Source organism: Arvicola amphibius, chromosome 6, assembly GCF_903992535.2.
Source record: "Arvicola amphibius chromosome 6, mArvAmp1.2, whole genome shotgun sequence".
In the NCBI taxonomy this organism is placed as follows: domain Eukaryota; kingdom Metazoa; phylum Chordata; class Mammalia; order Rodentia; family Cricetidae; genus Arvicola; species Arvicola amphibius.
Window position 1 is genome coordinate 125,617,704 of NC_052052.2, and position 72,089 is coordinate 125,689,792.

Sequence of the window (72,089 nt, forward strand, 5' to 3'; positions counted from 1 at the left end):
AGCACCAGTTATTTTCTATAGATTTAAAGCTACCCTATATCTATTACATGAAATCATACCCCCTTTCCTCTCAGTATAATTTTAGTCACTCTGTAGCTAGTGTGTTGTTGTTTTGCTTGAAATATTTTTGGATTCTGTTCATATTTCATGTTGGAAATTTCACAAAAATGTGTTTGACTTGACAATGAAGTCAAAGAATCTAATATTTAACGAGTTCATCTAATAGGAATGCTTCTGCACATCATAACCTTAATTTTTTATTTTAGTATTTTACCAATTATTTCTTCTCTATTATGTTCTATTATCATTTTCTGATTTATTAGATATCTGTCTATCTATTATCTATTTGTCTATATACTTGTCTATCGCTATATATGTTTTTCTGATTTATTAGACATCTGTCTATCTATTATCTATTTGTCTATATACTTGTCTATCGCTATATATGTTTTTCTGATTTATTAGACATCTGTCTATCTATTATCTATTTGTCTATATACTTGTCTATCGCTATATATGTTTTTCTGATTTATTAGATGTCTATCTATTATCTATTTGTCTATATACTTGTCTATCGCTATATATGTTTTTCTGATTTATTAGACATCTGTCTATCTATTATCTATTTGTCTATATACTTGTCTATCGCTATATATGTTTTTATCTTTCTCACTTTTTTTACTGGCTTTAATTCCTAGTAATTCCTTTCAGTTTATTCGTTTACTAATTTGCCAGTTTAACTCACTTAATATTCTTTTTGATGGTATTCTATTTTTATCTCATTCATGTAATTAAGTTCTTTTGAGTCCCTCTATGACTTTTGAAGTCCTGTTTCCTGTGACATTCCTTCCCCCTCTCTGGTCTCAGACACTGCTTCTTCTTAGATGTCTGAAGATCCTGGTGTACTTTCATATCTGAGGAGAAGCTCCCCACTACCCTGCACCCCCACATAACAACCTGGAGCTCGCTCACTCAGCTCTTGACTGGCAGGTCCGGTTCTTGCCGTTTCCTATTTGGATGGGTATGATCACTGGGAAGTGTGAGCCCTCAGGCAAGGTTCTCAGCTGGGGATTGGGCTTAGACATAGTGAGGACACACTAACTGCAGTCAGGGCCTCCCCTCAGTGTGGTGTGAGAAGAGCTTGCCTCCAGGACCCCCGTGTCTCTGATCTCATCTGTTTTCTTCTGCATGCTTGTCTATGAATGGTGGGGATTTGCTTCTGGGAGTTGGCAGAGCACCGGTCTTCAGTAGCTGGATCTGTGTGCTCAGGCTGACACAGTGGCAGCAGAGTCTCTTCTGCTCTACAGACCCGACTCCTACTTCATTCATTTTGGTTTCTTTTACAACTTGGTTTGAGCAGTGGAGCTGCTGTTTCATTGCACACACGGACACACACACCTATACACACAGAGAGAGACATACAGACCCCCCCCACACAGAGAGAGAGAGAGAGAGAGAGGGAGAGAGAGAGAGAGAGAGAAAGAGAGAGAGAGAGAGACTAAAACTTCAGTGCCCCATGAATCTCCCTTTATATCGTGTAGTACAAGATCAATGCTAGACTCTTAAGAAACTCAGTCATTGTTTTAAATGACTATACAATAGCTCCATAACACTTTTAGGTATTTACTTTGGAGCATTTCACATCTCATTAGGATATAAACCTGGCACCCAGGAAACTAATAGTCTAGCTTAATGGGCGGAAAGGTTGTGTTAAGAAGTCACCATTTCCTTATTAAGGAAACATTAGGTATGAGCCAGGATGTGTGTGGGTGTGTGCATGCGTGCTTGAGAGAGACAGGAAGACAGGCAGAGATAAACAGCGGGGAAATGACAGAGAAGAAAACAAACAGTTCTCCAGCAGAAGAGCCTTTCTGCCCAAGTGCAGCTTATTTGAGCTTAAACTCCGTCCCTGCCACCATGGTTACTCTTTTTCATTGCTGTGTCCAAACACATGATGAGAAGCGATGGAAGGATGAAAGGGTTTATTTTGACTTACGGTGTAAGAATGGATACAGTCTATCTTGGCGAGGAAGGCAAGGCAACGCAACAGAAGCATGCGTGTATGAGTCATGCTTCTCTAGAAAAGCAGAACTAATGGGATAGACACATATAAACTTATAAATCAACTCACATTAAAATATTTACATAAACACATAAGAGCTCAAGAACCTGGTAGCTGCTGGGTCCCTAAGGCTGGGTGTCTCAGCAGTGGTGTGTTCCCACAGTGACTATCTCTTACTGGAGAGGTTAGCAACTTCTCCAATGGTTGCTCCATCTACAAAGCTGGATGCTTTAGTTGTCACAATCTTGCTCTGAAAACTGGGAGGCTTCTGAAAAGTCATTTTTCCTTACTCCCATGACAGAAACCTGAAAACACTGGTTCTGGTATCAGTGAAGAATCATCATCATCATTATCATCATCATCATCACCATCAGCAGCAGCAATAGCAGCAGCAGCAGCAGCAGCAGCTGCAGCAGCAGCAGCTGCAGCAGCAACAGCAGCATGAGTCAACTCTGCAGTGAGGTCAACTGAGCAACAGCCCAGTAATGCTCATTCTGCTACACCCTTTTATCTGGACCACTATCAGAAGGTGCCACCACCTACCATTGGGGTGGGTTGTCCCGAATCTATTAAGACAATCAGGTGAGTTCTTCAGTTGAGGCTTGATCCCTTCTGTATGCTGTGAATATGTTTTAATAATAATAATAATAATAACCAATATGCCATTGCTTAATAAAGAAGCTGCTCTTGGCCAATGACTTAACAGAGTAAAGCCAGGCGGAAAATCCAAACAGAGATGTAGAGAGAGAGTAGGCAGAATTGAAGAGATGCCTTATAGCTGCCGCAAGAGACAGATGCCCCAGAACCTTACCTGTAAACCATGAGCCTCATGGTAAAATATAAAATAATAGAAATGGGTTAATTTAAATGTAAGAGCTAGCTAGAAATAAGCTTAGCTATTGGCCAGTGTTCCAATTAGTATAGTTTCTGTGTGGTTATTTTGGGTTTGGGCAGTCGGGGAACGAACAAGCAGCTTCCCCCTACAGAGACTCAGTAATTCTAATTTTAACAACTTAACATCAGAACCAAACATAATGTGAGGCATCTGCTCATACTGTGTCCACTGTCATGAAGCAGAAAGGACAGGAAGTGTGGCCTAGCTTTAAAACCTTAAGAATTGTGCCTTAGTGACTACTTCTTGATGGAGGAATTTTATTGGTTAATTAATAAAGAAACTTCTTGGTCCAATAGGTCAGAACATAGGTGGGTGGAGTTGACAGAACAGGATGCTGGGATAGAGAAGGCAGATGCTTCAGGCAGTCGCCATAGTGAGTCGCCATGCCTCTCCTCTCCAAGACGGACACAGGTTAAGATCTCTCCTGGTAAGCCACCCCTCATGGTGCTACACAAATTACTAAATATGGGTTAAGCAAGATGTGAGAATTAACCAATAAGAGGCTGAAACGAATGGGCCAGGCAGTGTTTAAGAGAATACAGTTTCCGTGTAATTATTTCGGGTGTAAAGCTAGCCAGGTGGTGGGATGCGGCCCTGCTGCTCCTTCTACAACTTCTTCCAGTGAGATTCCACCTCCCAAAGGTTCCACAGCTTCCCAAAAATAGTGCCACTAGCTGAGGACAAGTGTTCCAACATGTGAGTCAGTATGGGACACACAGGTGATTTTTGCTGGAACTGGCTCCTCTGGCTGCTTCTTCCCTACAAAATGGGCAGATTGTTAATAGTCCTTACTTCATGAAATTTATTTGGCCAAGATTCAATGAATTGATACATACAAAGCCCTTCCAAAGCACCTCTTTCTAGCTTTTAGTATTATTACTAGCAACTCTTGGTGTTACCTTAGGTAATGAGTTCTGTTGCCAGAGACAGGGAATTTATGATTCCTGGGAAATTTGCGTTGTGAGTGGAGGCAGTGGCTTGAAAGTGTGGCCACATCTGGAAAGGGGAAGGACCGAGTGTGATTTAAAGGAAGGGTTCTGAAGCATGGGCCAGAACAAAACAGGAGAGGAGTTGGGCCAGGCTTAGTAGGTCAGCATGACCAGCACAGAGGGGGGCTATTTCCACAGCTTCTGGATGCCAAAGCCATGGGTGTGGGTAACACGTGCATAGTCAGGCTGCTAAGGAAGTCAGAACATCTCTAGCATTTGTGAAACTTGGGTGTGTAGCCCAAGGCTGCTTGTTAGGGAGGACTCTCCAGTTAACAGATGACACAGATACATCGGAACCATTGAGAGTATTTAAAATTGCTTTCCCAAAGAAAAGTAGCAAGATGGTGGTGACAGGACTCAAAGTGATTCAGTGAACAAACTGTGTCTCTTGGGGCTTGGGGTCAGTTGTCTAAGGAACCTTGTCTAATGAATGGGAGCTATTACAGTGGTCGGACTTAAAAGAAATCCCACACTAGCTCAGAATCGAGAAATAGATAGTCATTTATTAAGGGGGTAAACTCGCAAATCAGAATCCTATGCTTGACCGGTTGAATCACGCAATCCAAAAGAGCAGCTGGTGGAACGAAGCAAGAGGAACAAGAGAGAAAGGGCACACGCACGTTTGGCTTCCCTGTGATGAAGCAGGGAAACCCAAGCAATAGAGGTGGCTTAGTCAGTAGATCAGTGCTGACCCGAGGAATTCTACCCAGGTAGCCACACTCTCTAAGCCTTCTGTCAACCCAAGATCTCATGCTCATATGACCTCCAGGTCAGATCTCATTTCTAAGGCTCTATAGCTGGAGGCACATAGAAGTACCACAGTTTCTGAGGTTTGTGTCAAAGGGAAGATGCAATGTAAGCAGTCAGCTAGGACCAAAGCTCTCAGACTATCCTCTACTCTACAATCTAGGCACATGCCTAGCTTTAGAACAATTGCTTTTGTTGATATATACTGGCTTGCATCTCTACCCAATAGCCTCTGTCCTTCCTGCTGCCATTTGGTTTTAGTCTTTCCTCCATGTTGCTCAGTGACTCCTAATCTCTGCCTTGTGGGCTGTGGGAGTGCTTATGATACCCACTTTTATAGAGCTGGGGCTGAGCAGGGGTAGGCAATGTCAGATGGCTGGTAAAGATGTAACTTCTATTTTATTCACTGTGGCTTTTATTTAAGGGATGGAGCTCCTTCTATACTTGAGTCTATGTTTCCAAGCTCCACCAACTATTAGTTTTAATTCCAGAGCCTAATAATAGTCAAACTCATTCTCCAATATCCACTGGTACCAAGAAAGAAGCAAACCCAGGAAAGGTGTTCAACACAGATGTTTGGGGACCTTGGGTAAGGCTTCAAAGAACAAAATTCAAGTCGTGTTTCCATTGGAAGGCAGAGTACAAGAAGAAACCAGAACAGTTTCCCCCAAACCTGGTAGATGAGCCCCACGGAGGCAGCTGATTGCCCTATGTGTTAGAAGGCAGGATGCAAAATAAACGCCACACACGAATACCACTAACTGCTTCATTTATTCCTCCATTTAGTCAGGGAAACATCAGGGCTTATTCAGTCTCAGAATGGAAAATTACATGTTGGAGAGAAAAGAGCCACATTCGGGGGATGACAGTGCAGTTCTGGCCCGGCTCATTCACATGTTTGAGTTTCCCTTTGAAGGAAGGACATGTATACACAGAAAGACAAAACTTGAAGGAACACACACAAGGGATACCAAAGCCATACCCGCCCCTTTCCTCAGTCGAATCTACACTGCAGTTTTAGTGAAGATGTGAGGGACAAGGGGCACATCTCGGAGACCATAGCATTTGGGGCTCAGTTTCTCCTATTTGATGACGAATTTTTTTTAAATATTAACACCAGTCTAGGGCTTCTTATTTAAGGCTAGCTTGCTCATCTCTATAAATGCAAGGCTGCATCATCCAGCCTGCTTGTGTTGGATATTTAAGGTAAATACTGTAAAGTCTACAGAGTTGGAGACTCCAGGAGTCCAGTTCTGAAAAATACTCCCTGATACAAGACCATCACAAATATTACTAGGAAAGACTCATGGCTGAAAAAAAAAATTTATATACTTGAGTGGGAATATTCTTAGAGCCTCATATGCAAGTTGGGGGACTGAGGCCTGGGGAACAATTTTTATTTTTCTTCTGCAATTCAAATGGCAAAGTTAACGGCAGGAAGTCAAGCTCCCCGGCTGTTAACTGCTGTCAGATACTGCATAAATGTACACCCCCAATATTATTATTGTTGCTGTTTTTTTTAACCAAGATTCCAAAATTGGCAATTTTATCTTTTTAAGTGGAAAAGAATCTGTAGAAAACAAAGTGATTTATGGGGACCACTGATACATTTCTATTTGTTCTTAGGACTTTCGTGCTGAGATAAAGTGAAAAAATCTAACATCCAGATCAAAAGTCAGGAAACTGCTTTTCCATGGACGCATGATGAGAATCATACACACATACATACATACACATGGAAGACAGCGCCACATGGGAGGGTCAGAAAAACAAATGAGGAAATGAAGTGGATCACGGTGATAACTAGTAGGCTGGTCTAGACTGCTCAGTGCTTTCAACTAACACAGACAATGACACAATGTTCAGATACTAGAGATACTAGAGAGGTTAGCTCTAGGGGGCTGGCAGCACCCATCAGAAGTGGGTGCATATTGACACATAACATCCACTGTCACCTGACCTAAGCCTACATGACACTGTATCCAGCTCCACATGGCTCTAGGGATAAGTCACTGCCAAATGCATGTCATCTCAAAACTGGCTACCCTTTATTTTTTATTTTTTTCTTTTTAAACGATGATGCGTGTGAATCAGAGAGGGGAGGCCTGAGGTGGCGAATGTTTCAAGTGGATGATTGGGGCTGCACATTCTGAACTCTGGACAAAGTGACTGGGATCTTGGTGTCCCCTGGGCCTGGAGCTTTAGTGACAGGCTGGGTATGGGCTTTGATGTCTGCGATTCGCTCTTTAAACTTCTGCTGAAGGAACTTCTCTTCTTTGGAATAGCTCTTGGCAAACATGGACATCAGTAGGCACCCTGCCATGGATGTGCCCCCAATGCAGAAGAGCACAGCCCCCGCTAGCTTGCATGTGTCCAGGGCGCCGTTGAACTGCACAGCATGTGTGTCAACCACCATGAAATCAGCTTCACCAAAAGCTTCAATTTTGGGGGGCACAAGAAAGCCCACTGCCAGGATAGTTAGTCCGAGAATCACAAATGCAGTGCCTGAGGTGAGTCCGACCTAGAGAGACAGGAGAGAAGCAGGAGAGGGTGAACAGCTGGGTCTCTATGCTTCCATTCAGTCACAAGGGCACCACCCATTTCTTCTGGGCTATTCCTAGCCACCCCCAATCTGCATGAAAGATGAACTTAATTGTGTACCTAAAGGGGACACAGAGAGGGAATGCCAGACAGAAAGCACAGTCCTAAATCTTGATTGCTAACTGTACAAGCTGAAGGAACCTGCTTTCATTCACATACCTTGCTTGGTGTTGGGGAAGAAAGAAGCTGCCCTGATGTCCAGAGCTGGCCTCACTCTGTCCCTTGAAAACCCTGATGTCCCCAGAGGCTGCCATATCATAGTATGCTATGGCAAACACAGCACATCTCATACGGTCAGCTCAGACATGCTTAACCTGTGACTGTGATGGAAGCACGATTCTGTCATAGCTTCTATAAAACAGGGCCGGCATGTAGACTGCTCCTTCCAGCCAACAGGCCTGTCTGTTATTCCTTTTCCCAGCAAGGCCACCTTTCCACTGTAGTCTGCCTTCCTTATAGATAGCTTTATCAGAGAGTTGTCTAGACAATACAGGGTGCCCTGTTGCTTCTGTAGCATCCTCCCAGAATCCCCTAGCCAAAGGTACACCCTATAATTCATTCTTTCTCACTCCCTCGTTCTGTTTCTGGGGTGTCATTATCTTCACTGCAACCCAGAATGCTCAACTAACAGATGTGGTTCTTGTATTTGGGGCCCGAGAACACTGACAATCCTTTTCAATGCCGATGCCTTTCTAAAGTAATCAGGGAAGGATCGATAGCCGGCAGGTAAAGCTGTGGAACCTCCAGAAGGTCAGTCACTGGCTAAAGATAGAGCCACTACTAAGTCAGAGCCCGGCAGTCATACAGATGACCCCAGACCCATGCTATTTTTTTCACATGTAATTGAGTAAAGTTTGTGCAGATGCCAACATGTAAGAGAAAAGAGGGAAGACAAATGGCTTTCTTAAGTACAACGGTTATGTTAGGCTCTCACTTCTGTAACCAAATGCCTGGCAAAGAAACTTAAGTGAGCAAGGGTTTGTTTGGGCTCAAGGAGAGACAGTCCATCATGGTGTGGAAGGCGTGGAGCAAAGACGAGGCTTGCTTACATCTCATTGGGTCAGGAAGCAGAGGAAGGGAACTACAGGTGTCAGTGGGTGTGATGGCTAATCTTGGCTGTCAACTCAACTACAGCTGGGATCAACTAAGCTCAAGTGGTTGAGCAAGCCTGTGAGATATTTTCTTGATGGGGTGGATCATGGAATGTGGGAAGATCCACTCCTCCATTGCTGGTGGGAGTACAAACTGGTACAGCAGCTTTGGAAATCAGTACGGAGATATCTCAGAAAATTAGGTAACAACCTTTTTCAAAACCCAACAATACCACTTTTGGGTATATTCCAAAAGGATGCTCAATTGTATCACAAGGACATGTGCTCAACTATGTTCATAGCAGAATTATTTGTCATAACCAGAACTTGGAAATAGCCTAAATGCCATTGACTGAAGAATGGATAAAGAAGATGTGGCACATTTACACAATGGAGTACTACACAGCAGAAAAAATAATGACATCTTAAAATTTGCAGGCAAATGGATGGATCTGGAAAACGTCATATTGAGTGAGGCAACCCAGACCCAGAAAGACAAGTATAATATGGACTCATTCATAAGTGGCTTTTAGACATAAAACAAAGAAAAACCAGCCTACAATTCACAATTCCAGAGAACCTGAGAAACAAAGAGGACCCTAAGAGAGACACATGGATCTAATTTACATGGGAAGTAGAAAAAGACAAGACTTCCTGAGTTAATTGTGAGTGTGGGGACCATGGGAGAGGGTAGAAGGGGAGGCGGGAGGAAGAGAGGGGAATGGAGAAAAATCTATAGCTCAATAAAAACAATTAAAAAAATAAAAATGGGACGATCCACCATAAATCTGGGTCATACTTTCTGGTGTCAGCACACATAAGAGGGCGTGGAAGAAGGAAGTTTCCCCTTTGTTGCCTGCTTGCTCTTGCTCATCCTGTTGCTGAGGTACTCATTTGCTGTTATCAAGATCTATTTATTTGAGATTCCAGTGTAGATCAAAGACTCGCAGCTCTCTAGGAATCCTCTGAGACTCCAGCACCAGATTGAGAATCCAGCCTCGTGGACTGAACGACTACCGAATCCTCGGTGTTTCGGTCAGGAAGCAGCCGGGTTTGACAACCCTGATCACAGCCACAAACTACTCTAATACTCTCCTATGTATTTATATGTCTATATAGCTATATGTCTTCATCTACATATTCATTCGATCAGTTCTGTTCCTTTAGAGAACCCTGGCTGATCCAACGAACGTTCTCCTCTTCCCCTTGATAGTCATTCTGGAACCCCAGCTTTCTATATTCAGGGAGGAGCTGTCCTCGGTCCTCTGTGGAATTATCCTCACAAATACTCTAGTGATCATTTCCTGAGTGTCCTAGGAGTTTCTTAAGGCAACCAAATTGACAATGAAAATTAAACATCAGAGAGCAGAGAGGCAAAGTGATGGGCCCCGTGGTGATCGGAGCCCAGAGGGGTGGTAGCCTCACCTCGGGCTCTCATCCTGCCATTTGTACTGAATCGTAGAAGTAAAGTTACTTGGATGCTTGTATCACCAGCTTCCCTATTTATAGAATGACAAATGATTTATAGTATCCATATTATGACACTGTGAAGGTTAAATATAACTGTGTTCAAAAACACTTAACTTTGATTTGGTAAGTAACAAATTCTAATGACTAGCTGTTATGTGGGGAAAAAAAACTTTGGTTAACAGTATTAAAACATTTACTTATCATTTGGAATAAGGATTATCTAACACAGCTATCCATTTTTAAGCATCTTTTTTTCCCATTTATAGTTGCTTTAAGTTAGAGTAGCAAGGTTGGAAAAATAAACAAATATATAATCCTACCTAATCTTGGAATTAAACGTGTTTATTTGTCTGTTGAATTTTAGAGGTCATGCATTGATTGAGGGGGCTTGACTAATAGAAGAAAAACATCCTCATTAACCCATGACCTTGGCAAGGGCATCACTGCTGTTCAGCACCAGGTGTGGCCCAGATACCATGCTATATGCATGTGCATTTAATAAAGGTGCTTATGAGAAGCAGAGATTTTCATAGTCACCATCGGAAGCTGCGGTCTTGGAGAAGCACATTTCAAGATTCTGTAGTTAGTATAATCTGGATCTCTATGATGCCCCTGCTTTCCTTATGCCCACAATACTATTCCAATTACTGTTTTGCATAGTCTCTGCCAATTATTTTAATTTCAAAAGTTTTGCTCACCATATATGGACACACCTCCTCTAAGATGATACAGTGAAGAAACGAGAAGCCAAATATGACAGTGTGAGCTTAATTAGAAACAGAGAAGCTGCTCTGCATAAGATGCAAGGAACATAGGAAAAATGGGATGGTAAAATCATATTTTGGATTGCTAAATATGATGGTAAGTAAATTCACCTTCAGAGACTAACCATTATTTATAACTCTTCAAAAATGACTCACATTGAAAAATTCTGGAAGCACAAACTAAATTAACTTAAATATCCATGGTGACTTGCTTCCCATGTCACTAAATTACCTCCCTCCTCAAGAACTGTGCTAGAGCAGAGAAAAATATATAGCTCAATAAAAACAACAACAACAACAACAATAATAAAATATTATTAATAATAATAATAAAAGAACTGGTGCCGAAGATCAGAAACCAAGCTGTAGCTGTTTTAGTTCGCAGTTTCTGCGGCGCGAGGAAGGTGGCACCCCTGTCTTTTCTGCCTCGCCTCTTCAAAGTTCATACTCAAGCCTGACTCTCAGAAAAACCCTCCAGCCTCTAGCCTACTGAAGTGCCCCCTGGTGATTGAGCTCAGCACAGCCTGCCTCCCAGCTGAGCAGTATGCAAGACAAAATCCACTCTGAGACCTATCACTCACAGGCAAAATGCAAACTGTGGCTTCCCTATGGAGGAAGCGGCGACCGTTGTTGGAACTAGAGAGTGACTGGACAGGCAGAGTCCCCTCTCTTTCCTTATCTCCAGTAGAGTCTCACAGGAAGGAGACTGTCATCACAGGCTGTCTGCAATCAAGGTGAGTGTCATGGAACCTCCGAGCAGTGTGCCCAGGGAGGAACTGGAAACAGGAGACTACTTGTGCCTGGAGGCGTGAAGGACTGATGAACGAACGAATCATGATGAACCTGCTTTTTAAATTCCCACGACAATCATGAAGGGGAGGGAAGGTGATCCTGAGATCACGTCAGAATACTGGAAGGAACTAAAATTTGGGGAGCGATTCCACCAGGCACAATGTGGACTGTATCTGAACATAGTTGCCAGTTGAAGTCGTCTTCGGGCTAAGACAAAACTCAGTTAAAAAGCACGGACACACAGAGGTCATTTAAGGTTCTAAAACATCCCTAGAGTTTTGTACAGCACTATGTGTCGGGAGGACCAGAATGCTGCTGGAGAGGTCCCAATAGAGCATCCTCAGGCTAAGGGACAGCGGGGTCACTCTCAATGGTGAGTTTAAAGGTGACATCATTAGGTGATGACAAACTTCCACAGCAGCAGCAAAGCCAGTGTCTATGCTGCCACTCCTGATGTCTACCTGAGCTATGCAAAGCATGTGTGAAACCCATTCCCTGCTGCAGCCAAGGAGAGTTGCCTATGGGCGTTTGGGCTCCAGAAACCAGCCAAAAATTGATGTTATTTTGACCAGCATCTCCTTCCTTGTTCTCCAGTGTGCTGGAGAAGTCTGAATCCACAGTGTCTGCCGAGCTGGTAGACAGAGCCTGCAAGCAGCTTCCGTAGCACAGCTGTTCTGGCACAGAGGAGGCAATAAAGACTGCCGGAGGCCAGAAGCAGCCAGCAGAGAGGAACAACCTGGGGAGGGGGGTGAAGGCTGAATGGAGGTAGGCGAGAAGGAGCCATCTGTGGTGGAGATCATTCAAAGCACATGGGGAGTGAGGGCTGGATTTTGATTCTCCCCACTCCCCAAGGACTGCTGTTGCTTTCTCTGTAAGCCCTGAGCTCTGAGTAGTGACTCAGCCCCTGGCCTTGGCAGGGTCTTGTTCATCACTTCCTACCTACCTCAGCTAAATGCTGGGCTCAAGCATAGCCTGGTGTAAAACTTTGGCTCAGGTGCTTCTTCAGCCTGACCCCATGCAGTATGCTTGGCATCCCTCCACCAGGATAACGAACTTGCCCATCAGGCCCTTGCCCTTCACAAAGATTATCCCCTCCAGCACACAAGCAAATGCAATAGCTTTCATATTCAAATAATATTTTAGTTCCCATGTTCAATTCTTGGGGTCATTTCTAACCTTGACATCCAATTTTAGTCCTCTGTGATGCCCTGAAAACAGCATTCTCTCGGTTATCAAAGCTCCGGAGTCACATAATCCTGGAATATGTGTTTACTCCAGATTATGAGCCACTTCTTAAATAGAAATACTGTCTTTTTTCCTCACTGTAATCAGAACACTATATGGCTGAGGAGAAATTCCTATTGCATCCAAAGCTTTTTGTGAGCCTCTGGATGCATTTCCAGCTCACCATGGACCCTTCTTTCCAAACCTGCAAACACTCCTGCTTGCTCAGTCTGGGTCCCTGCTGCCTGCTGTGCTCTCCACCCCTCCACATTTGCAGTGAACTTCTTTCTACCCTGGTGCCCTGCTTCTGCAGATGCACAGGGAGTCTCTACTGCAGTAAAGTTCTCCAGGCTGCTCCAGATGCTCACTTCCTTCTGCCTCCCAAACTGTGTGCCATGACCATTTCAATAGGAACAGTTAGCATGCTGGATTGTAATAACTTGTGTCTGTCTCTATTTAATTGTGGAATTCTATATTTTATTCAAAGGCAAAAAAGTGGACCTTATATAATCTATTGCATTTACCAGGAGGTCTAGTGTGTGCTGGACCAACAAATGTTTGTAGAAAGAAAGAATGGCACTGAGATAGATGTCATGTATAAATAAGCAGGCAGAGCAGAGTACAGATTTTAACTCAGGTCCATGTGATTGCACTGTCTGTTCTCACTAAGTCTCTCCTGTCTGCTCATTGCTCAGGGCAGAGTGTTAGCTAACAAGGTACTGTAAGCGCAGCCCCAAGGGACAGACTGGCTCGACTTTTGTAATTCCATCGTGGAAAGCAAAGGGGTTGCCAGCACCTTGAACTACCTATAGTTGTAATTTGAAAATCAAGAAAAAAAACTCACATTAGACAGGGTCTTACTAGGTCATGAGTGGAACGGGGCCTTTGTCTGTATTATTACAAAGCTGTTCCTGAGAACATTTCCACTCAGCCTGCTTTGGAAGTTCCCCAGAATAGCCAGTTTCTGCCCTGAATAGAGCAAATGTCACCAAGACAGACTCCTTAGGCTGTGCGGGCTGACACTAGGCTTCTATATGAAGGATTTTATTGGAATGTAGCCTCGGAGAAACTTCAACCTATATTTCTCTCAAATAGGCTTAACGAGATAGGGAACAAAGATTTTGGACCTTACTTGTGTAAGATAGAGGGAAGATATTAAAATTCTAACGGAGTTGGTCATCTGCTGTGAGTTCTTTATTTTCCGTCCACATTTTTTTTTTTGTATATTGTTTAATGGATTTGCAGTTCCCAGGTCACACACCAGTGCTCTGGACATACACAAATGTTTCAGTAGTCTTTATGTCAGTGGCGTTTAAAGATACTGGTAGTGTAAATATACTCTACTCATGCAAAATCATCCACCTATTTGTATGGAGAGAAAGAAGAGGGGAAGTGAGAAGAAAGAGGGAGAGAACTTAGGAGTGAAGATGCATGCCATTGGTCCAGGCCAGTAAGGATTCGTCTGAGCTGCGGTGTCTGCAGAACAAGGATGCTGACTGGTCTAACTCTAATACAGTTCTGTGACAATGGTATGATTTTGAATGAACATAGGTCATTCACACGAACAGTCATGCTACCCAATATGAAAATCACTAGATTTCCAGTTTTATTTTTATTTTAGCACATAGTATTCTAATTGGCATGAAGTCATGACTGCTAACACATCCAAAACTTATTGAACATATATCAGCCATTGTCTTAAGCAATTTCTAAATACCATCTCAAATCTTCCATGGTTTCCATGGTGAAGTGTCACTACTCAAAGTTATGGGGCTATCGAATGCAAGAGCGTGGGTTTGAATTCGTATGGCCTGAGATAGGAATTTCACTATCATATTCACTAGGCTACACGGCCTCTTGCTACACTGTGTTAGCAACACAACAGTTTAGGTCAACATCTGGGTCAAATGTGTGGAACGTTTCAGAAAAGCATGGAATGTTGGAGCTGGAGGAAACCCCGGGCACCCTTTTAAGGTCAAACCTTCTCAGAGACCTTCCCTAAATCCTCCCCCATTTCTTAAGCCCTGGGACATTCCAGTATCCCTTTCTCTTCTATGATCATTGCCTTTCCCCAGGTTGTTTCAGCTGGCATCTCTGTACATTTTACCCCTAAATGACATCAAATCCATGAGCTGAGACAGTACATTGAATTTGCCATTTTACCTCTATTAGTGCAGTAGTGACACTGGGTGTGACACAGCCAAAGTCACACTCATGGTTTCTACCTGTTTCACCTCTATTTGATATCTTCATCCAAGCAGGTCAAAGCATCATCCAGGACATAAGCTCAGGCTGAGGGCCTGAGATCTTGCTTGATGGCTTTTCATTGATATATCTTGACAGCCTGGCCCTCAAACTTAATGCCAAGCTGGACTGTTTTAAAGCATCACTAATATCCGCCTAATCTGCCACTGCTCTTGCCTGGGTACTTTTAACCACTTTGGAATGCATCTAGCTGTGTTTGCCCAATAACATCTTTTCTGCTCATTCAGTTACCAGAACTATCTTGGTAACATATCAGTCAGCCTGTGTTGCCCTGAATTCTTCAGATGATGGAGTTCCCTGTTTCTTGAGGCAACAACTCATGTCTTCGCCATTGTCTACAGGACCCCACAGAGACCATTTGGGCTCTTATTTTTCTGAATTCAGTGTCTTCCCCAATTTAACTCTACTTCCAGACTGGACCTCTTCCCTCCTCCCAGGGGCTTTACGGTTGCTATGTTGCCAGCTCCAAATGACATTCAGCCTGAAAACATTCCAGTCTGCTCCACCAGCCCATGAGCCCATCTGTATTTGCCCAGTTTCATCTTTTCTGCCAATCTTTCTCCATTGCTGAGCCTTGATCTTTTCTATCCCTGTACCTCTGTGCCCATCTGCATTACCTCCTTCCTCCTGTGTGGATAGCTGGTGTCACTTGACATGCTGTAAGGGCCTTTACGTAGATACGCCAGCATTCATCTCTCTCTTCTTCCTGACTAGAGAGGCATGTGTCCAACTGCCTCAAGTTTCTGCTACCTGGGGCAGACTGTAAGCTTAATGTGGGCAGGGAATGTTTTGTTTCCTGTTCATCATTTCCAGCACCTCAACACAATCCTTCTACAGATGCAGTCAGTGCTGAGTATCTCTTGAGACACCGAATGGATTTTTCTAATGAGGCTCCTCAGAGAGCTGCATGGTCCCCTATATGGTGAAGACAGAGCTGGTTTGTGACTATGAAGCCATGTCTCAGCATTAAGGCTTGCTCCACACTTTTTAATAGTTGTTCTAATGTGCCAACTGATACTGAATTAATTCCTTCTCTCAACCCTGTGATGCAGCACCTGAAAGAGCAACTGAAGGGAGGGTTTGACTCACAGCTTGAGGGAATACAACCCGTCATGGTTGGGGAAGGCTTGGCTCCTCCTGGAGTGGCAGGGGCTTGCTCCCTCTGGACAATCAGGAAGCACGGAGCAGGTAGGAAGCCAGGGTACAGTGTAAATCTCAAGGTGCACACTCCTGGGACCCCCTTAGTTCAGCTAGACTCCACCTCTTAAAAGTTTTGCAAACTCCCAAAGCAGCAGCACCAGGGCCTGGGGACCAGTGTTCAAACGCAGGAGCCTGCGGGGGAAATTTCACATTCAAACTATTGCCGATACCTGTCCAGTCTGTAGGGAGGCTGAACACCATGTTCTGCACACGAGAGACTTCACAGCGAATGAGTGAAGTGGCCAGATAATGACTAGCAAGACTACTAATTGCCTGGCCTTTGAACCCCCTTCTGTTTAATCAGCTCGTCAAGTAATTATGTTGTATTAAGAGGGTTTTTTTTTGTTCAAAATTTATAATCTCTTTTCCAAGGGAAGAACAATGCATTTAATGTCACCAGGATTGAGGCTCACACAGACAGCCTCTCAGTTCTCTATAGGCCCCAGTATTTTCCACGTGTGATTTTCTTTCTCAACGTTCCTTTCCTCACCTTCCAGAATACCGAGCTCCACCTGTTAGGCGATCTCTGGATCTGGAAATCATCCTCATACTCCCAGATGGAGGCAGTGCAGTCCTCATAAAACTGATGCAGGTAGGACCGAACTCCATAGCGCTGGTACCCGCCCTCAGTGTCAGCCTGGGCTTGCTTGGACCCACAGGTGTTGCTGCAAGAAGTCATCTTCCCAGCTGGAAAGACAGCACAGACAGAGATCAGCCCTATGGGCTAACTCATAAATCCCAGGACCAAAAGGCATCTTAAAGGCAAGAGCCAGGCTGAGTCCTACCAGGCCAGCCTATTTAAACAGGTCATCCTCTTTTCTTAAGGGATATGGCACCTTTAAAGATTCATTAGGTTATCACGCACCCTTCTCTTCTGTTGGATACAAAATCACCCCCGCCCCTCAGTAATTGATGTCTAGAGCTGGTTCTCCACAAAGGAGATACAACAGCTTCAGCCACTTAAATTATACAAAACACAAGGGCAAGGTACATGAGAAATGGCAACAAAGAGGCCCCGACAGCAGACCTTGTATGTAAGAAATTTGTGGGCAATCTCACTGGCCATGGCGGAATTCGTCTTAGGTCATCTGTATTTTTAACCACATTCCTCTCTAGATTGTGTACAGTATTCCTCTTAGTGATTTCCAATTTTGCATTCAGAGCTCATGAATTGCCTCTGATAATTTAACTGATTGCTAGTCATATTGAAGCTTTGCTAGAAAACTGTGGAGCAGCTAACACGCTTTATTAATCACGAGCGACTGGGCCGTTAATTTGCACCTCACCAGTTCCAGCACTGTGTGTTTCTGTGGTTATTTGTGGCTATGTCTGTCCATGTATTTCCGTGGTTATTGTGGATATGTCTACCCATGTATTTCTGTGGTTATTTGTGGATACATCTGCCCATGTGGCTGTGAAAATGTAATGCAGACAGTAGACCCTTTTACTATTTCTTACAAAGTGTCTAGTGTAAATAAGACTTAAAAAAATTAAATAAGACTTGCTATGGGTGAGCTCCCTAGATGCAAGATGAAAATTTAAGATTGATTTTTTTCCCAGCTGTTACTCTTGGAGAGAGCACTTTATATAGATTTCACTAAAAAATCACATTAGTTTTTTAAAATAAAACTTTATTTAATGTTTTTGGGTGTTTTGTTTGCATGTATGCCTGTGTACCATTTGCATACCTGGTGCCTGCTAGGCTGAGAAGAGGGTGTTGCATCCCCTGGAAATGAAGTTACAGGTGGTTATGAGCCACCATGTGGGTGCTGGGAATTGAACCATGGTCCTCTAAAGAATAGCCAGCCAGTGCTCTTAACCAATAAACCCAATGTTTTTGTTTATTCTTTTTAGTAAGGAATTACTGAGGGACCATAGTTTTGGTGGGTGACTTCTCAGTTCTATGTTCTTTGATTTTTTATCTCTGTATAAGCAGATAAGTGTTTAGCTAGAAATGGAAATTCTTGGTACTTCTCAGTTTCTTGTGGATGATTTTCCTTTTATGGACATAAACTGTATATGAAAAAGTGAGACACAAAGCTATTTTCTCACTTTGAAAAATATTTTTTTCCAGGAAAGTCTAGGACTGTGCTATAATATAGACCAAGAAAGATGCATTAAATGTTCTAATTGCTTCTCAAGGTACCAGCTAGTAAGGTCCATAGTAAGGTTCTCTATAGTTCTGGTAGGTTCCTTTATGATCACTTGGTTTGGTTGGAAAGTGTGATGGCTGTTTTAATTGCCAACTTCAAAGAATTTACAGTCACCATAGAAATAGTTTTAGGCTTACCTGTGCAGGGTACTCTAGTCTGGGTTAATGAAGGTGGAAAGAATTACTGTAAAGGCAGGTAGCACTATTCCATGGGTTGAGGACCTGAACTCAACCATGGACTGAGCACCATTGGGTTGAGGATCTGAACTCAACAATGGACTGAGCACTAGCTTTGATCTGTCCTTTCTGAACACGGATGTAATGTGACCAGCCGCCTCAAGTTCCTGCTGCCATGATGGGCTATGCCCTAGAACTGGGACCCGTAATATCTCCTTACTTGAATAGGTTGCGTTGGTCAGTATCTTGTAACCAGTATAGATAGATGTGGTGCAAGCTGAGGACAGCCCTCTGGGAACCAAGCAAACCCTCAAGTGCACCGCTTTATAAGTACTCTTGTCACAAATGGATTTGCTTAGCACATATAGTCACATTTGAGAAAATAGGCTCTTGATGTCAGAAAAATGGCATTCTTGGTCAGTACCTTCATCTTCCCATATTCTGGCTACCATTACATTTAACACCTGTGTACATCCTTGGTTCCAAAACAACTACCTCTAAAAAAATCATTCATGAGAACTTGTCAGTAGAGGTAAAGGTAAGTAGTTTTTTTTTTTTTAACTTTCAGATATCCAGAGGGGTTTTATTTCACAACTAGTCAAGGTTTTAGAAAGCATTTTGTCGGATGGATCAAAAGAATGGCACCTATTTTTTATGTCTTAAGTGCTGGGATGATCTCTGCAGTACCCTCTATTTAATGCTTACACAATGAATGTGAATAATAAGAGCCTATTACCAGTGACACATAAGAAGAATAATTTTAGAGTTGCCTTCTTTGAAGGCATTCTAAGAAAAAACTTTCAGTCAACCGGAGAAGGGGTTGGTATTACTAACTCTGCTTTGTCATTGAGGAAACTGAGGTACAGAAAAATCATCTTGCTAAAGGTTACATTGTGAGTCAGGGAGGAGACAAAGGATGACAGCCACTACAATATGCAGGAGCTTGGTCTGAATCATGGCTTGTTCAGTCAGAGTCACATCACCTAAAGGTTTTATATAATTTTCAGGTCTCCTACAGAGCGTCAGAATCTTTAACATGAAGAAAGAACAAAGCCAAATACAAGAGGAATGAAGTGTCCCTTATAGCAACAAGAAGAGCTGCTTCCCTCTATTGCTGAAGTCCCAACTCTTAGGACCCAGCTCTGATGCTGAGCAGGACCTTGAAAGTCATTTTATTCATTCTCTGCCCTGCTCATTTCCAGAACCCTAGGCTAGTGTTTCTTCATGAGACTCATTAGTTAAACTTTGCTATCCACAAAACAAAACACCATTATGATTATTAAAAAAATCAGAGAGAGAAAGCACCATGAAGCAAACATTTCTAGCCTCAGTATGCATTCTGCTTCAAAATGGATCATGAGTGATGCTGGACCCATTCCCGAAGAGGAATCTTGCTGGATTTTACTTCATCTTTCAAGAGCACAAAACATGAATAGGAAGAGCATGGCCTGTATCATGCTAGCCACACAGAACAGACAATGGATTCAGATATTTGGTTCTGGTCACGAGATCCTACTAAGCTTATTAACATCTCTGGACTGTGGTTTTATCATCCTCACATTAAGAAGCTTAGACAAGACAGGTTTTGTTTCTTCCAGATGTGTTTCTCTAGGAGTTGTTAGTTACACATCTTCAGAATGAGTCATTTACATTTTGTTGGCCAAACAACTGAACTTACCGATTCCTCACTTCCTTGTGGACTGTCAGTCTCAAATGTCCTGAATTCCAGTGTGTATAACGTTTAGCTTAAGGGGAATGTAAGCCACGACCCAGGCTATCTATTTTCATTAAACAGACCGAATGCTTGCAGACTGCTCATGTAACATGCTACTGCAGTATCATATATGTTGTCTTCAATAGTAGCCCCTGAATTGGGGGAGGTGACCAAAAAGATCCACACAGCTTCCTTAAGATACCACTAGTGGGGATTGATGTTTAGAGGAGAATGACTACTTTGGAAATGAGTTTTAAAATCTAACATGGTGGAGTGAAGGTTTGGGGGCCTAAGAACCTTAACAGAGTTATATAACTCAAGAGTAGTTAGTAAGTCAGAAGTTAGCTGTCTCCAGACAAAGAATGTTACAGCTATTTGGCATCTCCTCTGTTGATTGACAGCTGTGGTGTTAGACCAAGGATGCACAAAGTCATGTCACAAAGTGATTGTAAAGCTGGGATTATTAAATTATATGCAAGGACCTAGGATGGAGTCAGGAACTCAAGGCTGGGCAAAGGTTTTTGAACTTGAATCAGTACTCCCTTACTGGGCAAGACTTTGTTAGCTTGCACTAAATGTCTGGATCAGCAGTCACCAAAACAGTACTGCCAACATTATTTATGGCTATTATAATGAGAAAGACCTTAGAGGCTTTCTTTTTTCTTCTTCTTTTTTTTTTTTTTTGTTTTTGTGTGATAGGGTTTCTCTGTGTAGGCTTGGCTGTCCTGGAACTCTCTCCATAGACCAGACTGGCCTGTCTCTGTCTCCCAAGTGCTGGAATTAAAGGCATATGTCACAACTGCATGACTGAAGACTCCTTTCTTTAGAGAAATCATTATTATCCAGGAGGTACGAGCATAGACACTGATAAGAGAACTTTCTAGAATTATATTTAAATGAGATACTGCTGGGATATAACTTGTAAATATGCTAGTGGAGCTTCTTGTACCCCCTCTCTTTGTGTGAAGAGGTCCAGATCTGTGGTCCAGGTTGGCACTGAATTAACTCTGTGAAACTGAGACTGAATTTGAACTTCTGATCCTCTGAACATCAGCAGTTCTGGGATCTCAGACGTGTGCCACCATGCCTGGTTTGTGCAGGGCTAAGGATCAGATCAGGGATTTGTTCATGGGAGACAAACATTCTACCAACTGAGTTATATCCCCAGTCTGGAATCACATCAGAATCCAGGCAGCATTCCATCTGTGTGGGGCTGTTTGCTCACCTATAAAAAGAGATTTCTTCACATTCTCCCTGAAGGACCTTGCAGATACTACAAATGAGGACCATCAACAGCTTTCTTCTTCCTATTATTTGTCTTCAGCAAAAATGGCCTTCATGTGCAACATTTATAATAGGTGAGAGCACAGATGCCGAAAACTACCCCGGCAAAACAGACAGACAGACAGATCCCCATGGACAGTGCTGTGAATATGTGGATCACTGTACTGCAGTTTCAATTGTTGGGAATTTTGATTTTGGGCTAATAAAGTAGTTACTTTCATTATTCTAAAAGTGCTCACAGTCATGGAAATAGAAAAATGTCTCTATGCCTCCTGAAACTCTGAGGATATCAGAGACATCACACTGTTTATCTTCATGGTCTCCTTGAGAGAAGGGAGACAGCAAATTGAGGCACAAAGTGGATGAGTGTTTTCCCATGGCTCTGCCTGTGAGTCATTGTGGACCAGGCTCAGGCCCTGTGCTCTTTATTCACTTTGAAATAACTCTCAATATTTTATACTATTTTCCCTCCTTCAAAAGGATGCTGAGATAATGAGAATGACATTCCCATTAGAGTCCCTTTCCACAGGGCCAGCGCTACAAGACACAAGGTATAGACACAGGACATTGAGAACACTTATCCAGAACCAAACCCAAAAGGTCACTTCCCTTAAAAGACTCTGTGAGATTCACAGTGCACACAGGAAGGCATGAAAGCCTGCTAAGAGCTTTGCCACTTTGAAATGGAGCATTCTTGAATTACATCAGCATGATCATAAAGCTTGAAATGTGTTTTTACCAATGGATCAGTTCAGAGATATTTTACCTTTTCGGAATAATCACAGAGATCACAGTTTTATATAATGAGGCCTTTTTATACTCTCCATGTCAGTACATTGTCAGTCACTTTCACATTTTAGAAAAGAGGAATAATAGTGTATAATTAGCTCACTCATTATCAACTGATGAAATCCTTCAAGCTAAGTATCTATATGGTTATCTAGCTCTACTTATACGTCCATCTATTACCTGTACATCTATTCATCCCTTTCTATCTGTATTCCATCTATCCATCTATTATCTACCCTATATCCATTTATATACCTATCCATCTATACATTTGTCTACCTATCTACTATCTCTATCTATCTACCTATCTACCTATCTACCTACCTATCTATCTATCTATCTATCTATCTATCTATCTATCTATCTATCTATCTATCTATCTATCTACATATCTCTCTCTCTCTCTATCTATCTATCTATCTCTATATATCCATCATCTATCTATCTATCTCTATCATTTATCATCTATCTATCTACTATCTATCTACCTACCTATTTACCTATCATCTATCTATCCATATATTTTCTATCCATCTACCATCTATTTATTATTATAAATAGTTACCTACTGATCTTCCTTTTATTTATCTCTTTTCTACATGCCTACCGATTCACATTCTATCTATCTATCTATCTATCTATCTATCTATCTATCTATCTATCTATTATCTATACCTATATGTATATACTAATGATGTATGCAAAATCTAAAACCAAAACGAGTATTCTCTTTTTAAACTTCTTCCTTAGCTGCATTCAGGATGCAGGTGCTTAAGAATCCACACATGACAAAAGCTCTTACCTTCAATGTTCTCCTTGTCCGCTGCCTGCTTATTCTTTCACTTTTCCTCTAAAATTTCATTCTTCAATTCTAGTTCAGAAAAGAAAACACAGCTCTGCAGATATGGCCCAGAGCAATATCCACATTTTACAAGCAACACGCAAAACCATTGAGCAAGAACTTCTTGTGAAAGAACAGCGATGGCTTTTCTTCAAAAACAAAACAAAGCAAGCAAACAAAACTGAACTCAAAAGTCTACATTACAGTTTAAAACTTCATAATGGGCTCTTGTGATAATTTCTGGGTGAAAGAGGTGGCATAAACCCATGGATTTTGTAAACCCCAGAACACCTTATAGGTGCTGTTTTTATTTTGGAGTCATTGATATAAGTCTGTTTATATCCCACATACTCTAAATGAAAGAGGTCTTGTTTCCTAGACATCCCAGACCCGCTCTGCAAAACGAACGAGCTGTTCGATCCGTGCGTCTCCTGACAACCTCATGGGCATCACACTCCCGGCAAATCTCCTTGGACAATTTACTCATTGTGTTTAGTTCAACTTCCACATCCGTTGTCTTCCCATCATGATCAGTTTACTCCCCAGCTGCTCAAGAGAAGCAGGTGCCTGGGCACAATTCAATTAAGAGACTGCTGCCAGCTACCGAGCTCTTGGTTTCCTGCATTACTCCGGTCTTTTGAAATTAAAAAAAAACAAAAACTAGGGCCATACCACCCAAAGGGCCATGAAAATCCCTCTGTTAAACGGATTCTTCTGTGCCTTTTGAAGAGAAACTGAAGACTGGGGTGGGGGTGGGGATGGAAGTGGGAAGGGGTAAACTCAGAGAAGGCCTAACAAACTGTCTTCAGCATTTCCAGGGTCAGTCTATAATGGAGAATAGTTGTCATCTGCAAGATTCATTTCCTTGCTCCCTAAATTTGGGCGGTATGCGAGCCAATATTAGAATCCAGGAATTGAATTAACAAAAGAGAACAAATCAGCTAAAAACAAAGACCTCACTACCTTCTTCTGTTTCCTAGAATCCCCCTTTCTCCCTTTCCCCCTCTCCTGGTTCCGGTCTCTGTCTCTGCCTCTCAGCAGTCTTCTGCCTCTTTACCAGACACCTTTCCTGTTGTGTCTGAGGAAACTGATGGGAGAGACAACCTTCACCAGAGGCGGGGGAAAAGCCTTGAGAGCTCTCCAAGGTCCTGAAAACATTTGTGCCACAGAACCAGGAACCAGTTAAGTTGTTCCAACTCCAGCTGGTTTGTGAAGTCCCCAGCCCTGGTCTGACCTCCACCCACGTATCCCTATCTATTAACAAAAAGAAGTAGATCCGGAAATCATATCAAAACATCTTTAGACATGGCCAAGGAGTAGGGAGGGCCGGTGGTAGTGATGCCGGTGGAGGACGGGTCAGGTCAGCCTGGAAAAGAAATTTGAGAAGCCTTGCAAACTCTAAATACATCTATTTCATCCTTACTGTAAACACAACTTTCTTGTCTTATAGGAAGGAAACTCCTTTAAGTTTTAAGCTGTACAATCCCCAAATTCTTACATAACATAGACCACAAACCCCCAAAGCATGAAGTTGGTGGTCTCAAATTGCTACGTTTTTGTGTAATTTAATATGCATAATTTTTGTGAATAAGTAAGGAGGAAGAGGGGAAGAGTGGGTTAGAGGGCGAGAGGGAGACTGATAGAGGTTTGTGTGTGAGGAGGGCGGGAGGAAAGAGAAAGGAAAGAGGGCGAGGTGAAGAGAGAGTCCTAGAACAGCCCCCAGGCTTCCTGCGGTTTTACCTGTTCCTCCAATCCCCGACCCGTGGAGCAAGTGCAGCCGACCTAGCCGCAGATCTCTCGCTGGGGTCCCATCGCCGCCGCCGCCGCCGCTGCTGCCGCCGCCGCCGCCGCCGTTGCCACTCCCGCCTCTCCAGGCTCAGCTGCGCGTGATTGACAGCTGGCGGCCCACGTGCCCGCGCAGCTCAGATGCGCGCATCCGCGAGCAGGGGCCGGGTCCGCGCAGCGCGGGCGGGCAGCCGGCCGGTGGGAAGGGCCACCCTTGGAGAACCGCCCCTTCCTGCCAGTGGTGGCTCCTTGTCCCCACCCTAGTTGGGCGGGGCGCCTGCCCTAGTCTCTGTTTCTCTTGTTTTCTTTTCTGACTTCAGTTAGCTGTATTCTGTCTCAAAAGACTTTTTCCTTCCAAGGACTGGGAGTTGAACCCTGGGCCATGAGCGAGCTTGCGCTCTACTATTGAACTATATCCCCTTCCTCTTTCTAGTTTTGTTTTGCCACAGGGTCTCCAAAGTTGTACAGATTGACCTAGAACCTACTCAAACCCAGGCAGGACTTGAACTTTTGACCTTACTACTTCAACCTCTCAATTAGTTGGAATGACAAGCCGCACCAAGTTTGCTTGTTTGTTTAACTTTTAAATGTGATTTTTAAAAAGTAAACAGAGCAAACGGGTGATAGTCCACACCTTTAATGCCACCCAGCACTTGGGAGGCAGAGGCAGGCGGATCTCTGTGAGTTTGAGGACAGCCTGGTCTACACAGTGAGCTACAGGACAGCTAGGGATACATGGAGCGACCCTGTCTCAAACAACATCAAACATAAACAAAAAACAATAATTAACAATAAGTGAACAGAGACTCAGAGAGGCAGGCAAATTCAATGTCTGTTTCTTTCACTCCTCCTGCTTTGAGATCTGCAGAGGCAGGAAGTAAGCCAGTAAGCTGCTACCCAACAATCAGAGCCTTTCCTCGGCTACAGCTCCTCACTTTGCCCTTGACTCTGACATCGGAAAACCTAAACGTATGAGAGGAAGACAGATCAAAGTAATGAATTAAATGGTAATAGATGAAAACGAAGGCTTGAAGGCAAGAACCCCAGAGAAATGACCTGTGAGTGCCTCAGAAAATGTGTGTGGGTGTGCACACTTTAGTATATAACGACGATGGCAGCTGCTACAGGGACTTTATGAGTACCACTGGCAAATGATACTTAATTAGAAGGATGACATAATATTAATATTTATATGCATAGGCTATGAATAATGACAAAATGATATCATGTTTACCAGTACTTTACTTGTTAGGCATCACTTTACCACACTCTGTGCGTGTTCGTCTTAAAAGTAAGAAATCTTGACTCTCTGTGGCAGTCTTCTGTGGTGGGTACTCTCTACCACCGCAATTCAACAGGTACAGAGGCTGGGGTAAGAGACGTGCAATTACATGATGACCCAGACTCATAATTGCTTGCCACAAGCCACACAATCCCTGCTGTGACGGAGTAAAATGGTACTATAGGGTCGTGTGTTTAAACACTTGTCCCTAGCTGGGGCAGTGTCTGGGGGGGAGAGGGGTTGTAGAACTTTTAAGAGGTGGAGCCTCCTTGGAGGATGCTGGTTAAGGCTTGAGGTTTATTTATTTTGTTTCGAGACAGGGTCTCCATGTGTAGTCCTGGCCATCCTGGAACTCAGTATGCAGACCAGGCTGGCTTTGAACTCATAGAGATCCTTCTGCCTCTGCTGGATTAAATGCATGCACCACCACATCCAACTTGAGGGTTTTATTTTGCTTTAACATATTTTTAAAAATGATTTGAAAGTTGCAAACATTTATAGAGTGTGTACTGATCATTTCTATCGCCCATTCCTCTCCTTGACTCCTCATGGTAACCCCATTTCGCCTCGTTCCTGACTTCACGTCTTCTTCTTTTGTTAATGTTGCTGTTATTATTAACTCAAGTCCAGTTTGTGCTGCCCACATGCATATGGGTATATGGCATCCAGTAGGTCATGTGCAACCAGCCCACCAGTGGTCATAACTACGAAGGAGAGTGACTGTCCTCTCAGCAGCTAATTAACTGCCAATAGCTCCCTTGGTAGGGATGGAGCCTTGAGGCCTTTTGCCTACCCATGCTTGAGTTTTGATTCACTTGGTCTTATGCAGGTAACCCTAACTGCTGTGCGGAGACTCCTGCAGCCGTCATGCCATGTACAGAAGCCAGCATTTCCCCAGCTCTTCTTCCCATCTGCTGGCCCTCTGCCTTTCTGCACCCTTTTCCATGAGGATCCCAGAGCCTTGGATGGTAGGAGATCGATATGGATGACCCATCCACAGCTCAACACTCAAAATTATTTAGACCCAACACTCTGACCTGTTATGAGTCTCTGCATTAGCCACAGCCCACTGCAAAAGGAAATCTGTCTGACCAACATCACAAATACTCTCCCTGGGTCTATGACTTCTGCCACTGAGCTCAGGCCTTGAGATTTTATAGTCCAGATTCACTTCCTGTCTGTTCTGCTTCTTAGTCTGTCAAGATGTGGAGAAGTTACCCAGATGCACACTCCTGCCACATGGAGCTGCCGGACCCAGGCCTTCCCTGCTGTGGGAGACTGCGTCTCTTGAGCTGTGACCCAAAACAACCCCACACCTTTCCTGAAGTTGGTGTTGGTAAGATATCTGGTCACAGCATAAGAAAAGTAATTAAGCTACCACAGGGAGGCAGGACATGGACTTCACTTCACAAGGTGATTTCCTGCCTGGAGAGGATCAAGCTTATAGGTGTTATTTTGCTTATTTCTTTAGCTCCATGGAGGTTTAAGGAAAAAAAAAACCCAAGAAACAACTCTATTCTTCAAATAGAGAGTGGCCCCACTAGAGTAAATGCTGAATGAGTGTTTGGAGAGGACCAAGGAGACAGGGCATTGCTATCTTTGTTCCCTTTGTTCAGATCTGTATCTCCAGTGTTTTCCACCAAAACTTACACCTGATTCCCTTCTCCCTTCCCAGTTAGCATAAGAAGTTCACCTTTCAGGATGTTAGAGCCTCTGCGCACTGGCTTCCCTTCCTCACATTTTCCATGCAGATCTGATGAGCACTTGTTCTTAGCATGGCTGAGCATGTTTTCATATCCTCGAAGGTCCCTAAGAATCAACACATCTGCAAAACTCCATGTCTTAGTTGGAGTTTTTATTGCTGGGAAGAGACACTATGATTCTTACAAGGAAAACATGTAATTGTGGTGACTTGTTTACAGTTTCAGAGGTTTTCATCCTTTATCATCATGGTGTGGAGCATGGTGGCATGAGGCAGATATGGTGCTGGATACATCTTGATCAGAAGGCAACAGAAAGTCAGCTGAGACATTGGGTGGTATGCTGAGCATAGGAAGCTTCAAAGCCCACTTCCACAGTGACACATGTCTTCCAACAAGGCCATACCCACTCTAACAGTCACACCTCCTAATAGTACCAGCCCCTATGAGATTATGGGGGCCAATTGCATTCAAACTACCAAACTCTGCTCTGATGTGCTTTTCTTCTGGGCTTCTAGAATGGTAGAATTGACTTACTGCTTGTCTACCAGCTTGATGCTTGATAATTGCCTTGGCTTCCTTAGGAAAGCATCTACTGGTTCAGAAAGGTAGGCTCATCATGACCCAAAACTGAATAGACCTGAATTTAAATCCTGGGTCTACTTTTCCTACCTGTTTAGTTTTGGTCAAGTTTCTCCATTGCTCTGCACACCATTGTTCTCCTCTATAGAATGTTTATAAAAATCACTACTCAGTAGGGCGGTTATTAGAATAAGGTGAGATTGTGTCTCTAAGGTATTGATCCCGAAGTAAGCAATCAGTAAATGATAGCTATCATTATATTATTAATATCATTTGACTGGTATTTAGACAAGCATTTCGGGAGCCTGTGACTATCAGCTTGGAGTCTTGAGCCTCCTAAGCCCCCAGCCTCTCCATTTGCTTTATATCATCTTTTGCAAGCTCCGTTTCTAACAGCCTCTATTCCCCACCTGTCCGAGAGCCTGGAGGTAAAAATGTCTGCTACTAGCACAACAGCCTTTGATGGGGCTTTGAAAGCCAAAGTTAGCTGAATGAGTGAGGTGAAGCAGCATATGGCAGACAACATCAAGATGCCCTTGTAAGGGTAAGTAGTGTGTAAGGCTACTGTGTCCCAGTGGTAGATTCTACTTCGTCACTTTTCAAACATCAGGAAACAAAGATGATTACTTTGAAGCAACTAAGTTTTGATTTAGAGCATAACTCAGCAGTTTCCCCAGGTTACATTTTTGGGGGATTTAACAGGAGAAGTGTTTATTAATTCATTATCCAGCATGTGTTTGTTGAATATCTGCCATTTAGAGCTTAAAGGGCAAGGTACAAACAGAAGCATTATGGAAAGTCAGAGAAAAGAGGGGTCAGGAGAGGTTGTCATTTTCTGGGCAGTCCTCCAGAAGGGAGGCTTGGACTGTAGCCCCAAGCTGCCTTTCTAACCTCCTAACTCATGACTTTCCTTCTCTGCCCATTTCTCATCACAGGGGACATTTGGTGTTGTTTAGACATCTGGCACCATCTTAATTCACTGCTGTTGTGCTCACCATTTCTTGCCTTGCTCCCTTGACAGCTACTTATTCTTCACGCAGTGCCACAGCTGCCACCTGGACAGCCAAGCCTTCCTTAGCACACTTATTTTATCACTCCTACCTCCGCACACACGCTGCACACACATCTTGTATATGGAAATGACTTTTCAACCTATGTACTTTCCCATACAAGTCTTTTAAACAGTATAAAGAAAGGATTTTTGCCTCTAGATCACTATTTATTCTACACATAGACCGGCATGTTGCTTTAGTATATATCATGTATTTTAAGAAATTCATAAATTAGCAAATGAATGACAAGGGTCTGGAGTTGTGTTTGACAGCCGGGTGGATGGAGAACCTTGACAATATCAGGAATGAAAAACAAGGTTCAGTGTATGCCCTTAGAACTGAGTCTTGTTCCTGGGATCCAGAGTCTATAGGAGAAAGTGGGGCAGTGTCCTAGAAGTGCTCTGTTTTGATTCTCACCCAGTTGCTAAGAGGCAGAGTCACCAGACACTGGGCCCTTTGGTGGTGACCTTCTCTGCTGCTGTGGCCCTGTCAGACTCGGTTCACTCGGCTCTGTAGCCTGTCCAAGCTGAGGCCAGGATGTTCTGCTCCAAGGTTTGTGATTAGGATGCTCTGTCTGTTCTCGGAGAGAACAGATGTCTGCTTGCTCCCTCTCACACCCTCCACCCCCACCCGTGCCTAATGATGATGGCGGGTTCTCAATGATATAGCTCCAATTTCACATTTTCTCAATTGCTGTGGCTAAGAAATTCTGTTTGTCCAGATCTGAGGCCCAGCCTTCATTTCACAGGGAAGCTTTATGTTGCAGATGCACATGTGGTGTGCTGAAGGTGTAGAAGGGAAGGCTGGTGGCACACTTAGCTTTGATGGGGGGGAGCATCAGGCAGCAAAGTGCTGGTACTGATGTTTTAAATCCATTGCAATATGTGAGCATCTGGCATATGAAACAGTTTCTTTTCACATGCTTCTCTTTAGAGGGGCAGGTGCTAACTGTTTCTGTAGTTATTAGAGACCCAACCACTGCCAGTAACACAGTGAACTGAAAAAAAAAAACATGGTGAGAATGTGAAAAATCACCTCAGGACCTCAAAGTGAGCCATCTCCGTTGTTTGTTTTGGTCTTTTTTTGAGGAAGGAGCCTACTGTTGTTCAGACTGGCATAGAACTCACTATGTAGCTCAGACTGGCCATGAACTTACTGCAATCTTCCTGCCTTGGAGTCTAGAGTGATTAGGTCACAGGACTGTTGCCTTTTCAGCTGGCTGCAAAGAAAATCTTAAAGGGCAAAGAGAAATGTCACCAATAGCATCGCTTTCCTTGCAGACCTGGAGCACTGGATTTCTGTGGCTGCCTTATGGCACTGCTGTGGCCGTCATCCATTGTATCTACCTTCTGGTGCTTCACCATATTCAGTCCCAAGATGCATGGGTCCCAGGTTCCCATGAGAACCTACCCCAGTGTGCACTTCCAGAGCCTGCTGCACAGGGCTCTAGAATGACAAGCTGGTTCCACACTGAGGATTATGATGGCTCGTCTTCATCGCCAACTTGTCTGGATTTGTAGGTACCTAGGAGACACACCTCAAGACAGGTTTAACTGAAAAGAGGATGTGCACACTAAACGTGGGCAATTATATCCTGTGGCCTTCCGACCTGGACAGAATGTGACAGCTGAACTGAGTGTACAGGTGATAGTGAGCTGTACAGCACATTCATCTTTCCCTGCTTCCTGACTTCAGATGTAAAGTGATCAGCTGCTTTACACCTCCACCACTATAGCCTCCATTCTATAATGGAATGCACCATGACAATGAGACCAGAATAAACCATTCCTTCCTTAAGCTGCTTTTGTCTGGTATTTTGTCACCCAAACGAGAAAAGTAGCCAGCCAGCACAGGGTTTAACGCTCTGTAGTTGTCATCTTGAAAACTTTCGTAACTATTTCTTTGAGTTTGTGTTTGTGAAAATATCTAATGGTAAAATAGATCCATGAGCTGGGGTTGAAGGCTCAGTATGTGAGGTCTCAACTCCTGCTGACTCTCATCTTCTAGGAACAGAGAGCTGGTTGCTTTCTCCTCTGTCCCTACCTTTGGTGGGGCACAAGCATTTGCTATTTATGTAATGCTGAGTCTGAGAGTGAGCATGGTGGGAAGGTCTGCATCTGCCCGCAAGGGTTCTTTATTCACAGCAGAACAGAGTTAAACAAATGGTAAACTGCCCACCATGGCAGGCTGGGAATAGACCCCTGACAAAAAGAGTAAGTCTTTTGTCCGCCATTTGGATCAGGCTTCTGTAATTTCTTTTGAATCAGGCTCTGCAAATTATACAGCCAATTCTAAGCATGCCTCCTGAAAAGGTGCTTCCAAGCCTTTGCCAGTTCCAGACTAGATATGTGCTTATCCCCTCCATCTCATCCTTGAGCATCAGAGGTGAAATTCAAGACACTTGGCAACTGCTTCAGTTGGAGCAATCAGAATGAGTATTGGTCACAGAAGTGGTGCCTTTATTAGAAGTCTCTTCCTATGAGGGTTATTGTTCTTATAGCTGTATGAGGGGTTTCCGGGGTCTCTAAAGGAGGACTCAACACAGCTGGGACAGCAGCAGGCCACATGGGATCAGCAGATATCTATTGACTGACACAGGCCTAGTCTAGGATTCGGGGAACCTGGAATATCAGCCCTGATGATGTGTTGTAGGCAAGGTACTTAATGGTATATATCTAGGCATTTTCAACTGTCAAGAGAAATAGAGACTAATACAAAATCAAGCCCTCAAGTATTTGTGTCAGTGGGATGTCCAAGTTGGTAAAGGTGTTTACCTCGAAAACGTAAGTAACCCGAATTTGGTCCTAGAATTCACACAGTGGAAGAACAGAACCAACTTCCACAAGTTGTTCTTTGACATATATGAAGGCATGGTGTATGTACACACGCACCTACACACACAAATAAATGTGAACAAAATATTTATATTCTCAAATCCTTGTTGTGTGCAGTAGTCGAGGTTCTGTGCTGGGTTATGCTGGGATTCACCTGCAGTGACTGTCTCTTAGAAGTCTCTAATTATATGTAGCCATGGAGACAAAGAATGCACATAAATAATTATGAAAGAGAGAAGAAGGTATTGTAGGGGGGCTGTAGAGATGGTTCAACCAATAAGTACACTTGTTGCTCTTGCAGAGGACCCAGGTTCAGTTCCCATTTTCCACAAAACAGCTTACAACTGCCTATGACTCTAGTTTCAGGGGCCTTGACATCCTCTCTGTCCTTGGAGAACACCAGACACTCACATGTTGTTCACATACACATATAGGCAAACACTCATGCACATACAGTAAGGATAAATAAATCCTTTAAAAAGCTTGTGTCATTGAAGAGGAGCAGATCTGTTGCTGAAAGGGCAATAAATGAAATCTGATGTGGAGGGCAAAGGACACACATCTGGAACATTTTGAGGAAAATGAAACCAAGTCACTGGGTCTGGGCATATCTGTGATATTTTAAAACTCATCAGGGATGGAGCTGAGTGGTTGCTCACTGTGGACCTTCTAGCTCTGGAGCCGAGTCTCTAGTTCTAACTTCTTGCTGCTGCTGTTGCTGCTGCTGCTGCTGCTGCTGCTGCTGCTGCTGCTGCTGCTGCTGCTGCTGCTGTTGTTGTTGTTGTTGTTGTTGTTCTTCTTCTTCTTCTTCTCCTTCTCCTTCTCCTCCTCCTCCTCCTCCTCCTTCTCCTTCTCCTTCTCCTTCTTCTCCTTCTCTTCCTCCTTCTTTTTCTTCCTTTTATGTCTCTTATACAATACTTCTGCTTATTCTGCTTAGATTTGAAGTTTTTACCATGTGTCTAATTCATTTTTTAGTAAATATAAAAAACACATCCTGATGATGATAGTTATCTTTAAAGCCTCCACTCTCCTTACAAAGATAGACATGATGTCTCACAATCATAATATTGAGTCCTTACTAGAATTTGTAAGGCAGTCTTTTATTTTATATATGTTATTTATCATTCTTTTGTTTACACATGTTTATGAGGTGCACGAATGTATATTACCCTACATCTGCTGCACAGCATGTTGAATGTCTCAGTGGTTAAATGAAATTTTGCAGCTGATTCTAAGTTTCCACTTTTGTCCATTTTCATATTTAGATTTGACTCTTAGCATTGCCCTGACTCACCTCTCCTATGGCTGAAGTCTTGGATCTGGATCAACTAGAGTCAAGAAGAGGAAATACATAGAACAAAAGCATAGAGTTCATTACCTTATTTCTCTCTCTGCTTTTGGGAAAGATGCCATAGCAATTTCCTTCCATGGCCTTTGCTTAAAAGGCTAGGGGGAGTTTTATTCACTTGGTTTGAATTCTTTGCTTACCAGTAACTTTCTAGTGGTTAACAAAAAATAACCCAACAAACGTTTATTAATACTACTGTTAGACAACTTTAAAAACCATTTCAGACCTATGCATTTGAGTTTCCACTGTAAGTCAGGTTGACAGTGTTCGAGGTTAATATAGATAATTGGTTCACGGTACTTTTTGATGAGCCTTAAATGATACATGGTTAGGATTAGGTTTCCCGGAGGAGATTCTGTGTCACAGGTCACAAAATTTGGCTGACTTACAAAATCCTGTCATTTTAGGAACCACTCCAACAGGCCACTGCTCAAAAGAACTTATTTCCCAACTTCTGTGTTCCTTCTGAAATACTACGAAGTACACTAGTGTGTAGCTATCATCCCAGGTGAATGCTCTATGGGGCAGTTCTTCACATCTATTGGCCAAAATGGGGACCTGAGAGTGTTGAAGAGAGTGGGGATGGAGATGAGAAGAGCATCTGGTTTAAAAATCTTCAACGTCCCCCTCTCCTTTAAGGACAAACACAAATGCCATCAGCACCGATGCCAGCACACTGACACTCCTTTTCAAGATTTATGGGTGACTCCCAAAGTTTCTGCTGTCCTGTTTGCTGGGGAGCAATTAATAAAGGTTTCTCTGATTCTGAATTCTCCATTATACCATAAGCAGACAGCTTAATGAATAGACGATTGGATTTCCTGGGGAGATGTGGAAGTCGACTTTTGGACTTAAATTGATTAATCTGCTACTTGTGGTTTCACAGGTAGTTATGGTTCTGGATTCGCCAGTTGCACATACAAGCCCTAAATAAGTGCCTTTAACTAAATATTAAAATATGGGTGAAGCTGAAAGGTTTTTTTTTTCCTCAATTGATGCCATGGAGACCAATAAGATGTATACGCTAGGCGAGATGTTTGTTGTTATTTAACAGATACCTAAAAACCTGGATTAGAATAACTCCTACCAAAATATTCAGACAATAGAAACATAAAAACTACTTCATACTAATTAACAATTTAATTAGGTTTTATTTCCTTTCATTCTTTGGAAATAGACCAGAGTCACGGAATGTTGAAGTTTAATTGGACCACATTTTAAAAGGATAATAGTCACTGATGCTTACAGAACCCTGCAAGATTCCATCACTAGTCAGGAACAAAACTTGAAGACCCACATTTCCTGATTCATAGTCTAGTTCTATTTCCACTGCTTCCTGGGGTGCAGTCTGATTCATTTGTGTCACACTGAAGGAGGAAGGGGGGGTCATTAGTCATCTTCTGCTCAAGGTCCACTCAAACCTGATACAATAAACACAGAACAGGGGAGTTATATGTCATTATTATGGCACCCATGTGACCACCAAGGCCATGAGAAATGGCCTTAGAGAAATGAAGCTTAGCTGGTTCATTTCTTCTAACAGGAAGCAGGAAAAATGGAAGATCAGTTTGAGTCACAAGAGTTAGAAGCAGAATTGCTAACTGAGCTTATCAAAGGTATTGCACATAGAAAGAGGATACTGGTGAGAAGAGGCTTCTGGCTTCACAGACCCATGGCTTGGACATTATGTTTTAGAAATGGAGAAGGAAGAATATTATATTTTGTATATTTTGAAATTTGTCAAAATAAACAGTAACAAATAGTGAAATATCCGTATGCTTATGTCAATGAGGTTGGTTCAGATTTTCTACTAACAAACATTTTTGTTTATTAAAACATATATTTGAGACCACATCTTTGGGAATACATATGCTATTCCTACAGATGCTCAGGCAACTGTGAGGGACTGCTAAGGTCCTGTCTATTTTTATTTTCATGTCGATTGTCCTTGGGTTCAGCCTCAAGAGGTTCACCAACATTAAGATCCATTCCTTTGACCCCAGTGTGATATTTTCTAATAACCTCAAAATATCCTTTTGGAGTTAGAAAGATGGTGAAGCAGTTAAGAGTATTTGCTCTTTGATATGACCCAAGTTCCATTCCCAGAACCCATGTTGAGTGGCTCAACTACCTGTGACTCCAACTTCAGAGAATTTACTGCTCTTTTCTGGCCTTTGTAAGCCCTGGCACATAACACATGGCACACACTCACATAGACACACAAATAAAAAAATTAAAGATTTTTTATTCTTACATCTAATTACTTCCTTGCATTAATGCTCACCCTCCCTTTCTCCCTCCCTCCTTCCTTTCCGACCTCCTTCCTTCCCCCTCCCTCTCCTTTTCTTACAGGCTCTCACTCTGTAACCTTCCCTGGCTTGTAACTCACTATATAGAGTAGGTTGAACTTGAACTCACAGAGGTTTGCATGCCTTTCCCTGCAGAGTGCTGGGATTAAAAGGTGTGTACTACCGCAATTGACTCAGAAATGATATGTATGTATGTATGTATGTATGCATGTATGTATGTTCATAGTGTGAAGATAAGAGAATAACTTCAGGGAGTCAGATTCTTCCACCATGTGGTTCCCAGAGATTGAACTATGATTTATCAGGTTTATCACTAAAAATTTTTATCACTGAGCCATCTCATTGGCTTTGGTTAACTCTACTGGTTCTCCTCTTCTTGCTTGCCTCCCACATTGGTGAACTCAATTGCAAATAACGATGTCTGGAAAACAGCGTCTAGAAAACATAATGTTTAAAGGAAAACAATAAGGACTAAAAGATTCAATTCTCAGCTTACCCTATAAGGTCAGGAATAAGGCAAGTGACACAGAACATTTACATAGCATTTCTAAAGTAATAGTGACGCACAGTGGGGATATGACGATGCAGACTCTGATTTCTAATGAAGTACTCCACTTCCTGAACATGCTAAGTATGTTTTTGTGGAGAAAGAGAAGGATTGGTTGGATTTAAAGTAAGGTATGGCACACTGCAAAGTGATTGCTGTTACTTGCAGGCTTTTTTTCTTCAGGTTTCCAATCTATCTCTTGCCTGCTGTAGGCTAACTACAAGATCATCTTATGTGGGAGATATTTCCAAAATTGCTCTAACCATCACATAGGTATTATGATGGCTATTCCAGTGTCTCATTCCATGTATCCCTTCATCCTGCTCCTCCTCAGGCTAGAGTGGTCCAGAATAAGCCTTTACCAAACTATTTTTAAAAATCATTGTTGGTATTAAGCATGTACCATAGAAGACATAGTTAAGAAGAAACAACAGTAAATAAACCATGAACATTCATGTACATATATGAAACATCAAAGAGTGACATGGGCTAGCTTAACATAATTATCATTCTTGGTAAGCAGTTTGAGTATTCTCAATGTGAGAACAATTAGCTTGAGATTACCGTATTTAATAGGGTTCATGTGAAAGGTTAAAATGACAGCTGATTATACTTAAGAATTCTTGGGCAAGGGCTTGAGAGATAGCTCAACCGTTAAGATTCTGGTTGTTCCACCAGAAAACCAAGGGCTTGATTCCCATCACCCACACGTGGTTCACATTCCTGTAATCCAGACTCAGAGGATCAGATGTCCCCTTCTGCACTCCGTAGCCACTAGTGGTATGCAGACTTACTTGAAGGCGGAACACCCACGTACATAAAATAAAACATAAAACAATTAAAAAGAAATGATTCTTGGGTCTGTGCTTTGAAGCTGCTCATGAGGACATTGATTCTTAGGTGTCAGCTCTACGCTGAGTCAGCTCTCTTTGGAGAAATGAGGAAGCTGCGGTTTGCAAAGATGGAGGTGAGAGTTTGGGGGTTTGGGGAAGAAAAAGGGGAAGCAGAGTGGCTGTGATTCTCAGGTCTTTGGATTTCTGCTTCACAGTGTTGGGATTCTGAGAGTGGCAGGCTTAGATGAAGAAAGAAGGGCATAGGAAGTAATAATCCTCTCTTTCCTGCTGGATTGATTTTTAATTACCAAAGATGTTCAGCCGAGAACTTGACAAGAGCAGCCCCTTCATGAAATGTATGCAATGCCTGCTGCGCCCAAGCTATTGCACTCTTATTAATCCGCTCTTGGAACAGGAAATGTGCTTTAAACACAAAGAAAAAGTTAAGCTAAATAAATCCGTACTGTGTCTGGTCTATGCCAAAGAGGTTCAGGTAAATGGCAAGGTCAACTCTTGACGTTTGAATAAGTGGAAGTGGGCTAAGATGCTACTCTCCAGAACCCTGGGTTTCTGTCACTGACTAAAGAAGACTCAGATGGTTATTAGAGTCATTCTGGAACATTCTGAGCTCTAGGCTGGATGGTGAGTAATCTAAAACCCCAGGAATTATCTTTCCTGGAAATAGGTGAACAGATATTTTATGCAAGAAGAAATGAAGAGGTCCAATACACGTGGTGAAACATATCAACTCCGTGGTTTCCAAATTGGTTATATGTCCTTTTTAACAGTACATTGTGAGAGTTTAAAATCCTTACTGCACAGGTCATGGGATCACAATTGGGTAGCTTGTAGTTACAGAAATTAGTTTTCATCTAAGTCTGGAAGTGAGAAGGTCAATAGGTGTTGAGGGTAGGATGCCTTTCCCTCGTGTCTTGCCTCTTCCAAGTTCCTGTGATGGCTGGGAATCCTTAGCTTGTGGCTTTGTCACTCGACTCTCTTGCTGTGCTGTAGGTCTTTCTTCTGTGCATCTGTCTTCTTTTAAGGTTGTGAGTGTTATGGCTGTTCTTGGTTGTCAGCTTGATTTGTAGTTATTTTCAGATCTAGGCCAGTTGACAACCAAGAATAGATCATTGAAAACCCAAGTATCTGGACACACCTGTGGGGCAATTTTCTTGATTGAATCATCTGAGGTCTGAAGAGCAGCTCTAAATCTGGGCCATACCTTCTCATGGCAGCCTTTGTAATAGACATGGAAGAAAGAAGCTTTTGTGTTTTGCCTGATTGCCTTCATTCTCACTGGCAAGTTCGTATATCCTATGGTGGCATCCCTTCACTGGCATTAGAGCCTGCTTCTTTAGGATTACAGTGTATATGAAGACCAGCTAAGACATTCAGCCCCAAGGAACAACTATTGGATTCCTCGCCTTTTTATTGGGAGACAGTTATTATTGGACTAGCTGAACCACATCCTGTAAGTCACTCAATAAATCCTGCCTCTCTCTCTCTCTCTCTCTCTCTCTCTGTGTGTGTGTGTGTGTGTGTGTGTGTGTATGTGTGTGTACTAACACAAGGAAAGACACAAATACATATATATTAACATAGGGTCATGACATATACATGTATGCATGTTTAGGGTTTCTAGTGTTGTGAAGAGACATCATGACCATGGCAACTCTTATAAAGGGAAATATTTAATTGAGGTGGCCTACAGTTACAGTTTCAGAGGTTTAGTCCATTATCATCATGGCATGACATGGCAGCATGCAGGCAGACATGGTGCTGGGGAAGGAGTTGAGAGTTCTACGTCTTGATCCATAGGCAACAGGAAGTGAACTTTGTACTACACTGAGCATAGCTTGAACATAGTAGATCTAAAAGTCCACCCCCACAGTGACACATCTCCTCCCAAAAGGACATATCTACTCCAACAAGGCAACACTTCCTAACAGTGCTTCTCCCTTTGGGGGGCATTTTCTTTTAAACTACCATTCTCTCTCTCTCTCTCTCTCTCTCTCTCTCTCTCTATATATATATATATATATATATATATATATATATATATATATATAATATATATATGTGTGTGTGTGTGTGTGTGTGTGTGTGTGTGTGTGTGTGTAATGTCAGATAAGGTCATAGTAAAAAAATCCTGCAAGTCTGGACTGTAATGAATCTTTTTAGAAGACACAATTCAAATCATAGCAATTATCATTATATTTTCCAGTGTTTTAAAAATCTGATATTAATAGCTATCTATTTCATAATTAAAATATTCACAAAAGTGAAAAGGTTTAGTAATTATTCTTAATTTTGGTGACAGTTCAGAGAAATGTGCATATTTAAATTTTATAACTGGTATTTATGGCCAAATGGTCCACTTTTATGGCTGCACCTTCCCATTTCGTTTTAAGGTATTAAACCCTTATTTTGAAGCAGTAGCTTGCTTAGCACAAAAGAGCAGGATGAATTCTAAGAAATGTTTTGGCAGAGAATCTGTTATGATCAATGTTCCTTATACTAAACAATAGATTGATTATTTCAAAATAGTGATTCTTGGGCAATTGCATTTGCTCAATTTAAAGGCCAGATTAATAATCTTTTCCCAGTTGATCCATTGCTGCAGTTCAAACAATTACATTCCTTTATTTTCCCTAAAGTTGCAGCAAAAGCTCCTTTAAAGGATGCTACGTTACTTTTTATAGATGGTTCTTCCAATGGAAGAGCTGCATATGTGGTTAATGGCGAAGGACATGTAGTGCAAACAGAACCAGCCTCAGCTCAAATAGTTGAGCTGCAAGCTATGGCTATAGTGTTTCAACTTTTTGCAAATAAGGTATTTAATCTATATACCAACAGCCAATATATATTTAGTGCTCTTCAAGTTCTAAATACTGTCCCATGTATTGGGACTAGCAATAAACAAGTTAGGATGCTGTTCCATCAAATTCAAAATACCATACAACAAAGAAGATTGCAATGCTTTGTAGGGCATATCAGAGCACATTCAAATCTTCCTGGTCCATTATCTAAAGATAATACTTTAGATAATAAACTTACAAAAATAACAACTTTATCTCAGGTTGAGCTTGCTCAGTGATCATATGCTCTGAATCATCAAAATAGTATAAGTTTTAAAAAGACAATTTAAATTAACAAAAAGCTGCTCACCAAATTGTTAAGCAATGTGGTATATGTCCACAGTATTTACCTGTACCTCATCTGAGGGTAAATCCCCAAGGACTACGTCCTAATCATTTATGGCAAATGGATGCTACTCATATTACAGAGTTTGACAAATTAAGATATGTACATGTGATAATTGATACATATTCAGGATTCTTGATAGCCACTGCACAAACTAAAAAAGCCACCAAGAGTGTAGTTACTCATTACTTAAAATGCTTCTCATATATGGGGACCCCAAAAGTCATAAAGACAAATAATAGATCTTAATATGTTAGTAAAACATTTCAACAATTTTGATCCCAATGGAATATTGAACATAAGACAGGTATTCCTCATAATCCTCAAGGACAAAAAATTGTGGAGCGTGCCCATGGTTCCTTGAAAACACAAATTCAAAAAATAAAAACAGAAAAATTATATCCTCAAATGCCACATAATGCCTTGAGGCATGCTCTTTTTATGCTAAACTTCTTAAATATGTCCATGAGCAATGTGCTGTGGACAGATTTTGGCATGATGGCACAAAGGCAACTTTTGCTAAAGCAGGGTGGAGAGACCCTTATATTTTATTATAAAAAGGATCTAATCCTGTGTTAATATGGTGTTGAGGGCATGTCTGTGTTTTTTCACAAAATGAAGATCAAGCAAGATGGCTTCCAAAATGTCTGGTTTGATGTGTCTAGCAGAAGAATGCTGGCCCTGATGACATCGCAGCCACTAATGACTCCATAGGAGAAGCAGAAAAGAGGTTCCTAAACCGATGCTCCTGACTTCCTCATACCTCCATGCTACAGGCCGAGAAAAGGGGTACCTGAACCAATGTTCCTGACTCACACCATCATGAGATCGTGGTGATGACTGGTAATTCCTAGTTTTCTGATAAAATTGCTGCTCAAGCTTCCAGACTTAGTGAGTCCTGATTACTTGGGAGCCAGACCAAAAATGCAGGTTGAACAATTAACTGTTTTATACTTTTGGACACAAAACTCAGATTGCCAGTGAGCTCTTCAGTCTTCTGTTAAAATGTTAAAAAACAAACCCTAAAAACTGAGACCTCAATTTTCCCCTCAGGAAAATTATAAGGAGTGACTGATGCACCTCTTCAGATAGGAGGAGGGTAGCCTAAGGGTTTGTGCTACTGTTCAGGAACTGAGACAATTGCTCAAAAGCAACATTGCAATTGGACTCTTACCCATTACAAAAACCTTTTCTCATCTTTTGGTTAAAATGGATTTAAGAGAATTGTGATTTGTTAAATTCTGTTATAATATTGACTTGTTAAGTCATGTTATGGTATTGACCTGTTAATGTTTTAGTTCAAGATAATATGTTAATAGTCAAAAAAGGTTAAAACTTATCTAAAAAGTTTAACATTATCAATAAATTCTTAAATTTTACATGTTTAATAAGACAATTTTAGATTTTGATACAGGTAAATACTTTAAACCAATTCAAAAGTGGACATTTCCAACCCTGGTAATCCTCTACTCCTTTATTTAGGAGATATTATAGCATAACACAAAATATTATCTGCTTGCTTATCATTAGCTAATCACTAATAAACTTTCTTGACAAAAGCTTGGCTCTGAGATGCAGAACCCAGAGGTAATTTCTACCTTAACCCTTTAATTACAGAGGTTGACAGTCAATTATGGATTTAATCCTTTTTCCTTAACAGGCATCTAAGACATGGACTTGCATAGTTGAAATGCATGTTCCAAAAACAGGTAAGCCTGGAAAATAGAAAAGTGTTTACCTAAGGAATATGTGATCATCTGTTGGCTTTATTAAAATTAATAAAAATGTAGGAATTGTGGAGGCCCAAAAATATGAGCCTATTTCCACATTGACCAAAGGTCAGAGAGTTGAAACTTACCTCTAGTTCCTTCAAAGTTATTGTGTTTCTACTTCAGACAAAGGTCCCATCAGAGAGTTTTGCTCTCTCAAGGTTATTGTCAACAGGTATGCCTAATAGCCAGACCTTGTAATTCAAGTATAAAGAAAGTAGATATGCTTCTACCTCAAACAAAAGTCTAAGGATTCAACTAAGGCCTCAGTTCTTCGGATTCCACCCACGGAGTGGTTTGCCTACAGAATGTTTTGGTCTAGGGTGTGAGCGTGACTTGCTTTGTTCTAGCAACAGAATGTTGAACTGTGGCTGTAGCCCATGACCTTCAACTGGTCTGTTCATTTTCTTGTATAATATAAATGCAGTTTTTGTCTTACTTCTTCTACCTTTTGGGGTCAGGGGTATTTGAAGAAATTAAAAATTAAATGCAGACAAATTTTAGTACTCACTGGAATTCCCTCCTGATACTATCCTATATGTTTCTCCATTTTATTATTTTCTTTTGTCTTCATATTCTTTACTAATATTTTCTAAATCCCCATGCCTCTACCCTGGCAAAAGTTTTTTTTTGTTAAGACTGGTCCCCAGCAAATAATATTCTCCTTAGCAATATAATTTTATTTTCCAATTAAAGAGGCAGTAATTAACTGTGCTAGGAGATAATGCCCACACCATTGGGTGAATGAAATTTTATTTTGCATACCAGTTGAGCTCTGAGCTGATGCTATCTGTATAGGAGTTTTACGGTCTTTGGGAAAGAAAACAGAGTTAATGTCACCCTGGGAGTAATCAGGGTCAACTCTGCTCCCCTGGCCATGCCAGCTCTATTCCTGAGAGACCCAAGGTCTGAGAAGATTACTTCTCAGGTAGCACTTCCAACAGGCAGCTGAAGAGTCTCATGTACTCCATACTATCTCTCTTCTATGGGCCTCAGTGCCAAGTCATACTCTTTAGGGCTTTTGGAGATGATGAACAAGGAGTTAGAGGTTCACCTTTCCTATGGCCCTGTGTTATCTACCTTTCTTTTGCTGTCATAAAAACACCATGGCCAAAGTAAACTTACAGAGGAAAAAGTTTATTTGAACTTACAGCTCTAGAGGGTTAGAGTCCATGATGGAAGAGTAGAGGCATGCTGACATGGTAGAGGCATGGTGGCAGGAGCGGTAGCTGTAAGATCACCTCTGGAAATGCAATCAGGAAGCAGAGAAAGTGAACTGGGAATGGCATAAGACTTTTAAACTTCAAAGCCTACTCCAAGTAATATGCCTCTGCCAGCAAGTCATACCTCTTAAACCTACCCAAGCAATGTCTTCAACTGGGAACCAGCTATCCAAATGCCCAGGACTACAGGGGACATCTTATTCACATGATCATTTTGCTGGGAAGATATGAGCAAATGTATCTTCACTCAAGATAGGGCACAGACAACAGAGCAGGGAAACAATCCCAACCAAGTCTAGCTGGGTGCACCAATGAGCTTATTTTGGTTACTTGCAGGAACATAGTTGACTCAAAGGCAGCTACAGCACCAGGAAGCCCTCTCATCATGGCAATGGGTTCTTCATGAAAGCTTCTTCCTCAGAGTTCTCTTCTCAACTTGCAGGAAGCTCCAGTGAAGTTGTCTTCTCTCCCCACTAACTGTTTATTCCTTGTATAACCTTGGAGAAGACCTTGTGAATCAGCATAAATTATGAGCTTCTGAGAAGTCCACGTTTTATAAGCTGCCTGAGATTTACTAGCCTTTGACTCCTCCAGGAGAGAATGTTTGCTGGCAAGAGCCACACTCTTCTCAGGATGACCTGAGAGCCCCATAAGAGCTCTTGGACTCAACACTAAGACTCTACAGATCTAGGAGGTTTGAGCCAGTGACCTCTGCCAGAGCAGGCCTGAGGCAATGACCTCCACATAAGCAGGTAGAGGGAGCCATCGCTGAGGGAGCAGGCCCAAGCCAGAGGTCTCTGCAGCACCTGGTATAAGTCAGGGACCTCCGAGAGAGCAGACCTGAGCCAGGAACATCTGTGGGAATAGGCCTGAGCCAATGACCTCTGCCAGAGAGACATGCGTCAACTACCTCAGATGGAGCAGGCTCGAGGCAGCAACCTCCACAGAAGCAAATTTGAGCCAGGGACCTCTGCTGGAGCAGACCTAAGCCAACAACCTCTGTCTGAGCAGGCCCACAACAGTGACCTCAGTGGAAGCAGCCCCAAGCAAGAAACCTCCATGGGAGCAGGCCTGAATGACCCCCCAGCACTGCAGAGCTACCCCCGAGAGTGCTGAGTGAAAGTGGGAAGTACACTTGAACACACTGGCACAGGAGACCACTTCCTAAATATAACCCCAGTAGCACAGACACAGAGAGAAACAATTAATAAACGGGACCTCCTGAAACTGAAAAGCTTCTGTAAAGCAAAGACATGGTCAATAAGACAAAACGACAGCCTACAGAATGGGTAAAGATCTTCACTAACCCCACATCAGACAGAGGTCTGATATCTGATCTCCAAAATATACAAAGAACTCAAGAAATTGGTCATCAAAAGAACAAATAATCCAATAAAAAAACAGAGTACAGACCTAAACAGAGAACTCTCAAAAGAGGAATCTAAAATGGCTGAAAGACACTTAAGGAAATGCTCAACATCTTAGCAATCAGAGAAATGCAAATCAAAACAACTCTGAGATTCCATCTTACACCTGTAAGAATGGCCAAGATCAAAAACACTGATTGCAACTTATGGTTTTGGATATCAGTAGGGTGATTCCTCAGAAAATTAAGAAACAATCTTCCTCAAGACCCAGTAATATCACTTTTGGGTATAAACCAAAGGATGCTCAACTATACCACAAGAACTTGTGCTCAACTATATTCATAGCAACATTGTTTGTGATAGCCAGATCGTGGAATCAACCTTAATGCTCCTTGACCGAAGAATGGATAAGGAAAATGTGGTACATTTACTCAACGGAGTACTACACAGCAGAAAAAAGTAGTGAAATCTTGAAATTTGCAGGCAAATAGATGTATCTAGAAAACATCACATTGAGTGAGGTAACCCAGGCTCAGAAAGACAAATATAATATGTACTTACTTGTAAGTGGCTTTTAGATATAAAGCAAAGAAAAACCAGCCTACAATTCATAATCCCAGTGAACCTAGACAACAAAGAGGACCCTAAGAGAAACATACATGGATATAATCTGCATGGGAAGTAGAAAAAGACAAGATCTCCTGAATAAACTCTTGTATTCATTTTAAGCATTCACTTGAAAAATAGTGTGTAACCACACTGCAATTTTTATAATGCTTGAAAGACGTTGCTGAGGTATATAAACTGTAAGAGAGAAGTAAAATTAGAAGGAAGTCATCAAGAGAGACGGAAGAGATATATCTAGACAGAGGAAAGAAAATCAATAAAGAACCTTGACAGAAAATGGTAGAAAGATCCTAATAGTGTGTGTGTGTGTGCGCGCGCGCGTGCGTGTGTGTGTGTGTGTGTGTGTGTGTGTGTGCATGTGTTTCTTCCCTCATCGGCCACAGAGTTAAGTTTATCCCCCAACCAGTCTCAGAGAATTAAAACCTTAGGGATCTTCCCTTTTTCTCTGTTTCCCTTGCAAAATGGAGGGAAGGGCAGAAGTTACCTTAATTGAGAAGATGCTCAAGTTTTGGAAGACATTCTCTCCCCTTCCCTCTGGCAACTCTCTCCTGATCGCCCTCATTTTATACATTATTTTGATTGATATACATTCAGCCACTCTGGGTCCACCTGGCTTTTTATAACAGAGCAGGCAAGCTAAAGAGACTCAGATTTCTGCTCTCAGGTCCAACTCTCAGCTGTAGACTGTAGCTTGGCTATAGCCAGTCTTCCCCCAGACTCTTTTTGAGGAAGAATTCTGCCTTCTAGACTCAGTGGAGTCAGACCCATAAGCTTGCTGCATGTCAGGTTTCTGCCTCGGGTCCAAAACTCACATAGGCTCCCATTGCTCCAGTCTCTTGCTTCCCTGTGGCAGCAGGGAACTTTTTCTTTTTCGGCTTTGAAGACCACAGACTTAGGCTACAAACAGACACTGCTATCTCCAGCCTCTAAGCCCAGCCAGAAATGGAAGACCCCTGCTACTCCTGTGTGTGGCATACTATTGGCTGTCCTTCAAGGGGCTGACTGCTCTTAGAGGGTCACCATATGCACCCTCTACGAATTCTCAAGAACCAACATTTTTTCATATCTTGCTCCTATCCTGCCAGAGCAGAGGCCTGCAGCATCTGCAGCCTCTCTTGGTTGGCATCTTGCTGCTGAAGCCCTCAGAGTCTGTATTTCCTAATCATTTTTTCCCTGTTTGAATTGTTGCTCATACATGGCAAGTGAAGTTTCCCTTTGCTACCTGCTCACTCCAGGAGGGTGGGACAAGAACCCGAGATACAATCGACTGTCTCATGACACAGCTCGAAGATTCTCTGCTAGTGTATCTTCACTGTAAGAATGGACTGGACTCTCAAAGTGCTGGTTATAACAAGTCCCTCCTTCTTTAAGTCTCTCCTTCTCAGATAGGTGGGCAGTTACCAATGATCATAAAAATAATGAGTACCGTCTCCTTTTGTCCCTTGTGACTTTCAATGACACTTTTTAAGATCTTGTATTGGGGACGTGGGGAGTGGAGGGGAATGACTCATAGTTGAAAACATTTACTGCTCTTGCAGAGGACTGTTGTTCAGGCCCTAGCGTCCACTTCGGGTGCTAATGACTGCTTGTAACTCCTGCTTCCGGGGAGCCTACTGCCCTCTTCTGGTCTCTGAGGGACCTGTGCAAATGGGGACTACACTGACACAGATGCACGCACACATAGATAAAACAAGACAAAGCTTAAAGACCTCATATAAATTCTTTCCAGTGAAAGAATGGCCCAGGAGACCCTTCAGGTACTCCAGAAGAAGTCTCGCTGAGTTCTTGTGGTTTGTGTCGCCCTGTTGATGACAGAGACGTGAATGATCTCAGATGGGAGAACACAGCTGTAGGAGCGAGGTTATTCCCTTTGATTTCCCGAGTGTTTACAAGCTCTGGGGAAAATTGCTAAAAAGTCGTCCCCAGTGTGAAGAAACCACATTTTGGTACCACGTTTGACTAGAGTCTTGATAAGTAAATGTGATGGAGACCCGGAAGCACAGGGAACGGCAGCATGGCTTCCCTTCTTTACAATAACTAGGTAGTGAAACACTGCTCCTGGGGGCTGAACAGCGACACAGCAGACTTTGAGCTAGAGCATCTCCTCGAAGCATCCTCAGACTTGTGTGTGCACAATGATGTTAGAAGGGCTGTTCCAGCGGGGACTGAGGTACCCAGTAACTCCAACTTTTGGTTTACGCCTGAGAATTAATTATCATAATGGGTTTCCAAATGGTCAGCAGCACAGTATGAGAATCATACACTTCAGAGTCTCTGGAAATGGCCTCTTCTCTAATATAACAACATCAAATGCTCTCTGTTTGGGAACCCGAGTTTCTGCTCTTAGACACACCCATGAACTCACGTTCAAAAAAGCACACACATACTTTTGTTGAACGTGTTCTCTGAAGGTTTTCTGGAGCCATACTCTTTAAGATTAGCTTACCATTGCAGAACTAGAAACCTGTGTCACGAGGGTGTCTGTGTTAGTTTTTTCTGTGATTAAATGCCCGAGGAATGCTACCCAAGGAAACAAAAAGCTTAGGCTCTCAGTTTGAGAGGCTGCAGACACCATGGTGAAGAAGACAAGGTGGCAAGGGTGTAAAGCTGCTTGCACACACATAAGAGTGTCAGGAAGCAGAGACGGGCACGGTGCTTAACTGCCCTTTTCCATTTTAAAATTTACTGCTGGACCACAGTCCATACACATGTTCCCATATCCAGTGTGGGTCTTTCACCCCCTATGAACCTTTTCAAAAATGTCCTCATAGACATACCTAGCGATGGGTCTTCTAGATCATTCTAAATTCAGTAAAGTAAGCAATGAAGATGATCAATTATCAGCTCTTAGTGCTTATGTCACCTACTGCCATAATCCTTTATCCTGAAGTGGTGGACTGTCTTATCTGTAACCAGAGTCTTGACCTATGCTTCTTGGAGAATAGAATGGGCCGACATGAAAGAAAAAAAAAACTGAGAGGTATTTTATTTTTAGTTTATAATTAACAGTTTTAAATGGGATGCAACTGGGAATCAAACAAAGCAGGGTTGAACCCTTCAAAGCTAAGAGCCATGATCATTCTGAGAAGTGGTATAGCTTTTACAAAACTCTGAGGCTCCTGGTCTTGAAGCCTGAAGCGATAGGTCTTAGAAGCTGTGTTCTGCAGGTCTGAAGCCAATGGCCCAGGAAACAGTGGGTTTCTGAGACTGGAAACAGCTGCAGGGACTAATTACTTTCGGTAGCCCTGCCAAAGGTGTAGCGTCTGGGAGGCTGAGGCAAGAATGGTTTCCTTGACTATAGCCATGGGTGCCGTCCAGGAGTTGCCCTGCATGAACACTCTGCCTTAGGGCAGGAGTCTCTGGTGCAGGTATCCTTGGATGGGTCTGTCCCTGGTGAATCTTTAAAGGTAAGTCTTTCTTCTCTGATGACAGCCTGGGGTCCCATGTAGGAAATCTTTCTTTTTCTGCTCCTCATTGGTTCCTGCAGCAGTTCTGTGTGTAAAGCTGCAGGGCTTCTAAAGTTAACAAAGTGTCAGGGTGCCAGGTGGGTGGTGGATGATCGAGCTGTATACAAAGGGAACATCAGAAGTTTAGTAAACCCTCAAACTTTGTGGGGAAGGAGAACCCTAAGTTTACCAAAAGTTGCCAAAATTTTAGTCAGTTCTGCAGAGACAGAGACCAGGTTTGCAGAGATAGGGAAACGTGAGAAAATTAGTTTGTCCCCAATTGTAATGACAACCTTCGGAGTGGGACCCTGTCTCCTATCTAAGTGATAACCTGAACTGACCTTGCTTAGCTCCTGTGGTGGTTTGAGTAGCTATGTGCCACATAGATTCATGTGCTGGAAGCTTAGCCAGAGGGAGTTGCACCATAGGAGGTGTGGACTTGTTGGAGGAAGTATATCACAGTGGAGGAGGCTTTGAAGTTTTATATATACTTAAGCATCAGCTTATTTTTCTCTGTGTTCAATGAGTTATGCTGGTGCTGCCTTCAGCAATAGGGTCTTACTATTAATTTGTATAAAACAACCACTATCCTTGGCAATAGCCTAGATTGTTTGGTGGTCCCCAAGAGATCCCTTTGGCCAACAATTCAAATAGATGAAACCTAGTCCCAGCACTGAAGGTTCCATTTGGTGGTAAGAGATGTCTGGTTGGGGTGTTATTCCCTTTGTTACTTGGTGATTCCATTTAGATTTCTTTCATATATGTCTATATTTTTAGCAGCCTCTATTGTATTAGGTCTCCCTTTGACCCCCTCACATTTCCCTTAGATTTAGCTGTCCCTTCCCATACTCCTTATCTTATTCCTCTTACCCTTCCTTTCCTTACCTGTTTGGTTCTTTCATTATTTGGTCTCCACTTTGGCTGAACATCCATAACTATCAATTCCATTTCCCTTTCCTAGGGAGATCCTTCCCTCCTCCCTAGTCCCTTACTGTCTACTTAACTTCTGTGGTTATGCAGATTGTAGCATGCTTATTGAAGACAGTTAACATTCACGAACAAGTGAATAACCATATTTGTCTTTTAGGGTTTGGGATACCTCATTCAGGATGATTTCTTTCTAGCTCCATCCATTTACATGTGAATTTCATAATGTTTTTTAAAAAGCTTAGTATTATTCCATTGTACAAATGAATCACATTTTCTTTATCCATTCATACAATGATGGACATTTAGGCTGTTTCCAATTTCTGGCTGTTATGAATAGAGTGACAATGAACAAGAATGAGCATATGTGCTATGATAAGATATAGAGTCCTTTGGGTATATGCCCAAGAGTGGTATGGCTGGATCTTGAGGCAGATCTATTCTTAGCTTCCAGAGGAATTTCCACATGAATTTCCATGGTGGTTGTACAAGTTTGCAGTGCCACCAGCAATGAATGAGTGTTCCCATATCCCATATCCCCACCAGCATAAGCTGTCATTTGTTTTGTTGATCTTGGTTGTTCTGACTGGTATAAGATGAAATCTCAAAGTAGTTTTGATTTTGACTTCCCTGATGGCTAAGGATGTTGAATATTTCTTTAAGTGTTTCTCAGCATTTATATTTCATCTTTTGAGAACTCTCTGTTTAGTTCTGTGCCCCATTTTTAAATTGGGTAATTTGTTTTATTTATATCAATTTTTATAATTTTTATATGTTTTAGATATTACCCCTGTGTCAGATGTGTATCTGGTAAACATTTTCCCATTTAGCAGTCTGCCACTTTGTCCAAAAGATGATCTCCTTTGTCATACAGAAGTTTTTCAGTTTCATGAGGTTCCAATTTTTAATTGTTCTTAGCACCTGTGTTAGTGGTGTTCTGTTCAGGAAGTCTTTTTCTGTGCCAGTGAGTACCAGACTGTTTTCCACTTTCTCTTTTGTCAGATTCAGTGTACTCGGCCTAACATCGGGGTCTTTGATGCATTTGAAATTGAGTTTTGTTCAGGATGATGAGTATGGATCTATTTGGATTCTTCTACGTGCAGCCATTCAGTTTGACCAGCACCAGTTGTTGAAGTTGCTTTTATTTCTTTTCCAGTGTATATTTCTGGCTTCTTTATTAAAACTCAAATTTCCACAGTTGTAAAGACTTTTGTCTCGGTCTTCGATTCAGTTCCATCAATCAACTATAAGCTATGGAGTACAATTTTAAAATAGGGCTGATGAGACCTCCAGTGGTTCTTTTATTATTCAGGATTGTTTAGCGATCCTGCTTTTGTTGTGTTTCCATATAAAGCTGAAAATTGTCCTTTCAGTTTTTGTGAAGAATTATGTTGGAATTTTGATGGGAATGAATCTGTAAATTGCTTTGGGTAGAATTGCCATTTTCACTATATTAATCCTACCGATCCATGAGCAGGGGAGATCTTCCTATCTTCTGGTATCTTCTTCAATTACTTTACATAAAATCTTAAAGCTTTTTATTACACAAGTCTTCCACTTGCTTGGTTAGAGTTACCCCAAATTTTTGAGGTTTTTGTGAAAGGTGTTTGTTTCTCTGATTTCTTTTCTTGTCTGTTTGTCATCTGTATATAGAAAAGCTATTGATTTTTGTGTTAATTTTGTATTCTGCTTCTTTTTTTGGGGAAAAGTGTTTAGATTTCCTCAGTGTCTGTTGTTATGTGTCCCCTTTTATTTCTGATTTTGTTAATATGGACATTCTCTCTCTACCTTTGGTTACTTTGGATAAGGGTTTGTCTATCATGTTGATTTTCTCAAGAAACAACTCTTTGTTTCATCAAGTCTTTGTGTTCTCTTTTTTTTCTATTTTATTGATTTCATCCCTCAACTTGATTAATTCTGTCATCTACTCTACCTGTCTGCATTTGCTTCTTTTTCTTTTAGAGTTTTCAGGTGTGCTGAAGGAGATCAAGGGGATACAAATAGGAAAGGAAGAAGGTAAAGTGTCTGTGTTTGAGGACGATATGATTGTATACCTAAATGATCCTAAAAACCCCACCAGGAAACTTGTAAACTATTAAACATTTTATGATTTTAGTTAGCTCTAGTATTTCTGTTTAGTTTTTGTGTGGATGACCTGTCTGTTGGCGAGAGTGGGATATTGAAGTTTCTCACTATTACTGTGTGATGGTTAATACGTGATTTTAGGTGTAGTAGTTTTTTTTTTTTTTTTTTTAACTTGGGTACCCTGTGTTTGGTACATAGAAGTTTAGGATTGCAACCTCCCCTTGGTGAATTTTTCCTCTGATAGGTATGTAGTGTCCTCTATTTCTTCTGATTAGTTTTGGTTTGAAGTCTGTTTTGTCGTATATTAAAATGTCTACACTAGCTTGTTTCTTGGCTATATTTGGAATAACTTTTTCCATCCTTTATCCTGAGGTGATATTTGTCTATGCTGATAAGGTGTGCTTTGGATGCAATAGAAGGATAGATCTCATTTGCAAATCTTTTTATTGGGAGAATTTAAATGATTGATATTGACAGTTACCAATGACTAATATTACTGAATTCTATTATTTTGTTGATATGTTGTAGGTTTTCTTTCCACCCTCTTTTGATTTGCTGCTATGGAATTATCTATTCCTTTTGTCTTCTTTTTTTTATTTTTATTAAAAATTTCCACCTCCTCCCCGCCTCCCATTTACCCCCCTCCCCCTCCACTCCCCCTCCCTCTACAGTCCAAAGAGCAGTAAGGGTTCCCTGCCCTGTTGGGAGTCCAAGTTCCTCCCCCTCCATCCAGGTCCAGGAAGGTGAGCATCCAAACAGACTAGGCCCCCCCAAAGCCAGTATGTGTAGTAGGATCCAAATCCAGTGTCATTGTCCTTGGCTTCTCAGCAGCCCTCATTGTCCGCCATGTTCAGGGAGTCCGGTTTTATCCCGTGCTTTTTCTGTCCCAGTCCAGCTGGGCTTGGTAAGCTCCGAATAGATCAGCCCCACCATCTCAGTTGATAGGAGCACCCCTGGCAGTCCAGACTTCCTTGCTCATGTTCTCCTTGAGTATGGTTAGCCTCTTTAGTTTGAAGTTTTCCTTCTAATGCCTTCTGCAGAGCTGGCTTTGTAGATTAGATACTGATTAAATTTGGTTTTATTATGGAATATTTTTTCTTCATCTATTGAGATCGAAAGTTTTGCTGGGTATAATTGTCTGGGCTGCCATCTGTGGTCTCTTAGAGTTTGTAGAGTCCATTCAGGCCCTTCTAGCTTTCTTTTCCATTGAGACAGGTATTGCTTTAATGGGTCTTCCTTTACACATTACTTGGTCTTTTCTTCCTCTTGCAACTTTAAATATACATTTTTGTTCTGTACAGTTAGTGTTTTGATTATTATGTGTCATGGGTAATATCTTTTCTGGTTCAATCTATTTGGTGTTATGTATGTTTCTTACACCTTGATAGGTATTTCCTTATTTAGATTAGGATATTTTTCCTCTCTGATTTTGTTGAAATATTTTCTGTGCCTTTGTCCTGAGTTTCTTTTCCTCCCTCTATTTCTACTATTTTGAGATTTGGTCTTTTTTGTAGTGTTCCTGATTTCCAGGATGTTTTGTGCCTAGTTTTTTTTAGCGTTAACATTTTTTTTGACTGAAGACTTTGTTTATTTATCTTGTATTCAATGCCTGAGATTCTCTTTTCTATGTCTTGTTCTCTGCTGGTGAGAGCTTCTGAGGTTTCTGTTTGACTTCCTAAATTTCCAGTTTTAACTCAGGTTTCTTCATTTCCAGTTTTAACTCAGCTTGGGTTTTCTTTAGTGACTTTATTTCTACTTTCACGCCTTGAACTGTGTTCATCATTTCATTCCACTGTCTGTGTTTTCGCAGACTTTATTAAGGGATTTATTTATATTCTCTTTAGGATCTTTGAACATATTCATAATTGCAATTTTGAAGTCCTTGTCTTTTGTTTCAGATATATTGTATTACTCAAGGCCTACTTTAGTAGGGTTGCTGGGTTCTGGTAGAGGCATATTGTCTTGTATATTAATGATTGTGTTCTTTGCAGGGGGGTCTAGGTATCTGGGTTTGGGGTGACTGTCATTCTAGGTATTAATATCTAGTCTTGTCTTTCCGGTTGAGTGTTTTGTTCCTGGGTTTCCATTGCCCTCTCTGGATCTTAGGGAAGTGTGATGGCTAGCTATAGGTTGCCTGGTAGGGAGTGGTTCTGAATTCCTGACAAGTGTGGTCACTGGGAGTCCTGAGAATAATGTGTTTCTAGGTACTGACTCAAAGGAATGGGACTGGTCTAGAAGGCATTGCTGGGAGGTTCACAGGAAGGGGGAAAGCTGGGTTTGCCGTGAAGTTCAATGAAGTCCCCCAAGGAGCAGAGTCAGAGAGGGAGGACACGTTTTTTGCTACAGGGCTGGGGATGATACCAGGAATTTACACTTGAGGACAGGAAGGACATCTTCCTGACTCCCAGGCCGACATGGCCAGGGGGTTTCTAAGAGTTCCTCTGAGTATTGTTGACTGATACAAAGGGATTGCAAAAAGTGAGAGGGGAAGGCTGGGTCCCATGATGATCTGTGGTGTCTCCAGGAGGTAGAAGACAGGCACCTGCAAGTGATCTGGTTTTTGTTTGATATTTTAAAATTGTTTGATAACATGGCATTGGATACCAAGTTGAAACTTAGTATTTTTGCTTTCAATCTTGAGCTTTCTGTTCATGTGTTATCCTCATTTTCTGGCTTATCTGAAGTTCGCCACGTACAGAGAAAACCCCTGTAGTTAAGTCCTTCAAACAGTAGAGGATACCAAGATTGGGCTAAGAATATAATGAGAATCCAACTTGTTGTTGACTGGTATCTTGTTACTGAAGAATATTTCTGACCTGTATTATAAGGAAGAAAGCTAAGAAAGGGCTCAAATTTCTTAGGGAACTCTCTGCCCTCCCCACTTCCCTCCCTTCTTCTTCCCTCCCTCCTCTTTCTCTCACTTGAGTAATTAAATTTGATGAGTACTCAGAGCTTTCTCAGCAGTGCCTGGGTGTGGGTGGCATTTACTTGTGTCAAACTCTACCCAGCAGTAACAAGTTCAGGAAGACAGATGGGTGGGTGCCCTTATGGGTTAGCTTCCATTCTCAGCTCACTGGCCTCCCCCCTGCACTTTTCCTTCCTCTGGTTGGTATGACACAGCACCATGAAAATTGTTCTTGATATTCAGAATTGTTTATCCTTTAACCTCAACACATTCCATTTTCTTAGGGAAATAACATGGATAAATGAACCTGTCCACAACACATTTTTTTCCTTCCAAGAAACTGAAGAAAATTGAAATTTCCTACCAACCCCCACTTATTTGGACATAATTATGGGTTATGCAGTGATTTGTTTTGTTCTCTAAGTTGTGTATAAAATTGTTTTTCTTTTCCTTGTTAGAGATCAGATTCTTTCTGCCCCTGTGAATCACTGGCATCCATATGCTACATCCTGAGGGTTGCTCAGGCAGGCTTTGCTAGTCAGGACCCAGCAAGACCTTGAATGTCAGTCTCCCCAATTTTTAAGGCCTGACTACCAAACCCCAACTCCAAAAAAGAACTACAAGGGACTTTAAGATCTTTAAACAAACAAACAAAAATCTAGAGTGACAAAATTCACTAAGACTTTGTGCTTCTCTTTCCAGAACACACTTGGGATACCACTCTTTGAAACATGTTAAATGCAGTACCTTTTCTCTAGGATATATAGGAGCAATTATTTATACACCTGATATTTGTGTGATTGTGGGGTCCTGGGTGCTTGGGCTAATCTGAAAATGAGATAAGCATTCACAGAAGTCACAGGTTATTGCCCCTGCTCTGAGCAAGCATAGTGACAAATGAGGATGTACCTAAAGTGGTGGGGAGCTGGTGTGTGCTGTGAATCCCACACTTAGGTAGGATAACCTTTCCTGAGCAAATAAGCTTCAACCTGGAGAAGTGAATCAGGATCAACCAGATAAAAGGGTCAGGGGTCATTTCTAGCTAGAAGTAATGGGAGATATGAAGGTCAGGGTTGGGAACAAAGAGTCCTGGATCTAAATTTTGAATGTCTGGGGTGCAGGTGGAAGCACTGATGAAAATGGAGAGGGATGAAGGGAGATGCCAGGCCCTACTGAGCCTTCTCATTCCTGGTAAGGAGTTTGTTCATCTTAGGTACAACAGGAACTCATTGTATGCTTTCAATTGATTAGTGATACCATCAGCTAGAATCTTTGAAATGCTGGTTTGGGGGTAATGTAGTTCATCCATTCAGAAGTGGAATTGCACAGCATACACACAGCCCTGAGTTTGATCCCCAGCACAACGGGTGTGCTTATGCTATGCTGGTGATCGAATTTACGGCTTTGTGCATGGCAGGTATGTAATCCCAGAACTCAGCAGGTGGAGCACGGAAGGTCAGACGTTCAAGGTCATTCCCAGGTACACAGTGGGTTCAAGGCTACCCTGGCTGCCTGAGACACTGCTCCAAAAACACTGAAAAAGGACAGATGTGTCTGGACTGCTGTGTAGAAGGTAGGGAAGGGCTCCTAGGTGTGGGGAGCTCCCGGAAAGAAAGGCACAGAAGCTCAAATTTGGCTCCAGAGGGATGGAGGAAAGGGTGGAACTACTGAGAGACAGTGAACAACTTTAGACGCCTCTCCAACTTCCTCAGTGATGGGGAGCTGGCCAGATGACTCAGACAGACAAGGGATATGAGGAAACCAAATGACCCCTTCCTGCCCCCTGTGGTGTTATTTCTGAGCTCTGATTCAGTAATTTAGAACTGAAAGAGACTTAATAAAAATCTTCAAAATGAATTCCAGGGTGGCTCTGGTTGTGAAATTTCCCCCTCTTCCTGTGCAGGCAGCATGCTAATGGTCACATTCCTTCTCTTCTGAGCCGCATGAGTCTAAATAAATCATTTCTACGTGGGGAAAGAAACTACTGATGTTTCAAGGTAATCAACTCTCTCGTAAGTCTGCTGCCCTTCATTTAGTTCACTGTTCTCTGTGCTACGGGACCAAAATAAGTTATTTTTTTTTTACTAGATATTCCTAGTCTAAAATATGGCTGTTGCTATAGAACTTTGAATATCTGATGCCCAGTGATGCTGCACGCTCTTTATTTTGCTAATCTTTTATGAAAATATTCCTCCCCCCTCAGCAGAGTGGATTCACAGTGTTTTCCTTTATGACTTTCTAAGGTGAAGGAAAAAATCTCATGTTTAGAGAAATGGGGGTCTTAACACAGGGTGAATTAAACTGATTCAGTAAGCAGGAGCTTCCCTATGAGAGCTGGAAGTATGTTTTAGGTTTTGGCAGCTTGACATACACTAGAATCACCTACGAAGAGAGGACCTCAGTTGAGGAATTTCCTGGACAGTTCTGTTTGTGGGACATTTTCCTGATTGCTGGTTGGTGTAGGAGGGCCCAGCCATGCGTAAGCAATGCCATCCCTAGGAAGCCCGGGCAAACTAGGACACTGGCTTCCCATGGCAAGGGGAAATCAAAAATGGCTTACTGTCAACCTGTCCCCTAATCACGGAAGTTAGTAGGCCTCTGTGTAGACACTCCCCGGAGAACAGAGCCTAGAGACAGTTACAGGCACCATAGGAAGCAGCCAGCAGTTGCCAAGATGGGGTTCTCAACATCTTTCTGCATCACCCATGTGGAGGAGGGAGTTCCACGCCAGGACAGAGAACATTCTACCTCTGCTTGTATGATCAGCAATTCAGGTGCTGAAGTGTTACCAGGGAAGCTGCCTCTCCAGCTATAGGGTCATCTCATGAGATCTGCAGTCTCCGGCTGAAGAAAGGCCGTTTAATGACTTTGGACTTTTTTTTTTGTAAAGTCCTTTATTTCTGATTTCAGAAATACTTCTTGGCTATTTCTTCTGTGCCCGCCTTCTGGGCTTTGGTTTGGAGCTGTCGTGTCTGCTATTGAGGACCCCTTGTCTGAGGATCACTGAGGCACTCTGAAGTTCATTTTCTGCTAAGGGTGCTTGTAACTGGCCTGAGTCATTGTGTGTGTGTGTGTGTGTGTGTGTGTGTGTGAGAGAGAGAGAGAGAGAGAGAGAGAGAGAGAGAGAGAGAGAGAGAGAGAGAGAGACCCTGATTTAGTGTTAAATTTTGGGTGATGGACTTTTTCCCTTCATCAAGTATGTTTCTCTGCTCTCACTGAGTTAATTCAGTTAACTGGAATTGTCTTTGCTGGTTTGTGCTGTTCTTTCTCCTTTTAAAATTGTCTAAAGTTAGAAATCTTCATAATGGCTTCCCCAGGAATGTTATATCCAATAGGAGCCTGATTTCAACAGTGGGTTCTAAGTTACAGAAGGAATTTATATCACAGCATTGTGAATCACTTAAATCAAATGCAAATATTTTTATTACGTCCCAGAGGTGCCTGTCATACAGACAACAAACACCGTCCCTCCTCTCTATGCTCTTTTAGCTTAGTTTCTTTAAGTCACAAACATTTCACCAAACAGGTAGCCTTGTTCTTTGTTTTTCTGCCTTTGGGTCTCCTTCTAGAGACTTCAGTAAGAATTTACTTGTGCTGGCTCGAAAGATCTGGTGGCTCAATATTCATAGCATATTACATTTTGAAATTGGTAATGTTGGGAATATTTACCCAACAGAAACTAGCAAGTACTGTAAATTCTTTGCTGCTTTTATATTTCCACTAGGTGTGTGTATGTGTGTGCGTGTGTGTGTGTGGTGTGTGTAAATTGAATTTAGCAGCATATCAAGGTTTCAAAAAGCTCATGATATGGAGAAACATTTCATAATTTTCCTTGGAATATGGACTGACTGGTTATGTTGTGATCATTTCCTGTCCATCTCACGGAAAGAAGCCAGGCTTTTTTTTTTTTTTTTTTTTTTTTTTTTTTTTTTTTTTTTATGATAGATTCCACCGCTAAGCTGAGGGCATCTCCAGGATGTGCTGGGTGTTCACAGAGTCTTGGCTGCTGGCATGGAGACTCCTCAATAGTGACTGTGGTATAGACATTGGTGAAGTTCCAGGTCTTGGCCAAACCCTATGTCTATGTGGATGTTGTATAAACCGATGCTGTGGCAACCCCATGGTACGGCTAAGAGAATAGTTTTTATTGGGGTTATGAGAGAGAGAATAAGCATTTGGTGGAGTCCGGAGCAGAGAAGAGGGCGAGAAGTAGTCTGAACATGACCAGCAGACTGGACCTGATCATGAGAGAAGCAGGAGCAGAGCAGAGATAGAGAGAGGGAGAGAGAAATGCGGGGAGAGAGAGAGAGAGAGAGAGAGAGAGAGAGAGAGAGAGAGAGAGAGAGAGAGAGAGAGAAAGAGAGAGAGAGAGAGGAAGACAGAAAGGAAGTGAGTACAGCTGAAACAGCTATTTATCAGGAAAGTGAGTGGGTGGGGGAGAGAGCTGGGTGGAGCTTAGGGCAGGGGGAGGTGAGAAGGGCTAGGATGCTAACATGGACTCCGAGATGTCTATCAGGTACTTGTGATGTTGAGGGAGGTGGAGACCAGCGTGAGCTTTGGTATGCTGATCAACACCACAGACAGCCATTTGTGGAAAGGAAAATGACTCCTTTTGGCAGAGGGGAACCAGATTCACGGGGTCTCGAGGAGTTCTGGCTTTTGACTAACCACCAGAACTTGGGGAATTTCCATCTGCAGCCCTTTTCTCCCCACTGTGCAAGGGCCTGGGAGACAAGAGAGATTTTGAGAACACACTTCTCTGCAGCCCCTTTCTCCCTACTTTGATCTTATTGGTCTGCTTCTTTGGGTTTTTTTTCCTACACCTCTGATGAGGCTAATGGAGGTCGTGTTTTCTTTTTGCTTGGCCCATGCTAAATAATTCATTAGTGTTTCCAAATGAGACTTAATTGTACTATTTCTTTATGATAAATCACCCAGGAGAAAACGGCTTTAATAGAAAACCCAATTAAAACCCAGTGTAAGTAGCTGCAGGGCCCTTCCAGCAGATTAGCCCTGCTTGGCCTTTGGCTTGCTTAATGGGTGTTAACCAATGCTCTACCCACTATGAGTTTTGAGAAACATTAGTTCCATTTTGTAGACTGTATGGATTTTACTCAGGGAGGGGGGAGCTAGGACTCTGGAGTCCTTGTTCCTCTTTTCCTTACGTGAGGTCATCACATCTAGGAACTGAAAAGCTTCCACTGGAGTCTAAAGAGAAACCCAGAAAAGTTTAAGAAGATTGAGAGAGTATACACGCTAGGATCAGAAAGTCAGGTTTCTGATATCTAATCAGAATGAAGATTCGTTTGTAGACATAGGTGTGTGATAGTTCCAAACACTCTTCAAAGCAACTTTAGGAAACGCAGTATTATGGATTGGTATGAAATGTCCTTTGTAGGTCTGTGTGTTTGAGTGTTAGGTCCCCAGCTGGTAGCACTTTCAGAGGCTGTGGAATTTTTAGGAGGTGAAAGTTCACAGGCAGAAGTGAGCAGGTTTTCATGGGGATAGCCCAGCTCCACGCCAGCCTGATCTTGTGGTCACTGAGGTGCAAGCAGGCCACCCTATGCTCCATAGGCTGTGGGGGTGCTCACCGTCACGCCTTTTCCACGAGGCAGACTGCAACCCTCAGACTGGGAGCTCAGAAAAACACTTCCTCCCCTGAGTTCTTTCTTGCCAATTACCTGATCACAAATATGAGAAAAGTGACTTTTATAGATTGAAACTCTAGGTAGTAGACTCAGGTAGATCACAACTTACTGTCTCCTAGGCTTAGCATCGTCTCTTGTAAAAATGAGGATTATAACACAAACAGACAAATTTTGCGTCTCAAGGGACGCGATGCCTGAAAAGCATCGTCCACAGTGTCGGACACATGCACTTTCAGTAAACATCAAGTAACACTCTGGGCTTTAGGAAATAACATAGACTCTAATATACTTGTAAAAATGAACATATCACCATCCTTTACTCTCCTAAATCCTATTCCCACTCCATGTATCTGAGGAGTAAGGACCCTTGCCATATATTTTTTATGTGTATCTTTGCTGATCTTTTGTTATGAACTGATATATGTTTTTCCTCCTGAAGGCAATGTTTACTATTTGATGACTCTCCACACCTGGAATGTTTTAGATGTCAATTCAAGTTAGTTAGATGCAGATAACATTATAAATACTTCAGAAACAAATATATATATATATATATATATATATATATATATATTTGTTTAAAGCTACTTATTTTCTTACTATGTGTCTGTTTCACTATGTACGTTGTGATTGCAATATCCATTGTAGCCAGAAGAGGCCGCCATATTTGCTGGAGTTATAGGCCTTTGTGAGCTGCCTGATGTGGGTGGTGGGATCAGAACTGGGGTCTGCTGTGAGGCCTGGACAACTTGTACTAATAGAAAAGGGGTTCTTCTTTAAGTGCCCTGTGAAAGCCTCTTCTCTTGACTGGAATTTCCCAAAGACCATGCTTTAAGTAACCTTACTTTAAAAAAATATCTCTATAGTAAAATTTATCTAATAATAACAAATGACCTGACGCCAGAGGAACAACCTAGAAACTGTAAGTACTGTTCAAATATTATTTTGCTACTTGGCACTGTAGAAAAGCTGCAAATGAGATAGCAGTCTTGGCTCCTGCCCTTGACATACTTAAAAAACTATCCGGAGGCTCAGGTCTAGGAGGAACAATTAAGGAAAGATCACAAGGTATCTTGGAAGCAAATTCTTGAAAACAAAATAAACATTGCTGTTTGGCACGAGAATTGCTGCATCCACAATTAATCCTGGTACTCTGGGAATGTTCAGAATCATATCATCCAATAAGCTCCAAGATGCTTCTACATGGCAGGGAGTACCAGGCATCACCATAGTTTTCCTCCTCTTCTTAAGAAACTCCGAGAACTTTCTAGGCTGAACCTCCCAGTGGCTAGCCTTCCCTGGATTGAGCTGTCCTTTGCTTCTGTGACTTCCTGTCTTCTTACGGGGCAATATCAAATCCGTCGTGCCTGGACTTGTGCTCTAAGGGGCTTAATGCCGATGAAAATGGTGTTTGCAAGAGCCTGGCATAGGCTGTTTGTCTTTTGTTTCAAGCCACAGCCCTGTGTTTTGATCATTTCATTTTTTTATATTTGTATTTTGAAATTACGAACATGGTTCCCACTATTCCTTCATCTGAGAAAGTCCAGAAATGCTGGGATATGTTCACTGGTTATTAATTTGTCAGGGTAGAAAAGTGGTCTTGTCAAATACAAGCACAGGTTAAAAAAGAAATTCAAAACCCTGGGCAGATCCATCGCTTACTTGCTGATTAATTTGTTCTACAAATTAATAGAATGAGAAAGAGGGGCACAGGACAGAGGGAACTGCGAACGGCTGGCTTCAGTGAGGAACCTGCTGGAGTCAGACATTTTCTCATTTGAGGTGGTAAGTGAATCTCTGTGACTAAGAAATCAGCCTCCCACACAAGTGACCACGCATGCCCTACGCGATCTATGTACGGGTGAGGAGGAGGAGGGAAGCTCGCCTTCTCCACCACTTCCTTCATTTTCTCTCCCCCTTCCTTCTCCTTCTCTACTTTCCTTCCTTCTCCTCTCCTCCATGCCTTATTTCTTTGTCACTTCCTCTTCTCTCCCTCTTTTTCTTCTCCCCTTCCTTCCTAAAAATCCATACTCTTAAAATTACGTGTGTGTATGCGTGTCTATTTGGAAGTTTGTGCTCATGAGCACTGCTAACCACAGAGGCCAGAAAGGGTGGCGGATCTCTTGGAGCTGGACTCACAGGCAGTTGTGGGTCTCTCATTGTTAGTGATTGGGCCAGAACTCAGGGCTTCTGCAAAAGCAGGACACACTCTCAACTGCTGAGCTAACACTCCAGCTCCTTCCTAAATTAACTCTATATTAAAGGAGATGTAGTCTGATGAGAGAAGAGAGCGTTTGAATTCCATTGGAAAGACCCAGATGTACAGACACTTTAATTGTGGAGGAGAGAAATCGCTGCAAACTGACTGCTTCTTTAGGAGCTGGGTGAGTGACAAGATCCCAGAGTCTGAATTATTAAATGCATGGTGTTTTTGAGCATTAGGAGGAAAGCAGGTGGAATTTATGTGATAAAACTAGCATATGATAGATATGCTAACTCAAATTTCTGCTGTCATTTTGAAGTCACCGTTGACTTAAAAGTAAAAAAAAAAAATGGGGTGATTTTTCAATTTTGATGTAGTTTTGAATGATTTGCTTTTAAACTAATTTTAAAAACCTAGGTCGCCAGAAAGAATGTAGTGTCTCAGTTACTAAATTTCAGACGTACCTTGCCTAATGAAATAAATGTACCCAGAAACATGTAAATGCTAATGGATGTTCCTGAACTGAAACTTTAGACATTAGGGGTTTCCTTTTTTGTGTGTTCAAGGGAGTCTCTTTCTTTAGAAATTGAAAACATAAATTTGGTTAATTCTGATTTTCAGATCTGACCCCGAGTGGCTTTAATGTGAAATATCCAGGTCCAGATAGCATGCCGTGGGACTTGTTTTGGGGCGGGCACTGCTCTCGGCACATTTGCAGCATGTATCCTTAGAGGATCCTCTCAACAACTTCATTTTGTACAAAAGTGTGCTGGTTAGTGTTTTATCAACTTGAGAAAAACTCAAGTCTTCTGTGCAGAGAGACTTTCAATTGAGAAAATGCCTGCATCACGTTGACCTGTAGGCAAGTCTATGAAAGCATTTTCTCAATTAATGACTGATATGAGATGATGCAGCCCACAGTGGGCGGTGCTTAGACAGGTGATCCTATTGTATGAGAAAGCAGGCTGGTGGTTCGAGATTGTAAAAGAAAACGGGTTGAGCAAGCCATGGGGAGGAAGCAACTGAGAAACTTTCCTCCATGATGCTTGCTTCAGTTCTTGCATCTAGGCTCTTGCTTTGAGTTCCTTCCCTGCCTTCCTGCAGTGTTGGACTAAGAGCTGGGAGTGGTAAGATGAAATAAATCCTTTCCCCCCAGCTTGCATTTGGTCAATGTTTAGTCAAGTAGCATGAAAGCAAACTAAAGCAATAAGGGTTCTGTGTGTAGGAACTTTCCCAAGGCTCGCAGAGTCTGTGAGGGGCTCAACCGAGAGCTGAATCTGTCCTATGCATTAACCAGCTACAAGGTCTGATTTCACTACGTCTTCTTTTACCTTGAGCAGGCTGGAATGTCAGAGGGAGGAACTACTCATTATGGTCTGTGGAATTCATATAGGTTTCAATTGCAGCTCTATTATTTATAGAAGTTTTGAAACTTCTTTGACTGAGATCAACTTATTTCTATAAACAGGATAGAAAGACCTACCTCAGAGAATATGTACAGGATTGGAGAAAACAGAGATCGAGCACCTGGTACAGACAGTCCTTAATTGCGTGTGACTATAACTGCCATCAGTAGTAACATTAATACTTACTTAAGTGTTTATCAGTCTTGACTGTGGTGCCCTCAAGGTAGCAGCCATAGGCGGTGATCAGACACGTGCGGTTTATTTTATGTCACACTGTGCTGGTTTCAGTGACAAATTCCTCCACAGGCTTCAGTGTTTGAATATTTGGTCCCCAGTTACTGCTTTTGTGTATGTTTTGTTTGGTGGTGGGGTAACGGGCTAAGGGATATGGCCTCCTGGAGGAGATATGTCCCTGGTCTCATTTGAGAGATGAAAGCCTCTTCACTTCCAGTTTGCTGTCTGCTTCACTCTCTGAACTCAGCTTTCCGCTCCAGCAGCCTGCTCTGCTGCTGGCTGCTAAGTCCTCCCACCATGGTGCTCTCCTATCCCTCTGAAACCAGAAGCCAAAATAAACTTCTACCTATAAATTGCTTTGGCCATGGTCATTAATTTATCAGAGCCACGGAAAAGTAGCTAACACACCAAGAACCATAGAAACCATAGTGGGCTTTCAAATTTGGTGAGAACACCTTAGCTTTGCCATCATTTCAGTGCTGCCCACAGTACCAGTGTGAAGTCTCTTGCCATGTTTCCCATGCTCAAAGGAGATCTTACTGACATGTGGCTTGAATTGGATTCAGGTTCTGGACTCTCCTCTACTCTAAGTGCCACGGGCTTTCCCCTCTATGCCTCTGTTTCTATGCCTCAGTACAAATGGCACACTTTCTACTAAAAGTGGAAATGGCACACTTTCTCCCAAACGAAAATGACCAAATATCACATTCGTATTTAGGGTTTGGACTCATAATTCTTTTTCAAATATTAGATTCCTAGGAACTGATTAATTAAAAAAATAAATACAGTCTTCGTAACTCTGCATTCCAGATGACAATCTTGATGAATTAGGAGTCGGGCTTGTGTTAGTCAGTTTGAAGTGCTGTGCCAACAGACAAGGACAGATGACATGACAGTAAACATTTGCTTCTTACAATGCTGGGGGCTGTGAGTTAAAAACTAGTATGTAACCATGGTGGAGTTTTGGTGTAAGCTTTGTGTGCAGTCTTACAGGGTAGAAAGAAAAAAATAAAGCAAGTTCTCTTGTACTATTAAAATAAAGATGCTAATTCCACTCTGCCGCATGAATAATAAAAACTCAGAGAGAGATGCTGTGATTCAACCTGAAGATCAGAGAAACAAAGCAGCCAAGCCACTAGAGATCTCTTACCTCCATGAAATGGTCATACAGAAAGAGAGCCAGTATCTGTCTTATCCTGCTGTATATTCCTCTCTTAGTGCTGGTATTAAAGGCATGCACCACCACTGTTCAGCCTCTATGGCTAAGTAGTGTAGCCACACGACTGGGATTAAAGATGTGTCACCACTGCGTGGCCTGTATGGCTGACTAGTGTGACTGTTTTGTGTTCTGGTCTTCAGATAAACTTTACTTATTAAAATACAAATGAAAATATCACTACACCATTCATGAAGCTTTATCTCTATGACCTAGTCACTTCCCAGAAGTCTTCTAACACCATGGTTTTGAGAATTCATATTTGACATAAAAGTGCTTCACTGGGAAGCATTTTATATGTTCTTTCTATGCTGTAGTATGAGGATCTACACACAGATGATAAGATCTGAGGGTTAGAAGAGGCTATAACTTAATCTGTTTGCTTCTAAAGGAAGACTTCCTCGAGTGAAATATATTTTGACTCTTATATCTATGCATGTCAGTATTATATGGTCTTATTTAGAGAAATCACTCAGTTAACATTTGATGAATGAACAGATTCATTGTGATGCTTAATTTTCACTGTCAAGTTCATTGGCTTAGCATCACCTAGGAGACACACCTTTGAACATGCCTGTGAGGATTTGTCCATAAAAGCTTAACTGAAGAGGGAAGGCCTATAATGAATGCTATCAGTACCATCCTATGGGCTGGGGTCTAAGACTGAATAAAAAGGCCAAAGTGAGCTGAGTCACTAGCATCCATCTCTCTCTGTTTCCTGACTGTGGATGCCATGTGAGCATCTGCCTCTTGCTCTGGTCTCTGTGTCTTCTCTGTCATGAAGGGATGTGATGTATCTACAAGACAGAAACAAAGCCCTTCTTTCTAAATTGTTTCTGCCAGTGTATTTTTCACAACAATGAGAAAAGCAATACATCAACCATGCTCAATGAGGAAAGGAAATCTATTGGGCTTATGTCGCTGCCATGGTTCCTGTGACTTTGTGGTGAGACCAGGCATTGCCCTGTAGATGGAAATACCTTCCACTCCTTGCTACATTTTCCTCATTTTGAAATCTTTTCAGCATTGCCTCTTCGCAGATACTTCTAGCAGCTTTCCAAGCAGATGTTCCAAATAGGTACATTTTGTTCTCCTGTTTCCCCTTCACTCCATGAAGCAGGAAGTCTATTACGGTCGAGACAACCCTGCACTTTTAGTTCTGAGCTTCAGCTTGATTTGAGTTTGATCAGGCCTATTGTCAAGTCCTAAACTCTGCGAATGGCTAGTCGGTGTATATTCTCAACTAACTAACTAGACTAGTGGAAGTACTGGGACCCCGTATCTTCTGCAAATATTTTTAAATCTCATTTGAATTCTCTCAATTGCAAATCATGTTTGACTTCTCTGTATTTCCCTAGATTCTGTTTCACCGCCGGGCTTTTAAGAGCCTCTCAAAAAGGCTTTGTGACAGGAGAGGAGGATTGTCATAATCATGATAATGATGTGCATGCATCTGGCCCACTTCTAAGTGTTTGAATTTGTTAATTCAGCAACCACAGAATGGTAGTTATAATAACCATCATGGAATGGAATACTCCTTTCTCCCTGAGTGTGAAGCTAAAATCTAAGGAATGATACATGTGAATGTAGCAGTAAGTACACGAGTGTGTATGTGTATGTATGTGCATGTGTGTGTGCGTGCACATGTGTGTTTATGTAGGTGTGTATGTGTGTGTGCGTGTAGAGCAGCGATAGATATATGAATTCTTATTTTTATTTTACAAATCAGGCCTCAACTCAACTTGTCAAGTGAAGGAAATTCTTGGAGCTTTCCTAGCAGGGTTTTCCTTTTGCTTCCTGAGTGTTTCCCACCTGTTTATAACACGGTCTCCTCTTCAGTCACTGAAGCAATACATACTCCGACTATCTTCCTTATCGTCTCCCTTTGGCACCTTGCTATGGAACTGTTGACTCTCACTTCCAAACCATGAAGCTATAGGAGTAATAAGGACTAGGACTGAGATAATTTCAATTCATCTTTAATGATCTATCTGCATCAACATAGAGCTCCCAACTTAAATCTAAAATAAGGCATCATTTGGGAGTGTTTTTGAAAGAAAATTTCAATATCTTTTATAGTAAAACACTGAAAATGAATGGAACTGGAAAACAATAAGGCTCAGTTAATATTCCTCCTAATCTTAGTGAAATTAGCGGAGAAATGATAGAGGAGATGTCTTAGTGTGAAGACCTGGAGCAGAAGACAGAATTCTATGGGTGAATATTGGATGGTTGCTTATTTTTTTAATCTAAATAGATGCCTATGTATTCCTCTTTGTGTGTTTGCAGATGTAAGTGGGGGGTTCCAGTAATGCTGGAAGAGGGTCCCACAGTCAGAGTAACAACTGGCTGTGAGTGTTGGGAACCAAACTCTGGTCCTTTGCAAGAGGTGCAAGCACTCTTAACCACTGAAGCATTGCCCAGTCCCGACTATGGTTCAGAGAGAAGCGTTTCTTAACACTTTATGAGAAAGGTGTGAGATCTGAGGATTGTGCTACAGTACGTATGTATCTAAAGGAAGCTTTCCATTTGCTTGTCATTGTGTCTATTATATACTGACCAGAGTGTGCAGTGCCTCTGAGGTGAGCATTCTGGCTTTGGCATGTATTTGTAATGCCCACAGAGCATGCACATCACAAACTAAACCCAATTCGATCTGAAGTCTGGATTTGATTTGAAAGGTTCAACAAAACTTTAAGATATCACAAAATGAAAACAATTGGGTGTCTAAAATGTGATATAACACTATTAATCTCTGAGCTTTGGTGGTAAATTTCTTTTCTTTCTTCTTTAAATTTTATGTTAAACCTTATTATTAAAAGGTTGTAACACACACACATACACTGAAATGAATCAGACACAAACAAAGACTATACAGTTTAATGCAGTTGAACTTCTATACAGTTTATTTAGCATTGGGCACAGAAAGTTCTTTTTAAAGGACTCTTTAAAATCCAAGGGAACTACAGACTCAGCTCCAAGTTAACTAGAATTCTAAACTTTCAGCACATTGCCCGTTACAGTTTTGCATAGATCACCTAATCTCTTTGTGTTTCAATCCTACAAACTTACAAATCAAAAATTTAGTAAAGATTATTTTTAGAATGCATTATTCTAGCCATTTCTTCATACTTCGAACAACTATAAGGTTTCAAACAATACTTATTTTGTAGTGATTGACAACAGCGTGACAGATTCCAGCTTGAGCGGAGTCGGGAGGTGATCACTCCTCACTGTCCCAACCTCCAGGTGAAAGCATCAGTTCATCTTGGGCACGGGCACTTGTCTGAAGCCTGTGGAGCTGCCAGACTCTGCCTATCCCTTCTTATTTGCTGTTCATCAATCCAGTGTACTTTCACACTGCTGCTTTATGAACTTTCCGGGAGTTGCCTGAGAAAGCTTTCCTAAAGAGAAGGCACACCATCTGCCTTGAGGCAGTAAAGTTGTATGCTGCATCTCCACCGTAGAGGGTGATCTTGCAGAGGGTGTATGTCTTAGGAAGGATGAAGTAGGCATTCTTTTAATTTCCTCCTTTCTTTCCTTTCCCCTTGTTATTTTCTCCACAGACTGCCTGTGGTCTTATCTTTTCTAGGACACATTTATAGTGTAAAGTTTGTCATCTTTTGTGGCTCTGGGGACCAAACCCAGGGTTGTCAGGTAAGAACTCTTTCACTGAGCTGAATATCCAGCACCCCTCCCAGTTCCTTTCTTTTTCCAAGGTAGATTTTTGCCATCTTAATTATAACTCAGATTCTGTCCCTGCATCTCTTCCTAGGCCATCACAATACTATCTTGTGGTTTTTTTTTTTTTTCATCTCAACCATCTCCTTTGTTTCCTGCATAGCTACACCCACTGCAGTGCTCTTTCAAAAGGAAAAAAAAAACACTACATCGTATCTTTTTCACAAACACAGGCGTGTTCACTCGATTTCATAAAATGAAACAATCTAGCTCCCATTATCAGAGTATAATCCAAATTTTATTTCCCAGCTTCCTTCCTGCTAGCTCACCTTCTAGCCCCTGCCTGCCTTTCTATTATCATCATTGTCCTTCCCTATCCTGCAGGATGGAGGAAAGACTCTTCTTACTTTGCTCAAATACACTACACTGTCTTTCCTTCGTCTTTCTCTCTGTCTGGAAGGCATTTCCTTGTTTGCTCCTTATTCTTGGCATAGGATGTAAGTACAAGTGCTTCCTGCACGCGGTCCCCCCAGGGGACTGCTCACTCATGATCTTGTTGACATTCTTCATCTTCCCATTGCTTCTCATATTAGACTATGAGTTTATTAGCCCCTATACTTGAGCTACACCCTATTCGGTTTAGATCCTGAGAACATTGTATGTGTGTGTTACATTTTTTGCATGCTCGAGTGTGCATGCATATATGTGAATGCATGTGTGCGTGCGTGTGTGTGTATATATACATGTGGAGGCCTGAGGTCAACATTGGGAATCATTCTCAATTGTTCTTCCACTTTATTGATTGGGGCAGGGACTCTTAATCAAACTCAGCACTCACCAATATGCTAGCCAGCTTGTTCTGGGAATCCTCACTTTTCAGCCTTGTGTGCTTGGAAATGCAGGTGGCTGCCATACCCATCTAGTGTTTACATGGGCTCTGGGAATCTAAGCTCTGGTCCTGTTTCCATGGTAGGTATTTTAACTGTGAGCCATCTTCCTAGCACAGAGTAGACTTTTTTTATTTGTTTGCTTTCCTTTCCTTTCTTTTCTTTTCCTTTCCTTTCTTTTCTTTTCCTTTCCTTTTTTAAAAACTTTAAACAAAGAGAAGTTTATCATACCATATCATGATTCACCACAAATAGCACTGGTGGTGGTGAATCATGAGCCGTGAACCCTCTGTGAAGGAAAATTTAGGTTTGGAATCTCAGACTGTACATTCTACAGATTCCGTAATGGCTGGCCTTTAAGGAAATTTATAAGGACCCTTAGATTAGTCATTTGTCTCTTGTGTGGCCAGAATCTTCACTACAGTAGGCAAGATTCAAAAGAGGGATGGAGTGGGCTGACTTGTCATATGCCCTTCTGCATCCCTTCCTCCTGCCTTTGAGTAACCAGTACTTGTTAAATGATTTAAGCAGAGCCTCAGTCCAGTCGGGCATTTCCTGTGTAGTGTAGAGGTTGCAGTGCACAATTATCTAGCCTGGACTCTGCTGAGAAGCGATAATTAGGTGGTAACTGTTAACTGGATTACAGCAGGGATCCCTCCGCTTCTCATTTACCACCTCGTCAGGGGTGGGACCTTGAATGGTGTCTCCTACTCTACACAGTTGCCTCTGGTGACCTTCCTTCAACAGTCTCTATTTTATCTTTCTGTCCAAGTTCGGAACATCCACATTTGCCTACTTGATCGAATCAGCATCTACAGTCCACAGGCAGACCCATACGAGGATGGAAGGAGCCAAAGGGCTGAGAGTGTGTCAGCTTTTCTCAGGACACACATAATTTACTCACATAGCATTCTAACTCTCTGCTTTGTAAAAGGACCCATAAATGCTGGGCAAAGATTGATTTGGTGTGTGACTTGTCTAGTGTTTTTACAGTTCACATGTGACATTGGTGAACGCTGACAAGGAGGGAGATCCTGGGTGTCCTGGAGTTAGGAGGATTAATTGTTGGGTTAAAACTCAACATATTTTTGTTTAAGTTACTAAAAAAATCTAAGATAAATTTTTATTTTATATGTATGGGTATTTGGACTGCGATTATATATGTGTATCATCTTCATACAGTACCCACAGAGGTTGGAAGAAGGTGTCAGATCCTCTGGAACTGGAATTACAGGTGTTTGTCAGTTACCATCCGGGAGCTGGAAACAGAACCCCAGTCATCTGCAAGAGCAACCTGTAGTGATATTTCATTTGTATTTTAACAAATAAAGCTTGCCCGAAGAACAGAATGCAAAACAGCCATACACATCATCCTTACAGGTCAGGCAGTGGTGGCACACAGCTTTAATCCCAGCAGCCACACTAGTCAGCCACAGAAGCCTGGCGGTGGTGGTGCACACCTTTAATCCCAGCACTAGAAAGGAATATAAGGCGGGATGAGACAGGAACTCGCTCTCTTTCAGTCTGAAGATTTCATAGAGGTAAGAGCTCTCTAGTGGCTTGGCTGCTTTGCTACTCTGATCTTCAGGTTGAACCCCAATATCTGTCTCAGGGTTTTTATTATTTGTGATATATTTGGTCTATCTCAGTGGGTAGAGCATGAGACTCTTCAGGGTCATGGGTTCAAGTCCCATGTTGGGAACCCAACTCAGTTCATCAGGTTGAACTCTCTTGCCAGCCCAGTGCATACAGTTTTAAACGTAGGTTCATTATAGGAATCAAAATGTACCATTTTTCTTTCTGAGCTTGTCTTCTTTCATTTAGCATCATGATTTCAGTCCCACTCATATTGTGAAGAGCTTTGAGGTCTCAGCCACTGTGCTGCCACGTGGCTTCTGATGTCTTCACTCCTGAGCTCTTCCTGATAATCAC

The 72,089-nt window shown here is 42.0% G+C and overlaps 1 protein-coding gene across 1 annotated transcript; it reads right to left on the bottom strand.

Moving 5' to 3' along the window:
- Window positions 1–6,815: 6,815 nt before the first annotated feature.
- On the bottom strand, window positions 6,816–16,779 carry Nrsn1 (neurensin 1). Its single transcript, XM_038335558.1, has 2 exons — window positions 16,591–16,779; window positions 6,816–7,214 (listed from the first exon to the last, which is right to left on the bottom strand). The coding sequence occupies exons 1-2, from the start codon at window positions 16,777–16,779 to the stop codon at window positions 6,816–6,818; spliced, it is 588 nt and encodes a 195-aa protein (XP_038191486.1).
- Window positions 16,780–72,089: the final 55,310 nt, after the last annotated feature.

Bases quoted from the DNA above. Each gene is read 5' to 3' on its own strand.
- Nrsn1 (XM_038335558.1), bottom strand. From the start codon at position 16,779: ATGACTTCTTGCAGCAACACCTGTGGGTCCAAGCAAGCCCAGGCTGAC. The intron at 7,215-16,590 runs GTGAGGAAAGGA...CTGTCTCTCTAG, and splicing joins GGAGCTCGGTATTCTGGAAG to GTCGGACTCACCTCAGGCAC.